A 64,867-nucleotide genomic window follows, 5' to 3' on the forward strand; every position below is an offset into this window, starting at 1 on the left:
AGGAGGTCCTTGCCACTGAACCTCACGGGCCACAACACAGCGCCCCAGCATCCAGCTACCAATTATCATCTGAGATCATTAACTTGTTATGTTGGCACAAACACTGCAATTTCAGATGCCCTTCTATATTCAAATGACCCTATTCATGAGGAGTGGCTGACTGAGTTGATTGGATTTTTTTCTTGCATGCCTCGCAATCACTCAACAAGTGATGTTTGGACACAAAATTAATGAACAGCGTGCAACGCTTTGAACTGTGTGCGCGCTGTGTTTTCGAGATGGATAAACAAGCTTTTTAATATCTTTCAAAGTATGCATCACCACAGATTGATACAGTAATGGCATGCTGTTGGATGTTCACACTTTGTTTCATTCAGGCAGCAATCTCCTCGTAATGATGGTAAGTCAACAGGCAGAGAGATAAAGGGTGGTGGAGTGGGGTGGCAGGGTGGAAGGCCTGGGGATTGAGCAGCGTCATGTTCAGCAGCCTCAGACGGGTGATTCATACCAGCCTCATCACCGGCAACAGACAGGACATCCAGGCCTTTATTACCTACATCCATCACCATCACTTCATCAATCTGAGCTCCTGTGAGCCAGCTCTCAAACCAGTCCCCAAACACCCATCCCAACGTGCTGCTGGACAGAGATTTACACCCACCCTCTAACCCCCCCTCTCGCTTTAACACACACACACACACACAAAAACAAGAGAGATGAGCTTGTATTTCGACTTTAGACACACACACACACACACACACACACACACAGAACTAGACAGAAAGAGAGGAGTGTGTAAAGGCCATTCTGCAACCAGACATGGTGTGAAGCTGTTCCCCTAAGGGACTCTGGCTGACAGGCTATCCTGCATTCTGAAAGCCACTTACACTTCAGCCACATCATACCACCTGCTGCTTCTGACCAATGTGTCAGGAGGGCATATCATGATGGATACACTAAGCTGTGGGAGAAATCATTAAATCATTCCCACTGCTCTCCCCATTAAAAAAAACCCTATAAACCCTACCATACATCCATATATACACAACACAGGACTTGATTTAATTTCAGTTGGACACAATGTCATGTGTATGTCTGTGTCAGAGAGGTGTTGAGAGAATTTTGATAATATTGAAGACTGTGAGTTTGTGGAGGGGTTGCATTGGATTTTAAAAGATAAGGCTGGTGTTATTCTTTATCTTTCTTTTGTCAGTTGAAAATACCAAACCAACCATGTGTTAGTCAGTCCCTTAACAGAACACACAGCAGTAAAGTTACAGGACAGATAACCAAAACAAAGACCTGAAAGACATTAAAATTCTCTGTAGATCTGCAGAGTCAAGTAGTAATTCTCTCTGGGTTCATATGAGCCTTTCACATTACACATAATCATTAGATCTGTTGTTGATATAAAAATGGAATACAAACATATAGTTCCATTGTTTAAAAAGACTAATAATTTCCTGCAACAGCTGGGCACTGTAGTTTTTAGCAAATGTTACTCAAACAGGAGTAAATGGTGCATTTGTTGGGCACTATTTTCAGTGGTGGAATAATACACATTTGATGCTAGTGTGTATTAATGCCAGCAACAATACACAACAATACTTGTTAGTTTGATCAATTCATTGTTGTTTTTGATCTTTTGTTGGGATTTTGTTACAGCAAGAACAATATCGAAAATCACCAGCCTTATCTTATAAGGTCTTTATGACATTTCATCCTGCATGGTATGTTTGTACATAGTAGAGGCGCAATACAAAAGTGAGAAGCCGACGTTTAAAAAAAAAATACTTGCATGAATCCTTTCTAATGCAATCCAAAGCAACAAGATGGCAGCAACCTCAAAGGTTGATTCAACACCTCTCTGGGAGCCTCAAAATAAATGAAACTTTATAAGCTTCAGTATGTTATGGCAGGTTCATTGTGTTGTCTTCAATTGTACACATACCTGTGATAATGTTTCCACCTGCTGCATACACAGAGAGCACAGTATCAGTGTTTACTATAAATAAGCTATTGGTAAAAAAGATGAAGCTCAAAATTATTCTTGAAAAATATTTTGCTCTCTGTTTATATCATTAAATTAGTGCATGATTAATTTTTTGCTCTTATTTATTCACAAATATCTTCCCAGTCTGCAGCTTTTCTGCTCACAGGCTGCAGAACTTTCTCACTTAAATAAATCATTGTTTCGAATTAGTGTTGTATTATACACTTTGGGTAGAAAAACACATACTCATTGAGGCCATGTTCGGGTTGTGAAGGGGATTTAAAGGACAGAAAGAAAACCAATCACTTTTGGACATTGTGTCATATTGATTTATGGCTGCTATTATATACTCCTCTACCTATTCCATATATCCATGTACACAGACCTTTGTCTCAGTATATGATGTGACACAGAGGGTTTTGTCATTAAAGAGCATGAATATAGCCTACTTGGGGGAGATAAATCAATGTTTGGTTCATAGAAACATTTCACTCTGGGATTGTAATGTTATTGATTTAAGCACCACATAGTGTTCCAGCAGTGGCTTAAATTCATCTTGAATACACTCAGATTTTTTTCTTTTGGCTTTTTGAGCCTGATCTTTATTTTCCTTTATAAGATCCAGTGCTCTGAGCACAAAACATTGACTGTGAGAGTAGCACACTCAGAGATGTTTACTTGCTTGACCACATGATGTAAGTGATGACAGGGGACAGGGATGGAAGTGAGGGGCTTAACACAGTGAGAGAGGGGAAGACACTTTTAATGTATGGGATGTTTGGGTAATGGTGGTTTCCGTGGCAACAAAGTGAACAGCAAATACACTAAGAGAGAGACATTTTGTACTTTTGGGGGCACAAGTTGAGAATCTGGTTTTACAAATACCTCCTTGAGTGCTTTATTGAAATGTATTCACTGTGTTGTGTTCACAGTCTGTTAGCATGTTTGTGTGTGCTTGTGTGGGGGTTTGTATTCCTCAGGATGTAGGATATTACATTCACACCCTCACATGCAGTTATAAATAGGCAAGCCAGAATACAGGGGGAAACTGAATAATAATTTGTTTCACTGGCAGCAATTCAAACTTACAGTCTGTCACACTAGCTTTATGCAGAGCAAGCAGAATGCAGAATTTGATAGCAAATATTTGGTGTGCACTGCAATAAATTGAATCTGTAACTTATTTCTGACTATACAGAGGATATTTATTGTAGGGCAGAGATTATTATACAAATCATATCATTTCACCTCCTCTCACTCTTCTTCGCGCTCACTAGCTGTTCTGATTTGTATGACAAATGAGTAAATGTGTGGCTGTATAGGTTTTGTGTCTTTTTGCTTATATATGTCTTAGACACCTACATGTGTGTCTGTGAGTGTGTGTGTGTGTGTGTGTGTGTGTGTGTGTGGCAGCATGTTGCAGCGTTATCTCTTCCTCATTCAAGTCATGTCACAGGCCAGACACCATTGTCAGGAGAGGCTTTCATCGGCTGACTTCAGATGTGCCTGTCATCCAGTCCAATTATACAGAGAGAAATAGGTATTGTTACACTCCGGGGATTGATTCAAGACAAAATAGAAAAGCGAAGATAAGACTACACAGTCATCTATGGCCATGCGCCACTTGCTTGGAGTCACACACTCTTGCTTACGCACACAGATTTGAAATCACATGGACGAGCGAGTTCAATATCTCGGTAATAACAAATCCTTACAAGGTAACATGGTCTCACTTCTGTCTACAGTGGAAAGTGTCTGGCAGGTAGGTTATAGTAATTTGAAATGGCGAGAGATCGAGTGGTACACCTCCGCCTCAGCCTCAATGTCAGGTGATAGACCGGCTTTTTATGGAGATAACTTTTTATGGAGATAACTCCGGGCTGATAGAGCAGCTGAGCAATCCTGGGCTTAAGACGACTTCAACCTGCTGCTGAGAGCAGTTCAGAGCCACTCAAGCATCAGTCAGCACCGCTGACGTGAATAGTCTCTTTTCACCACTCTCTGCGTTTTCCTTACTGCTCTTTTGGCTCTTCTCTCTCTCTTACAAAACCAGAAAAAATGTCAAGAACCACCACTTACCTCCAACCACTCATGGTGAACAGCTCCAATTTTCTTTAATACCGCCCTGCCATTACACTCAGAATGTTTTGCTGCCATGTTAGTCATTGTTAGGCAATCAGAAAGAGATCAGCTACAGCACAACTGTTATATAGATAGATATTGTGTGAACACCCTGTGGTTCATGAAAAGTTTGCAGGCACTCTTCCAGGCCTTGTTTTAAATGTGCTGTATTATAAGGATGGTGAATGATTAAGAAGGGAAACAAAAGTTCATCCTTCCTTTGAGGCTCCATTTACCTCATCCGTCATTTCATTAAGTTTGTCAGGTGTATCCTTGTTTATACACGAGAGTTGTGACAGCTCAAGATGGCTGACGTCTCAGTTTAGACAATCCCCTTATGTGTAGTCAACCCTGCGTCTCAGCCGAGCCTCCGGTGTCCTTGCTCCTGATACTGATTCACTGATGTGGAACGCAGTTGGCTGAGATGCTGGAGGGCATGGGGAGAAGGGATTTGCTCCTCGGCTAAGTCTTTTCTCTGTGCCGATTCCTACTGGGCCATGAGAGGAGATTTAAACTCTTATATATACACTCTCACATTGGCGCGCATACACACACACACACACACACACACACACACACAATACACACATCTGTTTTCCTGCCATCAATCTCCTAAATCCACCCAGGTTGTTGTGAAAGTGATAAATTCAGCCATTTAATATCCATAATTAATAATTCATTACACACAGCGTGCCACAGATTTAGATTAGGTAGTATTTTATCTAGCTAATAGTTGTACCCTTGAAGGTCATTCTGAATGTTTTTCATTATTGCTTCCTGAATTTATGTTCGATACAGCTGTGCAATAACTTACAGATATTGTGACTGAACGACACTATATTGTAGAAAAGGAAAGAAAAACACACGAGGATCCTTAACAGACTTGTATTTTCATCTGAGTCTGTCGTGTGACTCTATATTTTTCTCTAATTAAGTAATCTGTTAGGACTGGACATTGCCATATGGTTTCAAATTCCCACAACAGCCTCAACTGTTGTGGCTGTTGTGTCCATTTCTCAGTATTATAAATAGTCTGTGAGAAAATAACCTCACACGGTAGAGAAAGACTTGGCCTTATTTTACCAGGTACATAAGAAGCAAATAGGTTTCAATTCAATATTTGTGTATTAATTGGATTGTGTGAACAGTGGATATTTATACTGGAACAGTTTTTCTTACTGTGTGAGATATATTTTGCACTGGCAGCCCCCACAATTAGCGCAGAGTTTAATCAATTAAAAAAGCACACAAAAACAATAATCTGAGGAATTATCTCAGACACAGACACAGAATTAGCACGCACTATTGTTGGTATCACAGCAACTAACAACAGTTTTATTTTTGGCGAGCTGTTGCAGAGCCATTAGTCGAAAAGTTAAACAACTCACTGGTGACGGCCAATGAAAAGCAAACAGAGGAGGCTTTCCCTGATGTAGAAAACTGGCTGTGTGGATTTTTTTCCCTTTTCTCTTTTTGTAGTGAATAAATGTAAGTGAACCAAGTTATCTCGCTGTCATCCCCCTCCTCTCCGCCCCCCTACGCCTGTCTTTCTCCTCTCTGTGTGTCTCTGAAATACACACACTTGCACAAAGGAGGGAAAGTGTCACTATGGAAACAAGGAGGCAAGATTCTAAAAGCTACCTCTTGAGACGAGAGTTAAGACAACAAAAAGGAGTCCACAGTGTGAGTGGCAGAAAAGCAGCAACATACACAGCATCTATACTTCTCTCTCCTGTTCTGCCACTGTGAATGTCATCATCAAGCCGCTTTGTCACTGTTTTGGGCCTTTACCAAACCGTGTACATCTGTGTCTGTGTGCATTTTAATACGGTCTGCTGCATTTGTGTTTAAGTGTTGAGACTAGTGCTGTGCCTACAGTTAAATGATGTGGCTCTTTGGACAACTTTGTGTGTGTGTATGTGTGTGTGTGTGTGTTTGGGTGCAATGTGCACCACACATTTCTTTAATAGGGCTAATCCATTTTAATCCCACCTGCCACTGTTACCTTACAATGATGAATGTAAGCCTAAATTAGTTGAGACGCAGAGAAATGCCCGAGAGACAGAGGAGGGGGCTGGGAGGTAGATGTAAGTCTCTATATGTGTGTGTTCGTGGTGTATTTGTAGAAGTGTACACTCGTGTGCTTGCGGGTGTGTGTGTACACGTGTGAGACCGTGCGTGTGTATTTATTAAGGTTCCTGCAGTAGCTGAAACAGGTTTTTCCTCCCTGCTCTGTTCTGCTATTTTCTTCGGGTCTGCAGGGTCACTGCTGTCCTTAGTGATGTCTCCTTCAGCTGTAATCAGCACCATGGACAGCAGCACCGATCTCCACCACCGCAGGCACCAACAGCAGGCATCCATCTCAATAGACTCAAAGAGGCTCCCTCTGCTTAGCTCCTTTCCCTTTTCATTCCTGCTGATCTAAAAGAATTGGATAGGTGAAAGCAGGCTGCCCATTAGGCTTCATTCTTGATGTACTCCTCCAATCCTTGATCTTTAACAGGGATGAAAAGGAGATGTACGGAGAAAGAGGAAGAGGGGAAGCTAATTGTGGAAGACCTGCAACCACATCTATTAATAAAACCGCTAATAGAAAACTCCTAGTGTTTCCCTCAAGGACGACAGATTCACATGCTTGATTATGAGGGGTAAAATACAATAGAAGTCCAGGCAGCTGTGAGTAATAAAGTCCTAGATTAGCACTTGTTACTGTGTGTAGAGCCACAGTTTTAGTGCCAAAGTCACACATGCGGTGGCTTTGAAAAACAGCAGCAATATGTGGTAGCAAATGTAAGAGAGAATAGGAGAAATTAAAAAGGAGGAGCAGGGGAGGGAGGGATAGGAGGAGTATACTACTGTACAGAGTGAGTGAGTAGCTAAGTTAGTGTGTGAGAGAGAGAGATATAGGGAGATCGAGACAGAGAGAAAGAGAGAGAGAGGGTGCAGATAGCGGGAGGGGAAAACCTCCTCTCTGAAAGGGATGATGTCAGTCTCTGCAGCTGAGCCCCGGTCCCCGACTCGACAGGGTGAAGACTCTCTCCTCCAGAAACAGGCTGGCAGGCACAACCACATCAACGTAGAGGGAGACAGGGGTGAGAGACAAACAGAGGGGAGAAGCAGCGAGAGTCTGGTGAATGAAAACCTGCAGGTACGTATGCCACGTTATCATCCATCTGTGAGTTCATTCATTAAGTGCCTTTTGTTGGTTGCTGCCTGCCATTGCGCTTCAAATTGCTGCCAGCTTCTCATTTGTTCAAGTAATTATCGTGTTTTAAGAAGGTGTCACAGCAAATCTCAGGAGTATGTGAGTGTGTGTGTGTGTGTGTGTGTGTGTGTGTACGTGTGTGTATGTGTGTGTGTGTGTGTGTTGAGTGTACATTTACTTACTATATCCCAGCATGTCTGTGTGAATTTGTGTGGGTGTGTATATTTTAGTAGGGGTGTGGAAGGAGTGCTCACTGTAAATGAGGACACACACACACACACACACACACACACACACACACACACACACTAGTGAAAAGTTTTTTAATGAAGAGGAAACTGCTGTTTTGAGTCCTCTGGGAAGAAAAACAGCTTCAATTATTCAAATCCAAATCAGATGCGGGGTTGCCAGAGCAGAGGGCATGACAGAGATTTGAGATTAGAGCATAGGGCTTTTGGGTGAAGATAACCTATAGACATGGAGGAAAAATGCTTTTTTGTCTGTTGCGTCATTGTTAAAGAGCTCTTCCTCTGTCTGCATAGGGGATTTGCCTGGTTAAAGCAATGCCTTCTGGGATAGTGGTGGTCAGATAGCTGTGGTGAGTCATCCTGTAACATCTGTACCTGACACCTCTGTTTCCTGCTTTAGATTACAGGTTTGCTTATGCCCAAGAGCTAATGTCATAATCTTGCCTGGTAATTCATGTTGTCACACAAGTTCAGCCAGTCTATAGGATGTGTTCTGTATTATACAAGAAACATCGATTTTCTGTTTCTGCTGAGATTAGTTATGAATGTCACAGGCAGCCAGACAGCGCACGCAGGGGTCAAATTCAATAGGCAAACACAAGAGTTGACATTGACAAAGGATAAAATGTGTCTTTGTATTGGAGAATCCTGCACAGCAAAGACTTGTGTCTGTGTGTGTGTGTGTGTGTGTGTGTATGCGTGTGTGTGTGTCCTTTCCCTTCTCAGTCTAATGAACTCACAGGCCATTAGACCAAAAAAAGAAGAAGAAGAAAAAAAGAACAGGTCATAGACACATTTCACCAGCAGCCATCCATTTACACACTCAGGCTGTTGGCATGCCACTCAATTAGTCACAGCGTGGATTACACTCCACGAGGGGCTCGGGGAGAGAATCACACTGGAAATCCAATTTTGTGTCACATCAAATGTCAGGGTAGATCCCTCAGATTCTCTGTGATAACCACAGAGACAGCGGGAGGAGATGCTGAGGGAGTGCACTGTGGAGGAGGATGAGGGGAGAGGATGATGGTTAGAGGAGAAGTAATAAGGGGTGGGGTCTCAGAGGCATCCCTACTGGCCAGCAGGTCCAGTTTTATATAAATGGTCATTTGGACTGTCTATGTGCAATTTAGGAAATTCTGTCTCTGATGTGCATGACTGCAGTTTGGTTGATTTCAAAATGTCATGCCAGAAAATGTCTTTTGCCATCAAATGGATAAGACTTTTTCTTGTCATTTATGTCTTATCTACCTCTTATCTTCCAATTATTACCCTCCATCTCCATCTCCATCATTGAAATGAAGGATTCGACTCCAACAGCTTAGAGAAGTGCAACCTGTATGAAAGAGGTATAAATAGAATTTATGTTGGGTACCTCACATATAACTAGAAATTGCACTTGCAACCAATCCAGCTAGCTAACTAATTACGAAGTTTGTGTGTGTGTGTGTGTGTATCAAACTTTCTTTAAAATCAGATGCATGTCATCTGTGAGGCCAACCGCTCTGAAGACACCTGCTGTTGGGTGCAGTGTTCCAGTCACTGCAGACACACACCAACAGGCTTTCATTTGTTTGCATAACCCCTGCAGAGCAACCCCATTTATTCCTGTAAACCTGGAACATCAAACAGGTACTTTTAGCCATTGTGTACAGCCTGTTCCCTCTCTGGTGCTGACTGGAGTGACAAATGGTTGAGTAGATAAAGGCTCCATTGGCAATAAGGGGCTGCAACTTCCTGCTGAGAGGCCATTAATTAGGAAATCCAAAGTGTGCTTGACTTTACTTTAATTTACTTTACCTCACTATAATTTATTTTGTAATTCATTTTGATGTTACTACTGCCCCAGTTCCTTTGACTCCTATTTCAGGTCTTGTGGAATTGTAGTTTCCCTGTGTAGTTTTCTTACAGGCAGCAGTCCCATTTGAGGATTTTAAGGAGGGTAGGTGTTTTCATGATTGTCAGGCAAGATTTGTTTCATTTCTTGATTTCAAAGATTTCTTTGTCCTCTTTGTTCACACCAGGGGAACGTGTTTATATTGAATTATTCATACACATTCTCACTGTCGAACAGAAATGATTTCAGAAATCATCCCAGTGGAAATTCATCACGATCTTGCCCCTGTGTGCAGAGCGGGATGCTCAGTCATTCCTTCCCCTTCATGCGACAAATCCCTCCCCATCCATCTATCTATTTATCTCTCTCTGTGATGGCTGAAACCCCAGCTTCCCAACAGAGGTGACCTGAGTGGCCCCTCAGCCTGTGTGTCATTACCGCTGACCAGTAGCCCATCTCTATCTGCCCCTGATCTCCTGACCTCCCTGAGAGGCAGCCAACAGCACGCTCCACAGCGTTGAGGGGTGGGTAGGGGGGTTGGTGGGGGAGGAGATAGGAAGGGAGGGAAAACAAGGGAGAAGGGTGGGTGGAAAGCTGAGGGGCAACAGGGAGGGATGGAAGAAGAAAAATGGAGAGTGGAGCAAAATGGGGTGAGGTGAACAACTAGAGAAGAGAGAGAAAAAAAAGCAGGTGAGTGACTGAGACAAAGGGTGAAAGAAGAAAATTGGGAGTGGCAGAAGCAAAAATGGGGAAGGGGGGGATTCACTGAGTAGGAAACAGAGAAGAGAAAAGAAAAGCAGCAGAATGAGTGTGGCGGCAGAGGAACATAGACAAGGAAGGGAAGTCGTAGATGAGATGAGTCGGGGAGGGAGACTCAGAAATGGAATGAGAGCGAGAGAGAAGAGATGCTATTTCAAGACCATACTTACTGATAATGTCACTCTACTTCAAAGTGCAAAGCGTTCCTGTCATGCTCCTGCATGACTGTGCCTCTGGAGAATTTCCTCATAGATCAGATGATAAAAGGATGCCTGACAGTAGGGTGCGTGGGGCCCCTACTCACACGGCGTGACACATTCTGGGATAAACTTAAACATACTGAGATCTCTGCTTTAATTTTGTCTTAATCAACACACAGCTGCTGACCGGATGACCTGGAGGAGTTTCACAGGTGCAGCGAGATGAAGCACACCATGGGGATCAGGTAAAATACCAAGCATCAGCCATAATGTTTGTAATAAACTACCAGTACACCATCACACAAATCAGCACGACCGAGGAGGATAGATCAGCATAAGAAAAAAATTAACTGGCAAAAATAATTAAAAAACATGTGTCACATTGATTTGGATTCTATTATAATTACAATTTGACATGTTAATTACAAATATTTCATTTACATGTCTTTATGGCTCAGACGTCCCTGAAGTCATCAATCATTCAGCCTTCAGGTACCACACTTATCAGTGAATACCTGTCTGGCCAAAGTTCCTGTAGTGTAATGAATGCATCTCAGCTTCAAGAAGGAACCATGCATCCTCTGTCTAACTGAGTTTTTAACTAGATTTCATTTTGCAATATTTACATAGAAACTGCAATAACTTTGTGTGGTCTTTTGAATATTTTTAGACTTCATTGAATTATTCCATACAATACAGATCAAGCGTTTTTATTTTTTCTATATTTTATGGTGAAACTGTGTGTTTAAACTAAAGCACATTGTACATTTCTGTAACTGTTATTTTCTTTTAGTTAATGTTGACACTAGTGCCTTTGGATCAATGGCATTCATTTACAGCAGGAAAACACACACACACACACACACACACACACACACACACACACACACACACACACACACACAGCAACAGCAGATGGTCGTCCATCTTCCCACTTTGACTCTTTTCATTTAGTTCACTGTGTGAATCTACAAATGTGAGGGGATGCAATACTCTCCTGGGGTTTGAATGAAAAGAAGGCATTTTTATCATTTTGTGAACCACTTAGATATTTCCCTGTTGGCTTTCAACAATGCATTAGTTGATATTTAACAGCAGTCAGCTGAAGCAACATAACATTTTATATATATATATATATATATAGTGTAGCTGCCTGTAGTACTATAGTACAGCAGAGAGAGAGAGCTGTTTTGCATTACAGTAACAGGTCCTTAAACACAAACATTTAGCTCTTTGGTGGGATTGTGATTGAAAAATGACAAACTAGTATTATTCTGATAAATGACAGACTGTCACACACAAAAAATGCCACAAACAGTTTAGCATTGTGGTTTATTGTATTAAAGACCTCTAGACTGAAGAAAAAGACAGACCTACAGGCCGACCAGTATGTATAAACCATGTAAACTCTGCTAATGTTAAGTGAAAATATAAATATACATATATACAAAATACTTTTATATACATTATATTTGGTATTTAGGATTAATTTACAATTACAACAAAAAACACATAAAATTAAGGTAGTGAATGCCAGGTACCAATAGCATGATTATTCAGTACATCTGCTCAAAATGTTATCATTGTGCTTGTGGTAGACTCACAGCCAAGGTTAGTATTAAGTTAAGCATGTAAAATATGTTTAAGCCAATAATATGGTACAGTGGATCATGAAACAATACTGCTAGCTACCCATATATATAATGTTTAAAAGCTGTGTACTGAATAAAATCTTATAGGCATCACAAATGTTCCATAGTTCTTTATCCAATTTGTATAAAAGATTACATTATATAGATAACATTTTCTGAACATCTAGGTCATTTCTGTAAACAAATTAAACTGGCGTTATTAACTTGGCAAAAACAGCTTCATGACATATCCTCCTCTGCTTCAAGGAAAATGGGGGTGAATTTATTTATCATAACGTGCTGATTGCGACTTTTGCTATAGTGTAAGTCACGATGTAACACATCAGCTGTCATACCGTCATGAATTTGAATTCTATCCTGTTGGAGAAACTCTGAAATAGTGAGTGGAGCGGAATAGAGTAGTAGACAGAGATTCAGGTCTGTAATTCACTGACAGTTATGCTTGCTGTCCAAAAATATGTTCTCCGTGGGTGCTGCCAAACCGGTTTTCCCACTAAATGAATTAAAGAAGACATTCAACAACACCGTGATTCTGTTCCCTCTACACTTCCTTTGAATGTCAGCCATGGTCTCTCAAGATGGTGTCAGAATTAACACATGGACGGATGGTTGTTTATTATGTTTACAGAAAGCACTGATATGTTCATAACACCTTTCAAACCTTTTACGAAAAATGGGTAGAGTGATCATGACCTTGTGACGTATTACAGACATACTGTAGGCATAAGCCTAATGCAGTGGCCTTATAGCAACTTATGATGCTTTATGCATGTTACAATGTGTTATGTAAGTGTATATAATGCATTATAGATATATGATTTGAAGAAAAAGTTGCCACATTTCCATATGTAAGAATATGTTAATAATAGACTAATGAGTTTAAGTCTCTTGATCAGTCTCCTGGTGTTTGGTGTTACATGTCTTTTAGTACAAATCTTAATTTCAGTGTACAGCTAACTAACGAGATAAAGTGTTACCTTCTGTTTCAGTCAACAGCTGAATGCTTGAGCTTCAGTCATTGACAAATTAAATAACCTCTTTTCTTCCGTCTTCTTCTCATCCGTCGCCTTTCATCCTCCTTCCCAATCTATTACCCTGCCATCTTTTTCTTAGGTTTCATTGTAATTCCGTGGATGGTTTGAAAACATTCCTCCTCACTGTGCGTTTCTACACTTATGCCACTGTGTACTATGGCTTTTTATTCCTATGTGATGATGAAAAATGTTCATGTAGGAATAGAAGCCATTTTACACGTGGTGAGAGAGCAACATGACAGAAGCATGACAGAAGTGAGAGCTCCTCACCGCCTGCTCGACAGCGCTCATGGAGACTAACATATGGTTGGATAAATGTAACTGTCTTCTGTTGACTCTTTCCCTGTAGTAAATATACACTTATGCTCATCTTTCAGATGATGAGTGAGCTCACTGAAGTGCTGATCTGAAGACAAAAAAAATGAAGTCAGACTTTGTTCTATGTGCACCTGTTTTTGCCTCCAGGCACAAGCAGCTTCCACTGCTTCCAGTGTTTGATGCATGTGGTGACAGCTGCAGTCCGCAGGGATGGAAGTTGGAACATTTGCAAAACATGTCATGAACAAAGGAAGAAAAGAGCAAGGAGAGACCAATACAGATCTTTAATAACCAACTATAAAAGAGGCACTTAGTGAACCACTTTACAACTTGCAAGAGGCACTGCATTTCCCTTTCTTCTCACTCTGATTCTTTTGCACATTATTAAAATAAAACTTTGACATGAAGCATTACACCGAAAATCAATCTATCTACAATATAAGATACATACAGTATAAACAAGATAAAGCACCTTTGTTGTCCTAGTAAATACTATTCATAATTAAACAGTTGGAGTTACAGACACAATTGATTGAGTTTGTGATTTGTGTGCAGTATTATCAGTGCATGGGAAGAACTCCAAATACAGGTCTTGGGACTGTGATGTCCTTGTATGCACCTGAGTTTATACAATGGAAGTTTTCCCAATGTTCTATCAGCCTACATTTGAAGTACTTGGATGGTTTACACAGTATCTTTAATAAACTACAGAGAACCAGTAAAACAGTTGGGTGAATGGATTGTAACTGCTACAGATCTCATGTTCCCTTCTGAGGACATTGGCATTCACATTACAATACAACACATCGTAGCACCACGTAATGTTTATACAAAAGGCTAATATGATGAATGTCAATGCAGTACAGTAAAGTTAAAAAATAATACAAAATGAATATGTTAGAAGCATTTACGAAAAGGTGCACAGACAATAGTCCAGGTCAGTTATGATGTCATTTGGTCCTTTTGCAGAAAGACTTAAACTGATAAGATCTTGTTATGAATGCAAAATGAACATGCATTTCTTAGAAGAAAAAAAATATTTTACTATATTTTCAAGTATTCTTTTTTTTCTTTCCTTTGGGTATATGAAATATAATCTCTGAAACGGATAATATCCAACAAAGGAAAAGCAAAAAAAAAAAGCTCAATGATATTTCCAACTAGCATATTCATTTTTGACCCAAAAATCATATCTGCCATTCGTCCTCACATTTGTGTAATAAAAAACACATGTACAAAGAAGACATAAAGTGACTATGTAAGTATTTTAAGATAGCATTTCACAGAAAAGAGCTGTGCAATCTTATTCACCATAATGAATTGTCTTAAACATTTATAACTGTTAAATTTACAGTCTCTTATTCACAGATCCCTCACGCCCCGCTCAGTTAATAGATTCTGACGTGTCCTTCCTTAAAGGAATCTTAAAGCTAGTGAGTTTTTGGCCAAACAGCTGGCTTAGGAGGTGGTTCTGGGACTCTGCTGTCCGGTAGGAATGGCTCTCCATTGACCTAACCCCCATCTTTGGCCTAGATTTATTCAAAGAATTGTTCATGGGAACTGAAGACACTTTAGAAATAGGGGGGTGCAAAGGCCGCCCCAGAGGTCCCTTTTTGGCTTTGTAATCCCCGTTAAGAGGAGTCACAATCTCAGCTTTCTTTTGTGTACAGCTATCAAGCAAGCTTCTTTTTGACTGCAAACCCAAGTTTGAAGTCTTGCACTTGGAAACGATTTTGTTGCTAACAGCGTCGTCCCGTACTGAGGACAGCACAGGGTAGTCGTTGGGTCCATCTGACTTTCTTTGCAGAGAGGGCATTGCACACTTGCTTGGGCGAAATTTCTTTTTGGCCCTACAGTCAACACCAAAGTTCTCTTGTGTGGCAGGCGAGGAAACCCTTTGCAGGCCGTGAGGGGGTCTCATGTCTTTCCTCTTCTTCTGTGGTCTAACAGTTTCTTTGTCCTCATTCGAGGCTGAAACGTTGAGGGAAACCTTGGAGTGGAGGACTGGTGTGGACTCTGTAGCCTTCGTGCTGCTAGTTGTGGTGCTGTTTTTAGTGGCTGGGGCAACTTTGTCTTTCATCTGACTGCTACCTTCCTGCTCCGCACCGGGAGATAAAGTTGGCTGGTTGCTGTCATTAGTGGAAGCTTTTGATGTGTGATGCCACTGCTCATCCTCCCTCTGCTGGTCTATCACATCAGCAGCTAACTCATGCTTTGCTAACTCAGGTGTCTTTGAAATTGTTAGATCTTCTCCTAAGCTGACAAAAGAGTCCTCACTATGAGGAAGTGAATGTGTTTTTTCTTCAGTCTCAGCTGTGTCACTCGCTGCAAAGCCTTTCTTAGCCCCCAAACTACTACTCTCTTTAGACGCTGGCCATGAGGTTGTCTTAGCTCTAATGCAGACTGACTCATTCTCCTCTTTCACGTCACATGGTTCAGTAACTGATGTTCCATTGTGCTCTTTGTCAGGAATAGGTGTGGTTGATGGGTCCATTTCCTCTTTCTTGGGTGAAGCAGACTCTGAAGAGCCCATATGAATACATTTCTCCAGCTCTACAAGTAGTTCAGAGTAGTCCTCAGCAATGTCCTCAGTCTTCACATTTGTATTATTTGTGTCACTCTGGTATTCATTTGCAGTGGTCTGTGTGGAGTCTTCTGCCGTGGACACAGAGGGTTTTGACTGCGTTTCAGAGTTTTGATTTAAGTGCAGGGAGCTTACACTGGCGATGCCGCTGTCTGAGCTATTTTCTTGCAGACTGTCGGAGAGAATTCTCCTCTTCTTACTTGCAGACAAATCACATTCATCTTCTTTGGACACGGATGCTTTGACAGGTCTGAGAACGCCCCGGAATTTGAAAATTTTGTTCCCCCCTGACAGGTGCTTTTCCATGTGACGATCAAACTGTTCCTTCTTAGAGAAGGTATAGTTACAGGTGCTGCAGATGAAGGATTTTTTAATCACATGCATGACATCAGCACAGAGCTCACAGGTGTAGAGGGTGGTGTGTTTTGAATCCAGCTCCTCCACCTCCTCATGCACTCTCTTCAGGTGGACTTTAAGTTCTTGGGCCTCCTGATAAGAGACAGGGCATTTGTGACACAGGAAAATCTTTTCCAAATTGTGAACCACTAAATGTCTCTGGAGTTTGAACGGTTTGGGGAATTGTTTCCCGCAGTGGTGGCAGTCTCTTGAGGGGTCTTTGCAGTTGGGATGCATCTCTACACTTTTAGGTGTCTCTGTTTTGTGGAGGACCTCAAGTGGGGTTAATGTGCTCTGCTTCGCACCTGCTCCACTGCTGCTTTTAGTTTTGTGAACTTTTGGCTCAGCCCCCTCAGAGGTTTTCCCCTCTCCCATGCTATCTGCGGCAACAACTTTTTCCTGTTCTTTAGTGGCTTTGCTGGACTCTCTATTGGATTTGCTGGGCCGGTGCTGCATAATTGACGTGATAAAGTTCTTCACAGCTGTTTCCTGCATGAAGCAGCCTGGAATGCCTAACATGGAGCCTTGAGTCTGACCTCTCCGGGCAAACTGAGTGGCATGCTCTCGTAAATGTTCATTGTACATCCAGACATCTGATATCTCCTTCAAGCACATTCCACAGGTCCAGATACCTGTCTTATTCTTGGCATGTTTCTCCCTCAGATGGTCTCTCAGTTGCTCCCTGGAGCTGAACTTACGTTGGACACACATGTAGCAGGTTGGAGGTGGAGAGGGGTTGTGGGAGAGTTTGTGAAAGTTCAGCTCGCCTAGGGTGAGGAACCAAGTGAAACACACTTTGCACTTGTACTGCTTATCTTTGACCTTTATTCCACCATCTTGCCGTTTCCTGCCTTGCCGTTCCATTACTTTCTTGGACTTTTCATCATCTCTGTTCTCCACTTTCACAGCTGCAATAGGAGGAGCCACTGATATATCTTTATAAGAGTCAAAGAACTGAATCTCAGGAAGCTGAAAAGTGGTGTTGATGTTTTGGATGTCAATGCTGTGGAAGGTTTGGACACTCTCTGTGACACTTGGCTCTACGGTGTACGGGGCAGACGGCAGGGGCAGGGGGCTGGGTGCAGTTGGCACTTCTGCTTTACAGGTGCTGGGGTCAGAGGTCACCGTTGAGCCTGCATCAAAGCCACTGAAGTCACTGGAGCCACTCCATTCAATTGAAGATTTATCAATGGTGCTCTCGAGGGGATTCAAGAAGCTGTCGCCAAGTTCTTTAATATTCTCATGATCACTCATGTGATCATCCTCCTGCTGATCAGTTTGTTTAACATCTGACAATGGCTTGGCATCAGTATTTAATGTGCTGTTATAGCACATATTCAACATGATGGCATCATCAACAGATATTGTCTCATATTCGCTGGGGTTAGTTTGATTGTCAGTGAATGTCTGCTCTGCTTGGCTTTCCATGTACTGATCTTCGTTCTGCCTGGAGGTTTCTGAATTAGGGTAGTCCTGAGTCACATGTGAATCAGGCGACAGCTTCTGCCTTTTGTTTCTTTTGCTGTACACCCTCGGGCACTTTTTCCTTTTTGCCTCCTCATCTCTGGGGAACAGCTGTGAGAATGTGGTGTCGTCGTCAAGTAAGGACTTCAGATCGGGACTCATGCCGGGAGGACTGAGAGGGGAAGAATTCAAACAGGAGAGAAGATGTACCTCGTTTGAAGGGTTGCTGTTTTTCTCACATTTTATCTCGACTGCCAATTTTCCAAGAATCTCCTTGGCAAGGCTCTCTTCTGCTCCTTTCTGTTCACACATCTCTTCCACAGTGGACAGAATCTTTCTGGACTCATCAGACTCTCTGGTTATACCATTGTCTACAGATATAGCACTTTCCACATTGTTATCTGTACATACTTCCCCATTTGCCATCTCTGTCGTGCTTATACATTTAATTTCTTCCGTATCAGTGATTTGATTTAGCTCCACAGTTTCATTAAGTACATTTGTCTCTTTTATTGGGGATCGGGGTGTATTGTCAAAGCCAGAGTGTGAAGTAACAGGTTGAGGGAATTTCTCTGTTCCAGTAACAGTTCTCTCATTGATTTTCACCTGGTCCACTGGAGATTTGCGGCACTCTTCTAGTCCACTGCTTTTGAATTCAGGACTTATAGCTTGAAGTATGTCTGTTTTTAATATATTCAGAAGCTCATCAGAGAAAGGGTTGGGCTTCATGTTTACCTCACTGTTTTTGCTCTTTCTTGCTTTGTTGTTCTTCTTTATTTTTGGTGGCAGCAGAAGGTTTTGATGGCCTGTATCATCCACTGCCACAGCACTTTCAGTTGCCATTTCCTCTAGGACTAGCTCAGTATCTGCTGCTTTAGCTACGAGTGTGCTACTTGTCTCAGGCAGCCCATCTATTTTTGTTGGGTAACAGGTCTGTGAATCATCTTTATGTTCTTTCTCTGTAGTTTGTGATGCTTCATAAATAAGCATAGTCCCCTGATGGCTTGATGTTGTGCTCTGCGGGCCAATGTGTTTTTCAGTTCTGACCAAATGTTTCATGGCCTTATGTCTCTTTAACCCTGGCACAGTCCTGAAACACATGAAACAGATTTCACAGAGGACCCTCCCCTGTTGAGCGTTGTTGTTCTGTGTCTTTTTTTGTGTTGTTTCTTTGTGTAGTTGGTGCGTTGTTGGACACTGGCTAGTCTCTATTTTTGCTTGCTTCTCTGATGGGTCTGGTAGAACAGGCATTTGTTCATTTTCACAGATGATGAGTGGCTTAGGAGTGGGCGGACCATCTGAAATGTCTTTTCTGATAAGTGTACTGTCCTCAGTAGAAGCCTCGTGAGGATCTAAATTCTCTGATTCAATTCTTCTCAGCAGATCAGCATGAATATGCAAATGCTCAACAGGTCCAACTAGATCATTGCAAACCTTTGAGTCCGTCTTTAGATTACTGGACGAGGAATCTTTGCTTTGGATTTCAGGTGGGAGACCCAATGAAAAACATGTGAATTTCATACTCTGCTGGAGGACCAGTGGCTCATCTAATAAATTCAGTTTAGCTACAGAGTTCAGTGATACCTCTGTGTCTGTTTTGTTAAAAATCAGTGTAGGGTTAACGTTCAGGTCACATGGTCCACAGTCATCTCTGGGGCTCTGCTTGATATCTGGAATCTCTTCAGGTTTACTGGCTGGTGAAATTGGTATATAGTCATATTGATTCAGTTGAGGAGGTTCATCTGAAATGCTGTTGTAATTCAGAGGGCTGAGCTTGAAATCGTACATTGGATCTCTCTTTTCAAGGCCATCAGATTCTTCTGGTGGTTCCGCCGAGCTGGTCACCGGATGTGGACAGGGAATGGTGGTTTCAGAGCTGGGGATTTTACACTCCATGATTCCCAAGTCGAGGGGGGGTGGGCTTATCAAAGAATACGCCATCTTGGCTGCTGTGTTCAGTTGTTCATCGCCGTTTAAAGCCTCTTTGACATCGCTGTCTTCTTCTTTGTTTATGGGGGACTTCATATTTTGAATTGAGCCTTGGTTAACAGACATTGAATTACATTTGCTTTGTGACTGACGTGTGTCCTCTTCTATGTCCCATTTCTGCATGGATGTTTGATGAGAGGTTGATAAAAGCGGACTGGTTGGTGGGGCAGTGTGTAAAAAAAGATTTTCTTCCACCTCTTGACTGCATGGTGAGTTTTGGTGACTTGCCATGAAATCAATAGGAAGTTGTTCTTTGATGTCCTGAACATTTAACATCTCTTCTTGTTTCTGAATGGTCTCAAAGGCAAGACCTGTTTCAGGTTTTAATGAGTCATTCAGTGGAGTAACTTTGTAGGAATCACCGTCAATAATGCTGTCCGCCTGTGAAAGAATCATCTGATTACTTTGTCCCTCTACGGACTGGGTGTCTTGAGAGGGTGAGAAGTGACTTGTGCTCTCTGTATTGGTTTCCACCAGTATTGGACTGCCGGGTTTGTCTGTGGTGACTATCTCCACTGACATATCAGTTGTTGGACTTGCACTGTAAGTCTTAGCGTGGCTGCAGCTTTTAGAGGAAGACAGTCCAATCAAATGATCCTCTTCTGTTGTGTCAACGGTTGTTTTCTTGATTACACTGTCTGAGCACTGCACTGTCAATTCCCCAGCATGTGATGAAGCAATGTCTTCAGGATTACTACGGTTATCAGAGGATTGTTCTTCGAGTGCTGTTTTAATCGCATCCTGAAATTTCTCGCCAATGTCTAGACTGGCGGCAGGTAGAGCTGGTGACAAAGGACAGCTAACAGATTGACCAGTGATTCCCTTCATTGCCTCTGCTTCCTCACTGCCATCTGTGGTCGAATGTTCTGGATTGTCACTGCTGCTTTTAAATAACTGATTTACATTGTCTGCTGCATTACTGTTCCCGCCGGACTCCTCATGTGGGTCATGTGTCACACCACTCAAGCAGTGAGCAGACTCAATCAAATTGCTATTCTCAGTGATATGCTCTTCTGATGTGACTTCAGCCTTGCTGGCATTGTTTTCTGTGGGCTCACTTGGTTGCGATGAAATTGGCTGGTTTCCATCGACTGTGGGGTCAGTGCTGTTAGAGAGGGATGACTGTGACTCATTCAGAATGAATTCAATATCATCCTTCCGCGCATTGATATTTGGAGGTGATAATATATTCTCCTTCTCAGTAATTGCTTCCTTTTCACTGTGATCTTCTCTCTCAACTGCATCAGTTGCCTGACATTCAATTTCTCGATGTTGTTGACTTGCGAGAGAGGTGACATTCGGCTTCTTGTGTTCTGATATAATGGGTTCCTTTTTGAATATAGAATCTGAAATCACCTCCAGGCTTTTCATGAGGTTTTCTGTATATCTCTTCTGTTCTAAAATATATTCCTTTGTTTCTACAGCAGTCTCTTTTTCAGCATTTCTCTCCTCTGATTTCTGGTCGTGGTGGAGCTGTGGGTGTTCAATTTGTGAAGCTGTGGTGATCCGATTTGGTGCATCATCTTCTTTTTCAGTGAAATGTTCAAGTGCCCCAGGTTCACTGTGAATTGGAGTGTGGGGACTGTGGTGGCCACCCATTAGCTCAAACTGGAATGGACTGGCCCATGGTTCAGTGAAAGGCTCTGAGGGCAAAGTGGTCACTGGTACACCTATGGTTTGGACAGGACACCTCATATCCAGACCAGTGCCTACACTCTGTGACTCATCACCCAAACGTAAAGGTGAAAATTTACTCATTTGCAGCTGCTTGGGGACATCCTGAGCTAGTAAGGGTGGGCTTTCCATCTTAGTTGTCTGCAGCTGGTTTTCAAGCTCGTTCACTATTCTTTTTATCTCTAGCTCATCCTCTGATGCACAGCTGTTGAGATTTGTACTGTAGTCCATTATTTTTTCTGGCAGAGACAAAGGAACGTGATTAAAATCTGGTTTCTTTTCATTTAATTTCCCAGAATTGCCTTTGTACTGAGATAGCTCATCTGGTAGCACCGGGCTAACTATAAGGTTCCAGTCTCTTTGTTCCAGAAAGGGAGAGAATGATGACACAAACTCTTCCTTTTTATCAGCTGTGTTCTCATGGAAACCCTCCTTCTGAATTGGCATATCCGAGTAAAGGCCACCATCAAATCCTGTCAGGTCCCCAAACATTGATGAGGTGTCAAATGAAAGTGGGGATTTCATGAGCCCCTGTTCCTGATCCAGGGGGTAGGGCATGAGGTGGAGCGTATCTTTTTGTATCAATGGGCCTTTGCTTTCTGTTGGAGATAGGCATACCTCATCCATCAAAGAGGTGCAAATAGATGCAGGCTTGTGTGTGTCTAGGTCATTAACTAAAGTGATAGGCTCTTTCACTATGCAGACACTGTCACCCGGTTTTTCAAATGTGGTGCAGTCTGATAGCTCTGGCTGTGGGGCTTGGGGCCCCTCTCTTCTTTGTCCCTTTGTGTTTCTGTCAATACCGAAATCTGTTTCTTTGTTGATGATGGGAGAGTGTGTATCAAATGGTAGTGGCTTGTTATCTGTACTGCTACACTTTGGTTCTTCTTTGGGGCACAGGTTGTCTGTTCTCTGTAGGGTCTTTCTGTCTGAACTGACTGTTGTTTCTTTTCTGTGAGACAGCAGTTTCTCTCTTGATTTTGTATGAGAGCTCTTGCTTTTTTCAAAGTTGTTGATTGTGTCTTTTGTTTTTTGTGAGGATGACACTGGATCAGCAGCTTCTGAATTTGAATGATATTTCTTTGAATCCGCTGTGCTGTCTTTGTTATCAGAAAGAATGGCTTTGTCATTATTATACTTCTTGACAGATTTAGTGAATGTCAGTGCTATTGTGCTGGACTCTTTACATAACTTCTGCGGGGAGGACCTTTCATAGGTTTTCTGCTCTGGAGACGCTTTCTTTTTGATATCTGTCTTTTTCTCACAGTCAGAGTCAGTGCTTTTGGGGCTGTTGATACTATCGCTTGAAACACTCACAGATGTGCTGAGTTCACTGCTTGTGGATGACCTGCTACCCCTCCTCCTGAGTCTCTGTTGAGAACCATGCTTCTCAGGCGAGAGAGAAACCTCCTCGCTTTTTTTCACCTCAAAACACTCCTTCGACTCTTGTCTCCATGCTGCCTGGTCCCTCTCACTCCTTGCTCGCCATTTGCACTCTTTAGTATATGTGTACTTACATCGACTGCTTTGATTCAGCCGGCCTTGGCTTGCTATCTTTACAGGCTCACATTCATCATCTGAGTCCGAGACATAGTCATATTCTCCAAATGCAGGATTCTGTACAGTGGGAGTCAGTCTCTCCATCACTAAGGAAAACTGGAGGTTTTTTGTACCTTTAACATGGAGCTTATGGAGCTTATTTTTCTGTTGAACTATTTTGTGAATAAGTTCTTTGCTCCAGGTGCCCCCTCCAGTGCTTTTCCTTTTGCTCTCTTTCACTGCAGTTCTTGAGGTTGGAGATGTGGAGGCCTGTGAGGGTGTTGACCCTCGAAGTGCAGAGCTGTCCTGAAAGTTTTTAACACCACAGCGCTCAGAAAACTTGCTGGATAACAGAAACCTTTGTGTACTTTTGTTTTCGTGCTCGCTCTTGCACAGTTTTCTTGTGTCGTTCACTTTGCTGTCTTGTTCCCTCGTCTTCTCCCTTGAGGCATTTCTTGAATTTTTCTGAGAGACTTCTTTTTTTATGTTAATTTTCTCATCTTGTTCCAAATTCAGAGATATTTTCTCAAGTTTGCTTTCTGTGTACTGTTTATTTGTCTCAGGGCTCTCAACATCAGAGTCGTAAAAATACTTTCCCTGTGTGAAAGACCTGTCATCATCAGCTGCTTGTTTATTTTTGCTCTCAAAGACCAGTGATTCTTTAGTTTTCAGACATTGTTTATTTGATGTTGCTTTGACAGTGGTGAGATCATCATCAGCAAATGCATCGATAAAGCTACTGTCTATCTCTGCATTGTCTGATTGATATCCCAGTCCATTCAAGGCTTCCGTGATTAGGCTGTCTAATTTGGCATCCTCCATTTCCAGCTCAGGGAGAGGGACAGGGAGGTTCCCAGGACCAGAGAACAAGCTGAGTTTCATTGAATCATCCTTATTGTCTCCTTTTGTTTCACTGTCAGATATCAGTTCTCCGTTTTTATTGAGGCCCAACAGAGATAGGTGAAGGTCAGATGGGCACCTTGGCATTGAAACATTTGACACAGATGGTACTGGCTTTGCTGGTTCTGCATGAAACTTTCTGCTGTCCTCCATCTTCGATATGTCTTTGAGGTCATTTTGTGCAAACGAATGCTGAGCACAGTATTGCTTATGGCCTAGAAATGAAGCTAGGTTGTTGAAATTCTGATCACACTGCTTGCATGTCAGAAGCACGTCTAACTGGTCAAGATTTGCTGCGGCTAATGAGGTTGCTAACAGCTGATGTGCAGAGTACGGTGGAGGAGGCTGGTGATGTTCCACCCCAAAACTGTCCATGTAACCTTTGTTTCCATCCATAGTAGGCTTTGGATGTGTGCCGTTTTGCAGGTAACTCATCATGTCATCTTTGGCTCTGTCTGGTGCATAAGGAAGGTTTCGTGGAGCATCTGAATGAAACTGGTGAGGGTGAGAACTCAGGTGATCTGAAGATAACTGTGTTTTGACTTGAGGCTGGTGATAAAAAGGGGGAGGGGGTGCTGACTTTGACATTTGACTGTCCTCTGAACTGATGTTAACAGGACTAGTGGATGTTGGGGAGAGGGAAGAGCAGGTACTACTAGATGCAGGGTTATGAACAGGTGAGGGCAAAGGAGATTCATAAGGTGACACCATCATAAGTCCCATAGGTGGGACCTGTAAAGGAGGATAGCTATAGTTTCTTGATGCTGCTGGAAGAGGCTGGTTGAGTCCAAAATATACTGCCTTATTTTTGGATTCACATACTTGTGTGTGGCTCATCTCTACTTTAAAAGTTGAGACTGTATTACTGCAATGTTTCTCCTGTCTTTGGTTTGAAAACCCATCACTAGTTCTGCTGTTCTGAAATGAGCTGGGGTTTTTCAGGGAGCTATGTTTATGTGATTTGCTATCATCCTGCCAGTCAGATGGGGAAACCATGTAAGCCAATTTTTGATTACTTATTTGCCTAGATAACTCAATTCTGTTTTGGTTTGGCATGGCAGAGGTCGGCCTGATCTGCTGCCAGGGCATTCTGCTGTTTTTTGATGAATTTGGCCTTTGGTCAAGTGCTGGCTGGTTCTGAAACTGAAACTTGTCATTCACATCAGTATACTGAATCGTGTTTTGATCAGCTAGTGAATATGTCTTATTAGTCCCCTCCCATGAGTGTGGTAACCTATTTAGAACCTTATTACTGAGGTTTTTATCAAAGGGCATTGAGCCTGTGTGAATGTTACTGACTGGAGGGTTGTTAAATGTTTTGCTGGGAAAGTGCATTTGGGAGCCTGGAACCTGTGAAATATTTCTTGCATGGTGCACACTCCCTTGAATGAGTGTTCTTTGGTTGGCAGCTGTGTCTTTGGGGTGACAGTTCCTCTTACTCCCTGAGGTGATGGCTGCATCCCTACTGTCTGCCTGTCTAATAGTGTCTGTGCTCTCAGGCAAGGCAGTCTTCCCCTGCTCTGACTGCTGTGAGCTGGAGCCAGAGCTGTCACTGCTGGTTGAGTCCTCACTCAGATTCCTAGGACACTGGGTGGAGGATGTTACCCCTTGAATAAACTGTGACTGTGGGGGTTGAGGATAAGCGCTTCTATCCTCCAGCTGCTGTTCATTACTGAACTGAGAGCTGTTCTGAGCAATGTTTTGCCCTTCTACAGGCGTGTAAGAAAAAGAGCTGTGGGTTACATGAACAGAACCCAGGGAGGAGTCTGTAAAATCTTGGGATTGAGGGTTCTGTTCACAGGGAAAAGAGTCAGAGGTTGATTCTTCCAGAAAATTATATCCATATTGAAATGAACCAGGCACAAAGCCACTTGACTTATTTACTTCTGTAAGCGCAGTGGATTTTTGTGATGAAACCCCATAGTTAGCACCATTAAAAGTCCTTTCAGGAGACTGCCATGCATTAGAGCCACTCAGCTGAAAGTCAGCTAGGATCAGCTGGCTACCATGCTGTGTGCTGTTGTTCTCCATTGAGGCAGGCTGCTGCTGCTGCTGCTGCTGCTGCTGCGACAGGGGTGGATGTGGGTGTGATGACATTCCACTTGAGGAACCCAGTGCCTGTGAGGTATAGCTTGGGGAGGTAAGGTTAGAGGAGGCCTCCTGGAAGCAGTGGCTATAGTTGAGCTCTTCTTGCTGTAGTTCGGCCTCTCTCTCTGGTATACTGGGAACGTGAAATCTGTAGCTGCCCGAGACTGGGCCACGATTTATTTCCAACTTCTTGGGTGGCGAAACCTTCTGCTGTGGGTAGGCAATACCAATGTTGGGGTTGGAGCGTGGATTTGTAATGCTAAGTCTGTACAGCTGCTGCGGGTTGCCACGCTCTGTCTTCCCTGACCGCTTCCCCTTCTCTCGGCTGCGGCCCTTTCCAGTTGGGGACTGGGGGCTGCCTTTGCCACTCGACCAAGTCCTGTCAGTGGCAAATTTTGATCGGTTCTGCAGTGACCTGAAGTCAATCTTCCCTGCCTGCTGTGGCCGTATGACAGCCTCACGCTGCTGAGGACAGTCCCTTTCTTTCTCTAGTTTTTCAACTTCGGCCTCTCTGCTGCTGGCTCTGGCCTCAGTGCCTGTGCTTGAAAAGTGCTCTGAAGACTCCTCTGTGGTTTTTTCACTCTGCTGTTCCAGCGCTGTCCCCTCATCCTGCAGTTTGGACTCAGCGTCCAGCTCTTTGACAGAATGCATTCGCTGAGTCTCTCCTGCCATGGTGCACAATGCGTGCTGTGAAGGCCTGGTCCTCAGGAGTGTTATCTAGGAGATAGCAGCATCGTCTTCAGGATAGTATGAATCAGTAAACGTCCAGTGGCAGGAACTGCAGGGTCAGGGCTGCTCACTGCAGGCTCATTTCTTCACTTTCATTGTAAACCACTGATCTGGCACCAGAGCAAGGCAGACCTGGAAGAGAAAGAGAATAGAGATGATCTGATGCTTTTACTGTATTATTTTAAAAACATATATGTAATTATGTGCTTTTTCAAATAAAATCTGGCATTACTATTTAAACATGCAAACAAAGCATTAAACACAAATAAGCAAAAAAAAACTAAACATCTTTAGTCCAAGTATGGAATGAAACAAATAGCAATAAAAATGTAGGTTCAGACATTAAGACAATTTCAATATTGCTAGTTTTTGCCAGCAGAGAGCACTGTTGCAGCATTTCACAGTGGCGCTGTCATGGCACAAAAAAACAGAGAATCAACAGGGAATTTCAAAATACTGCCAAACTTATACTCCAAGCCTTGGAGATACTACTAACACTTAAATTCTTTATTCCTGACAACAATAAAAATCTATTTCAAACAAGTAAAAACAAGTTTCATCTGAGTGTTGGATTCACGCTCTACAAGTGAATTGATGGCTGTAGAAGTATCACAGTCACAATCCTCCACATAAACAATCACACAAATAAAATAATTATGTCTTGAAATGATGAAGCTCACTACAGCACTGAGGATGAGAAAAATACAGTACATGGATCCAAAAAGCACTGCCAGGAAATGAATCACAGACTCCTTAAGAGCAGGGACACAATGCCACAGTGTTCTAATGCTACAGAGGGCTGCAGGTTTAGATCATGGAGGAATATCAGGGATTAGTCAGTCAGCCATTAGACAGTGAGAAATGTGGGCACACTGACGTTTGTTGCCTTTCCTCAGGCATCCCAGACATAGCTTCTCAGGTCCCAGTTTACTTTGGCCCTCCACTGCTTCTGCCTCTTTTGAGGTCAGACCAGAAGAAACATGGAGTCAGCACTAAAATATAATTTCTACACCTGGTAACCAAACTTCCATCCCACCTTCTTGTCTGCTTCACCTGGCTATTACCAAAGGCAATGTTGGGGGTGGACTAGAGGTTGTGGAGACCACTATTTGGCCAGAGGATTTGGGGTCAAGCCTCTCTTTTGTCTACAATCCACCCTGCTGAAGTGACCCTGAGCAAGACACATTCCAAAAGTTTTAGGGGTGAAAAGTTTTAGGATTTTCTTAGGAGGGTCTTTACCTGGGAGGAGCGAGTACATTCCAGTATCGTCAAACACACGTACAGCAGGAGTATGCATTGCTTCTCTCCACCGTACATGTTTAGACCAGTTAGGGGCAAGCAGACAGAATTTAAACATGCAATGGATTGATCATTCTAAATTAAATTATTGTAGAAAATAAATTATAAATAATTTAAATGGTCTGATATCAAGTTGAAGAAGCAGATGTGTTTGAGTATATATCCCTTCTGCAGAGAATCAAAGATGTAGTAAATATGTCCACCACAACTCCATCCTCATCAATCTCTCAGGTTTTGTTGTTCGGCCCCATTAGGGTCATTTCAAGATCAGCATCAGATGCTTCCATCCGTTTACTGAATGTCTCTTTATTAGTCCAGGGGCTTACCCTTTATCAGCTAGGGAGGAAAGTAGCTGCAGAAAAGTATCTTTGTTTGCAAAAAGACTGTCAAATTATCACTTCACCACCGTGTGAGGTGAGACCCCAAAACCAAACAATGCATGAAATGTTTTTACAAAGCATCCATTTTTAGGTGGGTGAAGTGAATATGAATTCTAGTATTTGCAGTAACTGACAATGTTCTCTGTAAAACATACAGCAATATTCATTGAGTGCAGTCAACTATATAATACCCCATGGAGAAAAAAAATGCACTTCTTTTCTACAACACACTGAGATTCCTTTTAAAAAGATCTTATCTGATCATTTAAGCATTGAGGTTGTGAGAGGGTTTCACATGACATTACTTCTGATTATCAGGAATATGATGACAGACTGCAATGCAACTTCATTCTTTTTGAACCCTGGTAAAATAACCAAACCACAATCATGATGACACAGTCCTGTTCACAATTAAAGGCACAGCATTTCTTAAGGACATGTCTTGTTGCCTTATTAATGGTATAAGTATAAGTCTAAAACTGCAAGGTGTGCTGACTGCTTTAGAGTGTAAATGGGAGCTTTCAGAGCCAAAGGAGTGGAGTGAAGAGGTTTTGGGGGCTCCTGTTGCAGACATGTCCTCCCTGAGGATACATTTATTCAGTGTATAAAGTCAATGCCATGGGTAGAGAGAAGAGGACAAGGATGCAGAAATCAGATAAGATGGCTTAGCCTATAGCATTGCATCTTGAGCACTATGTTTAAGTCCACAGACCTGCCAATGTGTCCAGATACCACCTGACAAATGGAATAGTGAGATATGACCCTCTACTTTTACCTAGGGGGATTACTCTCTGCCATGTGTTTCCTTACATCATCCTCAAGTAAACCTCTCAGAGGTATTTAGCAGGTTGGGAGGGAGGCTTGAGGCTGAGACCTGGCTGAGTTTAGGTCTGGTTGTGAAAAATCACATCCTCTCTACAGCTCCAAAGAATCTGAAAGCCGGAGTGTCTGCAGCTACCTCTGCCACCGGTTGGGGAAACTGGTGTGAATGGCCCCGCCAGCATCTCGACCAGGAAGCGCTTGATCCAGCTCCGCAGAGTCAACAGTCACAATCATACATCATAGCCCCAATTGTATTTGCCCAGACTGGCTGTTGAGATTTGGGGCTGAGGATGAATGCCTCAAGCAACAAAAGGTGCAGTATGAGGATCACAGGGGCCTTACAGAAGTAGCACCAAAGTCTAAGCTGTCAGTTTACAAAGAGTAAGGGTTCATTTATATCAGAACAAATACATTGTCCACTTCCCCTATAGCCCTGAGCAGCTCTTCCCTTGCACAAGTCTCCTCCACACAAGGCAGAATTACTTCACAAACATTTTTTATGCATTTCCATCTGCCAATTTGGTGGCGTCTTTGGTACGGCTTATTCAATTTTATCTTCAAAAAGTATAAATTGCTCTTGGACTGAGTATAAAGACAGTGTGGTGGTGACAGAATTGCAAGCTGGGCACAAGTTGATATCAAATCCTGTGTGACTGGTCTAAAATTTGTTCCATAAAAGTGTGTTTTGGTGGGGTTTTACAAGTCAATTAAGACTCTGTGTGTGTGTGTGTGTGTGTGTGTGTGTTCTTTAGGCCTTCTGTCAAATCACTAAGTTTCTCAAGCAGTGGCGCCCCATATGGCTTCACCACAACACCACCCTGATGCTCAAGACTGCTGAGTGTTGAAGAACTGGTGTGTTTGTGGCATAGGTGCACGTGTCTTTGTGTGTGTGCAAGTACATAACTAGCACAAAACCGGAGAACCTAGAGTTTTTTTATTACTACAAGGGCATATACTGGTTTCTCTCTGAATTGAGGGAGTAGGTAAAAGGTGATTGAATGAAAACTCCATTTCCTGAAAGTATTTTTCCTGTCATTTGGGTGCAGGATGTATGTAGTGTTGGCTTGAGTGAAAATATGCACGTAGCACTGTGAAAACCTCTGTCAACTCATCACATCAGTGCCTTAAGCACATACTTGCTTTTGCAATTTCTATTTTCCAAGAGGACAAAGCTCCCAATAAGCTCCATATCTTTCAAAGTCAGTTAACTCACTGTAAAAGACTACAGGCTCAGCATCTCTTTCTTCTGAGTTATTCAACATTTATGTTGATGTGTGTTCTGTAACAGGAGAGCACCCAAAGGTAGCGAAAATAAATTGTAAAAGCAGACCATAGCTACTAAGATAGGCAATCTTAACAGAGAAGCAATTTCACATTTGCGTAAGATACCACACAAAGCAGAACAGCAGACAATGACTCTCCAGAGAGACAAAGCATTATTAGAGCCGAGAGAAGGGCAGCAGCAGGCCGAGCAATCCACTTCTACAAACAATAGCTCCCTTTATTATAATGTAAATCAATAACTGGCATTAGCAGGATTTCCCAACTTGTTCAGCTTTTCCAGATGCTCACTCGCTAAAAGATCCCCACACAGTAGTCTCAAAGACCACTGAGAGTGAGAAGACAGATGAGGATGAGGGGCGACGAAATCAGAGATGATAGAGAGGAGAGGAGAGGTGGAAGAATAATTTTGACAAGAGTAGTAGGGAAAGCCATTAAAGAGTGGGAAAATCATACAAGGGAATGAGTGTCAGGAAGTGATTGGGGGGATATGCAGTATGCCGCGTAGCCCAGAAGGCTGTTCAATCAGAGGGATGCAGAGGGTTGGATCAGGTGGCTGAATAAAAGCTGTCTGACTGCTCTCCTCACACCTCTCTCAGCATGACTGGTCCAGCAAAGGGAATGCACAGTGAGATTGGCTGCCCAGGCCCATGCTTGGGCGCGCCGCCAAAACCTCAGTCAGCGCTCCTGCCTACTCTTCTGTATTTTTGGAAACATCCATTATGCAAGCAATTTGCCTTTAAGATCTCGGCGCGTATGTCCATTCAAAGGCCGACTAGGAGGAGAGATATGTCAGCAATGTGAGGAGAGCCCAGCATGCTTTCACAACTACACAACCGCACAGTTACTTATACAGCAGCTCTGGATGTAGAAGTGTGAACAGTAGTGGGCTGTCAGTAGTTTACAAACTTTCTCAATTTATGATTTATAGAAAATTAATGAGTCATCTGTTTTCCTCCATACTGATGACGTTTTGTCAGGAGCCTTCAGAATATTTGAAAGATGCCGGAGAAACCAACATTTGAACACTTCAAATGAAACAGTGAGCACAGTACTGAAGGAGGCTTGTTATACTCGTGCCTCCCTACCTCCACCACCCCTAACCCCACCCTTAACCCAATGTGGTTAGCTGCGCAGTGGGGAAGATGGAAGGAGTGTGTGTGTGGTGTGTGTGTGTGTGTGTGTGTGTGTGTGTGTGTGTGTGCATCTGAGGGTCTCAGTATGTGTGTGTCTAAGGGGGTTTTGGTGTGTAATTCCAGAGGCTCCCCTTACCCCCTCCCAAGTTTTTCCTCTTCCTCAGACAAGTTTTTTCTTCTATTTATTTTTTTTCTAACCACTGGATTCTGGTCTGTTTCCATATTGCTAACCACAACATTCCACAAACATGATGGAATCTTTGTTTTAGAGGGTTTAAAGGTTATTTTTCCTCCTTTTGACACAATTTGACTTATTTCTGCATGCCAATGGAATATTATTTGAGCAACTGTGCAAAAAAACAGGTAAAGTCTGTGATTGACTTTAAAACATGACTGAGTAGAACAGGATATTAGTGAAAGGGCAAGCTAGAATTTCCTGCCTCTCACTTATACACTAATTATGATAACCCTAAGGACAAAATCCTTCTTTCCTGCATTCCTTTTTTCAGCGTATCAATATTTGTGTGTCCCTTTTTCTGCCTGGGCCAAAGTATTTGGTTGACTCTCAAAATCAGCAAAGTTTTATTAAATGTAAAAGAAACTTTGAGATGGAATGGGACAAGGATTAATTTACGACAGCCCTCTGTCACCTCAAACTTAATTATCATAGTTATGTCTGCGGCAACACTCTTGCTTTTTAACTGGTGAATATTAAACAAAGAGACAGTTTATGTTATTACACACTAAGCTGATCACCACTTAAAAAGATAACCTAATGGCTAACAAATATGTAGATACAGGACACTCAATCAATATTTTCTTTACCAAACCACAAACTTTAATTGACATCTTGAACTCTCAGTAATTAAACACTGGTTAAACAGTAACCAGCTAGAGTGACATTTTAAGGTGGTCACTGGTTGAAAAATGTTGAATCTGGATGTGGTGGATGGACCCCCCACACACATAAACAAGAGGTGAAGGATAAAATACGGTTTCTGCCACACATTACAAGGAAACCATAAATCTTCAGCTGTTTAATTGTGCTTCAAAAAGCTAGTGAGAACCAAACCAGCAGAAAAACAACCAGCACAAAAGTGAAAAACATTCTCACCATTCAGATATTGCCATTCAGTTGTGCCAGATAAAAAGAAAACATATTGTTTACAGTAATTAAAGGGTGACTGGAAAAAGTTAATTTCATCTGCAGATGTGACAAATGCTATTGTAACATTTTCCTCTACCTCTCTTTCTTAATTCTATCAGTTCTATATGGACATAACCACACATGAGTGCAACCCCACAGCTCATTCACACACACATAATAGCATGCAGTGTATATACAGTAGTATAAAGTCTGTATTTATATAATATAAATATATTTTTTGTAGTTCCACAGTTTTCATTCATTAGTTTCTATGATCATAACTTAACAGGCTCCCACTGACCAATGCTAATTTGGCAAGCTATTACAGAGGAAGCCTTTGATTTATGTAGGAACTGAATGTTTTGCTCCATTAACATTCACATATCCTATAGCACAATGAATCCAAAGGCAGTGAGAGTTCAGGCCCACTACCTCATAGGGGAAAGTCAAGAGAGGAGGCTGGGCCTGCAGAAGCAGAGTTACAATCTGAGTGTCAGTGGCCTCAGGGGACTCAGCCTTAATGACCCATCATCCTCCCTCCCTTGAATCAACAGAGAAACTCACCTCAGACAAGCATCCACGTGCTGTAGATAACTGTGTCCCCATGTCACTAAACACAAATGTTTTGACAGAAGCTTCTTTATCCTCATACGTAATGCATAAATGGCAAAACGTGTTTTCAGCAATACACATGCTCCTATTTGTACAGCATAACTTAGCGTGCAGTGAATATGAATGAAAGCATAAAACAAAAAGAAAAACTAGAAAAGCAATTTTATAGAAATTAGTCTTAGTAAAAGAGTTTTAAAAGAGGACACTGAGGTAGCTTGTCTGATTCCCAGTGGAAGGTTATCCCACAGTTGTGAAGCCCTTTTGGCAAATGCCCTACTACCCTCTGTCTCACGCCTTGCCCTGGGGACCGAGAGTAACAGCTGGTATGCAGCTAGGGTAAGTACGAGTAAGTGATGACAATGTTGATATAGTAAGAAGGGGCACAGCCGCTCAGTGATTTAAAAACAAGCAATAGAATTTAGATTTATATTCTCGTAGAAAAGAACCAAATGCAAATCTAACAGCATCTGGACTTTGACCTTTCATGTGTTCTTGTGAAATAGTACAAGTACAGTGCAGACCATATAAAGTTTAATCTTGTTAAAATAAACATGGCTTGATTTATTTTCCCATGTACACAGTTGACAGCTTCAACTCAGTGCTTTAAGGCTGATAAGGCTCCACACAACCACCTTGTGCAATTTGATCGAAACCCCAACCCCTCATACCTGCAGGTCACACTCATAACCTTTCACCTTCAGGTAAGACCTTTGCTCGTAAGACTTAGAGGGAGTGTTTCTTTGCGTATATCTCCAGACAAGAGGACCGACAGTCATGTTCCAACACGAGACTGTGAAAGGGGTTTTCCTTAAACTTTGGGAAAGTGGGCTACACAAAGGCACCAAATATCAATGCCAAATGAAACAAGCAAATTCTCATGAAATACAGTTTCCCTGTGACAATACAGAGCCAGCACATATACAAAAGTACTATTTGTATATTCACCTTTCGTCTAAGTTCATGTTTGCAATTAGAAGAGAAGGAGAGCGTTTCAGGTTTTACACGAATGCACTGAGCGTGTGTGAGTTAATTTGCACACTCCGCTGGGTATAATTGCATATATGTGTATCTCTGAGAGTGTTGTTGTGCAGTATTCAAGCGTGCAAGTGCTTTCATGTATAATTTCAGCATATAGTGTGTGACTGACATGCAGTTTGGTAATGGATTTTCATAGAGTAGTAGGTAAATGTTAGATGTTGCAGCCAAATTTAATGCTGTCTTGCTGGGGTCACGGGCAAGCACACAGGCATTCAAATCAAAGAGAGAGCAGACTTGTGACAGGAAGTGATTAATTTCCTATACACATGGCACCATATGTGATGTAGGGCACCATATGTGATGTAAGACTAGGGCCTGAAAACCATCATCAGTAAACTTCTACCTTCTTAAGTTCCTCTGCTTCAAACCACAGTGCCAGATGCATCATCATGCCTCTTTACTTCTTTCCTTTATTCTTTTTTCTTTCTTTCTTTCTTTCTCCAACCCACACGCACATGAAAGCAAATCTCTTCAGTTTGTCATTAGGTCAAAGGAGCTGAGGGGCAGGTCAGGGTTGGTGCTGGGAGGAAACAAAAACATTTGTAGAAGATTTAGGATGAACGTTCTTGGAGCAAGAGCATGATTGACAGTAATAGCTTAATGCTAGAAGCAACACAGCTAACTCAAAGAATAAGATCATGAGCTGAGGTTTGTCACAGGTTATTTAGAGTTAAGTGTTTTGGGGCAAACCTGAGTTTCATTATCCGGCACTATTCTAGAACATATGGTAAGGGAAGGATGGAAAGGGTGGCAAAAAAAAAACACACACTGAGTAATATTTTTCTCTCCTTTTTTTTCTTCAGTCCAATTTGCACAAATGCCAAAATCAGTAGTCCCCTGGCCAATGGTAAAGAGGGAATTCCAGGCACAGTGTGCGTGAGTCAGTACCAGCAATTTCCAAATTCAGCCTGCCTGCCTCCCTTTAAATAGTCCAAGGAAATGTCCAAATGACCTAATTACGACTCAGGCTTTCCTAAGTAGCCTGTGTCAATGCATGACATGGTATTCGAAAATATACATAGGCAAACAGCAGGACTTTGGTGGCAGTGTAGGGTTTTCATCTGTTTGGTTTTATTAGGCTTTTGGTGGGACAGTGAGCTGAATTCTGTCTGTGTCTGTGTTCCTCTCTGTTGTGTCTCAGTTCTCAAAGCTTTCCTTGGCCTGGGCAGACCTTCAAAGGCTCACTGGAGCTAAATGGTTTGCCAGAGACATACATTTGACCAGATCGTTTCATCATACTTTAATCTATGTCACAATAATATAAACCGCAAAACTCTGTTTCAGTAATACATTCTACATTACTAAAGTACAGTCAAACTAAGTTCCCACTCTGGTATTGATGGACACTCACACATAAAAGCCGCTCTGACCGAACAAACGCCATTAAATAATTGTTTCTATTTTGGGGCCACTGACACTTTTCATCCACTTCAGCAGCTTAGTTGCACCCAAAGTAGTGCTTGGAAACAATAACAATGAATCCTGTTCAAACAACAGCCTCATTCAGACCAAGTCTTCCAGCTGAGCTGTCATTTAGTGACATTTTAGCAGGATTCTAACTTTATCCTTTTACTGTGTTTGTTTATTTAGCACTGCGGGAGACCAGGTGGTATGCATCCTGCTCAAAACCACTTTATGGTAATGGTTTGGAAATAGCCAACACAATTAAAGCAAAATGAAGGTGAACGTGATGGACTAGTTGGAGTGCCTCAAATTCCTGCCCTGTGTTTAAACTAAGTGTTTTGTCAATGGGCCACCTTTGTGAGTGAGGTGCTTTTTATTTGCAGCTGCAAAAACTATCTATAAATACCGAGCGGGGGGAATGACCTTGGGCACTTACAGGATGTGAAATCAGATATAACAGAGTTCAGCAATTCACCTACAACAATTAAGTCACCTGGGAAATCCAAAAATCCCAAAAGAGGAAGGGAGGGGAGATATGAGGAAGAGGAAAGGAAGTCAAGCAGAGAGGCAGATTCAAGCTCCCGGGGCTTTGAGTGCTGGATGCCAATCTACTTCAGATGGGATAATACAGAAAGCTTTTCTGCAACAGACAGATACAGTTCAACAGTTTCCTCCCTAGTGTGCCATGAAAAAATGAAGCTGCCATACACCTGTAGCTTGATCTCCAATTTCAGTAAAGTAACCACATTATCTTTTTCATCCTTCCTTGCTTTACAATAATAGAAGATTTCTTGCATAACAATTTCGACTGTCGTCCAGCCATGTCAAATTTTGGCAGAGACATCAGCAGTGCACTGGTAAGTATCTTGTGTCATGGAAATTGTAAATTGCTGGTGAGGTATTGAGCAAATAATTGAGTTATAATAAATTGTCTTTGAAGAATTTATTAATAAAAGAGAATAAACAGAGAAGTACTATAACACATATACAGCTGGTCTAGAGACCTGCTGCCTAGGGCAGCTTCGGGTGTCTAGGTCTAGGTTTCTATGTTTTGGGGAACAGATATCCTCTCCCGGTCTTGAAGGAAAATTCAAGGAGAGGAGAGGAACAACAAGAGAGGAAAAACACTAAACAATCTCACAGCTCTGACCTATAATAAGAAGAAAATTTTATAAAATCACTATATATATATATATATATATATATATATATATATTTATATTTTATATATATGACATAACCACACATAACCACATAAACAATAAAAGTAATAATAAAAGCATGCATAAAAGGTAACAACTTCTTGTCCTATCTGATCAGTGACTAGAGTAGCAGAAGAAGAAGAACACTGTGATTTTCCTTGCACCCCTTTCTGCACTATTCCCAATTTTTGTTCCCCCTATTTCTGTCCCTTTTTTTTTAAATCTTTTTCCTCTCATCTCTCTACCCTCTCTGCCTATCGGTCCCATGTGTGTGTGGCCTGTGTCTTTCTGTGGCTGCAGCAGGAGGACTACCTGATGTGTCGCTGTGCAGAACGGGACTAAGGGGTCTGCTGTTGAAAAGCGGCTCTGTGTTACATCTGCAGATCGCCTTACACAACCACTTCCTGCTTCCGACCCACTCCTCACAGGCAGTCCAGTGTGCCAAGGCCGAAAAAAGTGCAAACAGAGGGGTTCAGTCCACCCAGTGGCTGAGCACAGGACCCTATTCATCCTCTCCCCAATGCTCCTCCCTGCTTCTCCCCTACCAGCCTCAGGACGGCTTTATTTAAAAATTCACAAATATTCCGCTCTCTGAGGCATTGAGATCAACTACACGCTTATTCCTTCTTTTCAGTGCTGCCCCCAGACTGGAAAGGTGAAGCGTGCTGGTGTTAAGTATATGATGTCTGTCTGTCTGGTACAGCTACCTCTGGCATCTGTTTTGTTAAATAAGAAGGGAAAGAGAGGAGCAAGGGTCACAGATAAAAGGCCAACTTTGACCCGAGTTATCGAGATGCTTCATGGCTAACTCAGTCTTGAAGTTTAATGTGAACTGTCTCTGCATGGTAACCCTCACAGTCACAGTAAGAGTAAGTGGTGCAGAGAAAAAAAATCCCAGTCTGAGGGGGAGGGGAGCAGGTCGGTTTGGGTGCTGGAGTCGTGCTGCTATTCCTGGAATGCTCACTTTGTCCTATCTAGACCTGGCAACAGTGGGGGGGACAGGAGCTTGGGGATAGCAGACTCCCACTGAGGTCTGCTATTTAAGCAGGGACCCAATGAGGACCAAGGGGGCAGGGGTATTTAAGATTCTTGGGGAAATAGCAAAGTGGGCAAATAACTCTAAAGACAAACAAATCCAGAGCATTAATGATGAGTCTGTCACTGGACTGGATGTTTTCGCTTTTCCCCCTGTATATTTCAAGGGAAGGCAAACGGCCTGAGCCACAGTCTGTTTTCACTACTGTCCTTGTCGTTTCTACCTTCGGTCATTGGACACTGCCTTGTTTTTCTACTTTAAACACATTAAAACAGCACCTGATACGTCCATTCCTACCAGGGGGATAGAAAAACATTTAGCCTGCGGCTCCCTGGGCTTCCCCCTCGGATGTCAGCCTCAGATGAGGGTGAGAAGAATGACGCTCTGTACGACCACTGCAAGAAGCCATTCATACAGCCACAGCTCAGCCACAGAGAGTGAGCAGCACTGACCCATGGTGACTGGAACAGAACCAGTACTGATCCAGTCCCTGCTGTCCCAACACTTCACAACACCAGTATTGATCTAATCCATGGTGGACAGGACAGCACTACTGAGACAACATGTCCACTGATTTAGCAGGATCACCGCTGGGTCTGGCCAACATAGACACCACCACTGACTCAACCAAGTCGACAGACTTCTTCTTAACACCTGCACATACAAGAAGGTACATTAAGATACTCAACTCTCTCCAAGGATGAATCACTACAGCCTGTCAGAAACAGCATAGCTATTACTAATTGAGCACTATTAAGGCATTGTAGTGTATCTAACGGAACCAAACCTGTGTTTAGAGGACTAATCTCTGGCTGATCAACAAACTCCGTCAACCCGGACTACTGTAAATTCTTTTCCACTCTCCCCATTGCCTTCGCCATGTTGAACAGGAGGCCTTATTATAGGTCAGTGGCTGACTCGAGGCTAAGGAACAAACCAAAGGCCCTGGCAGAGCTCATGTTGTTCCCCTCATACCTGCTCATGCTCACTGGAGACCAGTGCTGGAGACTGGGATAGAGAAAGTGGCTTCTGTGCTTCAACCATGCCCAACCTCCCTGGCTTCACATGACTGCGTGTGAGGCGGGCGGCTGGGCCAAGCCAAAGAACGACCCAAAGAAAATGCTGTGTACTTAGGAATATTTTTCTCAACCCATGTCTTATGGAAAATGTACCAGTTCAGGAGCACTTAATGGATTATTTATGTAACATTGACAAAGATAACACAACTTTTCCCCCTTGAACTTTTCTGAGAGTATATAGGATGAATGAGTGTGATTTATTCAAAGTCCATTAGACAATGCTACACTAGAAGCCCAAAACACAAGATTCTGGTTACCGGTAAGAGTGCGCACACCTTTTGCGAACCTTAAACACACTACTAGCAAAACTTATTTGAGGGCATTAATCATCATCATGAAAAAAAACACCCATTGGGACTGTAGTAATTGTAGTTTTATCAAAATGTCTTAAGTCACAGCTATCCCTTTATCAAACTGGTCTTTTCTACACTCCATCACTCTAAGTCACTGTGGGAGCGGGCTGATAAGGCCGGGCATCATTTGGATCCTATTCATGGCGTAGTAAACCAGTATGCAAGCTGGAGTAAGCCTGTCCTCCATCATGAATCATACTCTCCCTCTCTTTCCTATTTTTACAGCTGCTGCACATCTAGATCTGCTCAAACGCTTTACTCCTTGGTGACAAGAAACCCAGAGTGTTCAAGACTCTCTCAAGTTCTCACAGTTAGTCTGCTTCCGCATAGTCTCTGCATAAACAACCACCAACGATCCCCTCTTGGCCTTCAAACGCACGCAAATATTCATGCCCACAAATGTGTGTGCATGAGCATAATGCTCCACTCCCATGCATTTCAGGAAAGCCTGATCTGAGAATGAGTAATGATTTACAGGCTCTGTTTTTCTACTTTGATTTAGTCAATTGACTTTAAACCACAGGAGGTAAAACTAAAAGAATATGATGTCATATCAGAATGTTACAAAATCAACACTTGGAAAACAGTGAATTATTGTGTTGACAATGGCCAGTGCTTGAATCAGAGACAGGATACAATATCTGAGTCACTAAAGACTAAGAAACTGTTAGGGGTTACCAGAAATAGTAGTTTCTGAAATCGGAAATTAGGATAATTCAGGGACTAAGATACACAAAAGTGAAAGACATGAAGGTGGAGCTGCTGTTTATCTTTTTCATTGTTTGTATGTTTCACCATGTACTGTTAGATTTATGTTTCACATTTATGACAGCTTGTAAACACACAATCAATAACACAAATGAAATTACTAAAGTGAATGATAACTTTACAGTTTGCAGATTTCCTTTCCTTCACATGCACATCAATCAGACATTTCCATTTGCACAAGCTGAGGTAAGGATAGCACACTGTAATTTATGTGTCAACCTCTGTACGCATGAAATGTACACCCATGAGTAGCTCTGATGAATAAACCATTTGGCCAGGCTGTTGGGATCGGAAGCCCTGTCACAGTCCATTTAAAGGCTGAGACAGAGGGACAAGCTAGGGTCTGTAACCCTGCGCCTTTGACCTCTTAGCTCAGCATCCTAATGCTGCCTTCATGAAGCTCCACTAGAAAAACTGCCAGTCTGGGCTGTGGTCTGCCATTTGCCCTTTTGCCCTCACTTCAATTTGTCATGCTAGCATTGCGTGCGCAACCATTTGTGTTGGCACAGCTTGCATCTCTGGGGCAGCAATGAAAGCCATTAATCCAGAGCTAGTTGGTCTTTAGGGGCCATGTGAGGACCATTGGTCACCCAAACACACCCTGATCTTGGTCAAAGATGCAGTCAGAAATAGGCGCCATAATTTAGGAAGCATGTATAAATATTTGAATCTGTGGAAATGCTAAATAAATAAGCACTGTTCACATGTAAAATGTGATTACTTCACGTCTTTGATCCTTTTTTCGTCTTTTTCGTTTCCTCTCACTGATGACTGACAATGTCGGATGAATTCTAAATGTGCATTGGACAAGGCTGCTTTTGCGTGCAAGCACTGCACATCACAGACATAACATGACATAAATCTAGGGTTGGCATGTCATCTTCATTCAAAAACTAGGAATCATCTTCTTTTTGTTTTCACAATAAAGACACATTCAAAGTTCATGCACTGAAAACTATGTGGAGAAGTTGAACAAATGAACATATTCCCATCTCATTGGCGTTGTTTCTGCAGAGAGTAGATTCTCTGCATCCCTTATCCACCTCACTATCACACGAGCAGACTGAAGAGTGAGGGGCAATTAAAATGAAATATAAGGTCATAAAGTTTTGAGAGGATTTGAAATGTTAAAAGCATTGACCATCCTCAGAGAGCAAACACTTAAATCTCTGTTATGGTGTTTTAAAGGTCGGGGGAAAACTTACTTTAAATGTAGAAATAGAACATTTCAAGGACATGCTCTTATCTTACACTGGAAATACCTTCCTTTCTATGGCAAGGCGACTACCATTCCTTCAAAGCAGCAGTGAGAGCCAACAGAGGATGTGTGAGGACAGCAGTGTGTGTGTGTGTGTGTGTGTGTGTGTGTAATCATGACTACATAGTCAAACAGTCGGTCTTGTGCACTTAGCTACAATCTAGGGACAATTTATGAATGCTGTTTGGTTGGTCAGGGCCTTAGCAAGTTCTGTGGTGTTTCACTCTCTCATCCTTTTGCTGCTGCTGCTGCTGCTCTTTAGGCTTGAATAACCTCAGTGATGCAATCTCTCCACAGACGCCCAGCTGATGTTCCATTGTTAAAAAAAGAAAAAAAGTAATAGTGGTAGGGGGTTAGCGCCCCTGCTTTAAGTGGGGAAAATGACATCACAGTAGTAAAAAGGCACCCTGATAAGGTATGTGACTCCAGTAGATTTCTGTGATCTTGAAGGGTCCATATGTCGTTTATCAGCTATGTTGGGTAATTGCTCAGATGTGATTGAGTACTTGGCAGCCAACGCTCTTTATGTCATCTGAGTGAATATCTGAACAATATGTAATAGTTGGCAATCACAGTGTGAGAGTGTGTATAAAAAGAAAAGGAACTGGAGCTGTGTTAAGGATGACAGGATGTCTTTACTAGCCCCTGCTTAAGCTGGAATGTTGAAATCAAACCAGCTGAGAGCCAGGTCTTGGGTCAGAAGATGGCTGCTGTGATGTACAGCAGATTCACCATGTGATGAGCCCAGTGAATCCACTTGGTCAAAACTGTGACAGATTTGCTCTAAATTGTTCAAAAAGACAAAACCATGGGTGTGCGCGGTCTGGAGAAGTCTCCTACCATTGAGCAGAGGGATGCTAGTGAATAAAGTCAAAGATTGTTTTAGTTTCTGAGGGAGGATCTTAATGTCCCAGAAACAGTGTCTAGTATTTTTAGAACTTGTTCCCTCTTTGTCAGACACTTTTCAAATGTCTTTGGCGCAAATCACTAAATCCCAGTCCCCAGTGAAAACAAACCAACACTCACCTCTTCCATTCATTTTCCTGGAAGTCAGGGGAAAAAGAACAACGTTATAGTAACAGACGGGAGGATGACACATGGGTGGCTGGATGGACGGGTACAGTAGCAAGTTGTGAGTCAGACGATGAGACTGGAAAGCAGAGAAGCATTTGAAGAATGGGTGACTATGTGGTGTGTGTGATTCACTGCTTGTGTGGTGAACCTCTCAGAGAAAGGCCATGCCACCGGGCCCTGTAAAAGCTTGTCTGTTATTCCACATGTCCAAGCACTAGGTGCTTTTATTGCAGCACCAAGACTCACAAAAGCCTAGGGGCCAAATAGGTGTGTAATAGCATTGCACTGAGCCCGGCTGGTTTCCCGGTGTGGTGAGAAGAGCTGATACCATAGGAGTCTGATCCACGTAGCAGTCTCTCCAGCTTCATGAACCCATTCTCACTCTCTCAAAGATTCATCTGTCCCACATCTTTCCCAGCACTCTTCCTTCTTTTCCTTTTTTGCTCTTCCTCTGTCTCTGCCCTCCCACTTGTGCTCCATTTTCCATCTGAATCCCTCCCTCTTTTCTTGTCCCTTTTCTCTCTTCTTTTTGTTTGGTCCTCTGCAGCACTTTGACTCTCTCTCTTTGGAGACAGACTCTTTAACAAGCCTGCCCCAGTGGGCAGTAGACAGAGAAGGGAGGTTATTTTTAGATTGCACACAGATTAAAAGTGGAACGTTTTTCTTTATCCTTGTAAAGAGACCTCTTCCCTCTCTTTCAGTCTGTAATGGAGTTTAGCATCTCTGTGGGGGATCTTGTGTTACCTCCCCCACACATACTCTTCTCTTCCCCTCTGCCAGACTCATCTACACCCCCCTCCCTACCACCACCACCACTAACACACTCATCCTCTCCAAACACTGACATCATTCGACAGACCAAACTCCTTCCTCTGCCTGTGGGGGCTGTTCTGTTCTGTCTGTACAGCACGAAATGGGTGAGTCTTTGCTCCTGACACAAATCAAGGAATGGGAGAAAAAAACAAACTGTCAGAAAACACACATGTGCTGCAGGAAAAAGAGCCCGATATATCATTACATTCTCACTGCAGTTCTCCTCACATGACCTTTTTTCTCAGCAACACTGCCACATTAGTGTGGTGGTGGCTTCTACACAGACATGCACATACACGCGCACACATGCACACACACTGTTAAAAGGGTGTTAAAAGAAAAAGTCACACAACTGCATTAGGTACAATTAGGCCAGTGCTTTATCCAGGAGTCTGGGAGGTGACGGGTGAGCTTACTTCAGCGTTTTCCTGTCTTGGACGAAAACCAAAGTCTGACTTTTTCCTCCTTGCTGTGCACACACACATATACACAAACACATGCACGCACACACGCACGCACACACACACACACACACACACACACACACACCTCCCCTTCCATGTGGATCACCTCATCTCGGGCCTGAACTGGTGAAATGAGAGGGGGAGACATGGCCCTCTGGGTTTTACTAGTTCTACTTTCACTGACCCATGCCGGGGTCTAAAGTCGGATACAACTCCTGTTACTTTCCTTGAATATGGTCCCATTCCTTTGAAAACATTCTGTTTTTAGCATTGCAGCTTTTCCCTCACACTTAATTTGAAGGAGTGAGCTCTTAAGGAGAGGGTGATATTGCGTGGTAGACGGCCTGGCAGGGACCAAGCAGGAAATCTTTCATTAAAACTCACTCAGAGTCCATCATGACTTGAAGCTCTGTGTTAGAAATTGAATAATAAGTGACATAGAGTAACTCTGTTGAACGGTTTACTATGCCCTCCATCATAGCCTGACCAATGAACCCTGGGAACCAGCAGTATAGATAAATCATAGATTAAGGGCTAAAATTTGAAGCTTCTGATGGGCAGCTGTGTTTGAAGTTGTCTGCGGGCCTGTGCATGCTTGATCAAAGACTTTTTTGCCCATGAACTTTCATGATATTCACACAGTGATGCCGGAACAAAGCGGAAAGAGTGCGAGCTAGCTGTTGTAAAAGAAGAGTGAAAAATGAGGAGGGAACGTGATAAAGACAAACCAAAGGAGAAAATGAAGTCTAATCATAGAGCGCTCTGGTGAGTTACAGCACATCAAACCACTTCAAATTGCTCCTTCACAAGCATATTTTATTGATGCTTTGGGATACGCAGTCAGAAAACAAGGAACACATTTAGACTAATTGTCGATCACACGTAAAAATATATATGTGGGTTATGTTACTTTATTCAAAACATATGGCGCAACTGAGACAACTGCTCAGCAACAGAAATAGATGTATCCAACTGCTTTACCAAAATATTGCTGCCCCCACTCTTTGTTATCCTTCCCTTCATCTCACTTACCAGGAAAATCATGGAAAACAAAATGTCAGCAATAATGGTGAACTTCTTCCGTGAAATAGAATAGCTGAGGCCAAGCATGTCATTTCATAAGGAGAATGCACATGAGTGCCTCTGAGAATATGAAGGGCCCTGTGGCAGCTCTGGCTCAGGCTCAGTCTTTGCTGTAGTTAGAGGGAAACCTGATAGTAATACCTCTGCCCTACCCACCCTCTTTCTCTCTCGCTGCTCGCCTCTGAGTCTGTCATTCTAGTCAAAGGAGGTGCCTGGCCTACAGTGCCAGTCTAGCATCTCACAGAGCCATGAGGATTTAAAAGGGCTGGACTGAGGTGGCTTTCTCTGCAGCATTAGTAGCTTTCCTTGGAGCATAATTTATGACTGGAGACAAGAGAGTGACAAGAGTGGTAGAGGTCGAAAGAAGACAGAATAGCAGTGAGCAGCAGAAAGTGCGTGGAGGATAACATCAGTGTTCTCTGCTGATAGTGAGACAGTCTGGGAATTCCCTAGCCCCTCTTCCAGGTGTACACCTGTATCTACAAGATAACTAAGCTCCTTAGATGTGTTTAAGCTTCTCAAATAAAAGTTGCTTAAGAGAAAGAGGCATTTGTGGTCAGGGCGATGATCTGCCTATTAGGCTTTCAATTGTTAGAAGAAATCAGAAAGCCCAAGGTTTCCTTTTTCAGACCTGCAGCAGGAAAAGCTTTTCTGCTCCAGGGCTAAAGAGCATTTATGTTGTTAGCATACCTGGAGCTGTGTCTTCTGCAGAAAAAAAGTATTCCTTCTGTGGGCCTTGCTGTCACATACAATGACAGTTGAAAGGTTAATGACTTGATCTGCTTGATGTTGATGGTCTTAATTGTCCTCTTAGTAAATGCTACTCAACATATGTAACAACAAAACAAAATGTAAACCTTTAAAACTGTTCAATCTTACTCCATTCATACACAAATATGGTATGATGACACTTTCCAAGAATTTGAGCCATATGTAGCTTTCCAGAGTCAACATCCTTATGATAATGCTGTCGGCATGAGATGATTTAATACTGTGTTAACATGTAGCAGGACAGCCTTCCTAGGGCTATATAAACATCACACAATCCAAAGCAGCACCAACCCACTGCACCTCATACTGATGAGGCCACTGTTAGCCCACTGTGAGTGGATCACTCCCATAATCTGTGAATACATCCGCCTCCACAGCAGACTATCTGTATCTGTTGTATTTACTTGTAATACCACTGTGGCTCACAGGCAGAAGCTCTGTTAGTTTAGCTCAGCTGCACAAGCCCACTTACTCGATCTGGTTAAAGATGAGTGCTTTAGAAAATGACCACTCTAAAAAAATTTGATTTCTAACGACAGAAGTGGGCAAAGTGGGACTTTATAATATGATATTAAGTACACCACTTAGTTAGTGGCTATCCTGGCGTCAAGGAGAACCTAGAAGGATAATATAAATTAAAAACACACTTATTTCTAGCAGCAGTGGTCATTTCTGGCCTCAGTGGTTGTCTAGGAGCTGACAGCATCTCGTAGACTGTCAATCTTGTGTCTTACTTTAGATGGAGAGTGAAACAGATTGGCAGATGAAGCCACACTCTTTGAGTTCCCAGTTGCTTTAACCTCTCCCATCTGCGTCAGCAGTCACACATGGTTTAAATAACAAATCTCTTTCTTCTCCTTGGCAGTTTAGGACTACATGCAAACACGGAAATGAGATATATACTACTGTGCTGAGGCTGAATCTAGAGGGGTGGGCACCAACTTTCTAATGCAGAGATATAACCAACAGATAGCCATGAGCAAGCTCAAGGGGCCATTTTAAACAAAAACACATGTAGGTGTTTGTATACATGGCTGCACACACACACACACACACACACACACAAATACATACATACATACATACATACATACATACACAGACTCAGTCAGTAAGCTGTGTTGACAGGAATGACCACTCTGTCCATAAAGTCAAATGGGTTCAGGCAGCTTAAAATGTGAAATAGGATTGCTACCAGTGTGACAGGAAGCCAAACTTTGCCTCAAGGGCTATTTTTTTGTTTAAATGAGACTTCTTTCTTTCTTTCTTGGATAGATAGATTTCCTGTTTTTGAGATCAGTGAAATATTTATTTACGGCTTGGCAAATGTAACTGTCCACTGACATAGAGTGGTAAATTTACATGAATTACCTGATTTGGTATTTCCTTTTTTGATCCCTTTAGATTTACAACTTTCCTAAATGTTAAAGCAAAAGGAGACTCTGGAAAACAAACAGCCAAACTGAATTAAAAAAAAACAAAAATCAAGCAAATTAAAGGTACATTTCAACCAGCCTGACACTCCCCTCAAATGACAATGTTTAACTTTAATTTATACTGAAGTTTGTCATTACTCCACCCCGTAACTTCACCCATCTGTACCTTCCATTTCTACAGTCCAGCCACCTGTTTTAGTCCCATAAAAAATGACCCTTGAAAAATTAATCTTTAGCACCTCTGCCACATCTTTTCCCCACTATGTGACTGTGCTATATACAGCATACTGTATATTCAGGACTGCAGCTCTATTTCTGTATCCTGCAACTTTGCAGCACAAATACATCACAGTCCATACTCATGTAACAAATGTAACTGGAAGGTACATCGTTGAGAGCTTTTTAAAGAGATATAAGCTGTCATAGATCAAGATAGAGAGACTACAAAATTTCTATTGATCTTCTGGCACTAACAGAAGAAATATGAAGCAACAAAAAATAAATAAATCAAATCCAGTCTGGCTAAATTTGTTTCCAGAATTAAGAATTCATTGTGTGAGCTTACATTCCCATGCAGTGTTTGCTTATGTCAATCTCTGCATACGTTTGGGAGTGAGTATGCTTGTATGCATTTGTTGCCGTGTGTAGTGATTGAGGGAGTTCACACACACACACACACACACACACTCCCCCTAAAATGCACTCTGTGAATGTTTGGCTGTGCCAGCTGTGTGAGCTTGAGGATGGGTGTGGGGTGTATACAATTGTCTGACAGACTGCAGGTGTGTATACACATGGTCATAAACAGAATCTGGAGCGGAAGCACTGATCACCTTGATGTGCTTGACCTGGTGACCCTGGGGCTCAACTGTTATGCATTCGCTATGTGTAATACTTGGCCCCTATGACTGGATGACACACCGGGCGCTGCATTGGATCACAACCAGAGAAACTGTTTGTGAGTGCGAATGTGAGACAGGACATTATCGTTTCAGTTCTTCTATGGAAGTTGATGTACATTATCCAAAAATCTATTTGTGTGTGTACAAATGCAAGAGTGTAAACATGTCTGTGTCAGAGTCTTTGATGTTGACCACAGTGTCATTGCGCTGTAGTGAACTTCAAGCTTAGAGAGAGGGAGAGAGAGAGACCCACAGAGACTCACATTTTTGTGTCAAAAACATCTGCTTTTATATAAAATTACTTTCAAAATGAATATAAAGAACAGAATTATTTGTGTGCTTCAAAAGTGGGAAAACTGAATCTGCATTGCCAACTTGTATGGAGAGGAGCTCCTTAAATATCCTTGGAATAAAACAGCAACATCTATGGCCAAATGCCTGACAGAACAAATGAAAAGCTCACCTGGCTTTTCAAGGCTGTCAATGCACATAGGTGAGGTAAAGCAATGCTTTTAAAAACATTCAAGACCCTGTTTTCATAGGATGACAGCTTTACCTCCTAACCTGAGGGATCTATACCCTTAAAAGACTCATGGCTGGGTGTCTAAGAGCAACAAAGCTTTTGACAAACAAGCAAGCTTTTTCACTAATGCAGTGTGTCATGCGTCGCTGGGAGGCTATATATATAAAGAGAGACATACTGATGACTATATTATCCAAATGCTGCTTTCCATTTCTCTGTGGCTGTGTGAGTATGTGCACTTGAATGAATAGAAATACGGCCATCGTCTGCATGTCATTCCAGCTTTCAACTCCTGAAGGGCCAAAAAGTCACTGTGAACTCCTTGAGCAAACACTCTGGAGCAAGGAGAGGGAACCGTGAAGATGAAGACCTAGCAAACATGCCCGTTTGAACCGGAAATATTCAGCTGGGTAGGAGCTTATAGCTGTTTGAACCGGGGACACTAGAGAGGACCTGGCAAGTATATGTGTTTGAAGGCCAAACAGTGTTGAAGGCAGAGCTCCCATGGGGAATCTGACAGTAGAGCCTGATAGTCAGCTGCTGCTGCCTCCCTACTATGCTGACAGTTTAAATAAGAAGGCACAAAAAGCTCAGTCATTGAGGAAAATAGGCCTTCATCCACTTTATGAAGAAAAGGTGCCAATCGTAACTCCCCTATAGCTGGAAAGTGATGGATTCTTTCGTATTTAGAGTAGTGCTGAATCCACTGTACAGCTACTGCACATTCACATACAGCACACAGTGAGAGACAGAGAGAGAAAGAGATTCATTATCCCATTCTTCAATGGCATGAGGTGCCAGGTTATTTGACTGACAGAGCTAATTAGAGAGGCATGACAGTTTAGGCAGCATGTGACTCCTCTGACCCATAAAAACTGTCATATTTGTTGGTTCAATTGAGGGCACTATTTCTTCATTTCATCCAGCTATGTTATCAAGATTCACTCAGTTAAATTAATAAACAGCAATAGTGCAAGCTTAAAATAAAACCCAGTACTTTTTCTTTGCATGAGTGGAAGACTATTCCAACAATAGTGAAAGCAAGATAACTTCAGCAAACCTGGTGGACAATGTGAGATAAAACAAACAAACATCTTTCCTATCTTTCTGTGTTTTTGTGAAAGTGGTGCCTCCTCTCTGAACCTTTTCAAAATGACATGTCTGTCAACACTTAAAATGAATGTGGTCATCTGTCCATGACACAGATTGCTGTGACATGGATGACAGTCATCAGCAGTCATATACAGAAGCTTTGATGTGAGACCACAGCGCACTCCTTTCCACCCAGTTCTCATGGCTTTCCCTTTAAATAGAGCATGACATCAGACTCTGCCTAGAACAAATGTGTCCAAACAATGCCACATCTGGAGCAAAATGCAGGAGTGAAAGGGGAAGAGCAGGAATGTAGCGGAAAAGGGGTTGAAAAGGGAAAGTGGTCCTAAAGCTGTTTAGCTCTAGGACCCTGGCCAAAGCGTCTGGGGATGTGCCTGAGCTATAATTTACTAGTGATTTCCCTTGCTTCCCTCCCCCCAAAGACCTGATGTCACTACTGCAGGCCCAAGGATCAGGCAGAATGAAAATTGGAAGCACTACTACCTTTTTTGAATGTAACACAGTGATGTCTGTTCTTGTTTTAATCTCAGTACATTGAAAAGTCCACTACAGTCCACCAATGCTAACTAATATGAAACAACTCCTACAGACAACCGCCAACTACTGTTATTTGTATGGTGGTAATATAACCCCATAGTTACAAAAATGTCACAAAGAAGGTCACAGAGAAAATCAATTTCTTCATTTATCTGGCTCCTTCTCCTGACTTTTTTTGAGCAGATGCAAGAGGAGGTCTTCAGAAAGTCTTCTCAGGCAGCCTGTTCTTGTTGTCACTGTCAGAACCAATCAGAGCTGCTGGGTCTGCATTCATGCAGCAGAAGGAGCAGAGGAGCAGGCAAATATTCAGGCCAATTTTCTGCCTGTTGGATAAAGTGTCTAATAAACACAGGACGGCGGGTTCAACAGTTATTTGTCAGTAGACACATAGTATACTGCCTATCATCTGACAGAGATACTTGGACTTATAGTCAAGAATGCATAAAATATACATAACAATGCAAAAAAACATATACGCACATGCACACAGTTACACACAAGCACATCAGTCTGCGATTTGTGTGGGAGCTCAGGGGGCCCTTCAGATTTTGAAGGTGTGACCTGACAGAGACATACAGTAGGATGGAAAATATGCTGAATGTGTCATGTTTGAAGAGGAGGACTCAGATAGGGAGGAAGAGGAGGAGAGGGGGGAGATTGGACAGAGCTGAAATGATGGAACCTGGGGGACTCTCCTCTCCCACAAATCATGTGTTTTACATCTGCAGTGCAGTCTGCTCAGTTTAGAAAGCCTCCTATTCACAGGACCAAGTCTAGGTGTGGACAAACTAGGTGGTCTGGAGAGGATGAAGGAACTGATGCAGAGCTCTGATGCACCTTCTTATTTTAATGGCCCTTAAAAGTCGTGTCAGATGAGACTATTTGTGCCGTAAGTAAACAGATGCTCTGAGAGCTGCCTAGCTGAGCAATTTGAGAGTGACAGTAGAGCTGAGCCGAGCTGAGCTGAGAAAGAGATGGAGACACGCCTGCATGGCCAGTTCAAGCAGTTCAACAGCAACAAAACTTTATTTGTAGTTATGATTTCAAATAATAAAATGAGCAAAACAAAAGAGATGCATTATAGAAAATGGAAAAAAAGGAGGCTAAATGTTAAAAATGTAGGTATTATAATTATTATTTTGTCACTGAAAGCTCACTATACTGTCTGCATCTGGACAGCCCATGCTGCCATACCGTCAATGTCTACAGCAAAAATAATGAAAAACATGTTATACGAATAGTATAGAGACATTTACCAACCATGATATTGTAGGTCATGGAAATCTGTTTACAAAAACCATAATGAGAAGGAACGCTTTAGCTAACACTATGATCTCCATCCTCAGCTCTACCAAAAAAAATCTATTTAATTGACACCACAATTTATTTTACTGTAGCAACTACTCTATAGCCCATCAATGTTTGAGGCGTGATCTGTAAATCAAAAAGTAACACAGGCCTGTATTTACAGTTATGATCAGTTGACACACAAAATGATGAATTTTAATCACGAAGGCAACTCTTCAATTATGGATTTAAATTTAGCTGAATATGATATGGTCAAAGAAATTAAGGTTTGGCTTTCTGTGTTAAAAAAAAAAAAGGTTTGTATTCAGTTGAAGAACAGGCAAATCACTGACATTAGCATTGTCTTTTTAGGTTGAGGTCAATGTTCCACTTTCATTATTAAAGCTTAATGAAAGTCATCTCAGCCCTGTCAGGAGTGAGGCAGAGAGGTCAGAAGTCATGACCAAATCACTCAACATGGGAATTAAGGGATGAATAACCTCCCCAGTCTTATGTAACCTTAGTGACTGGTCTGGACAGTACCTGCTTAGCTGACAATAAACCAACCAAATAGCCACTATCATGCCCCTTAGATACTAATCTAGATTTAACACTTAGTCTCATAGTCACAGTATCTGGTTGGGGGATTATGATTAATAGTATGGTAAGATGTAAATACAAATGTGCATTAATCACAAAAAAGGCGGCTTTCCTTGGAATATTAAATCACACTTCCTGAGGTCTCTGTTCACACTTCAATCTCCACACACTCTCTGGTTACACTGAAGTCATCCTTTTTCAGGATCCCGGTGGACGTTTCCTTAGAAGACATATTTTAGCTAAGACCTACTGTTGCAAGTGTTTATGTTTCCATACTTCTGTCTGATGGTAATCATGCATGAATTTAGTGGTGGTAGTGGTAGAGGAGTGGAGGCAGTGGTGCTGTCAGGGAGTCTACAGTTACATTAACAGCATTTTTAGGATCCCAGTGGATGTTTACTAACTTACTTAATTTCTGAGGAACATTTTGAGAGATTGTTTAAAGTTTTAAGGCAGCTAAGGCAGCTAAGGCACAATATTATTCTGAACTAATTCGTAAAAATGCCCATAGGCCTAAAATTCTGTCCAACACAATTAACTCCTTCTTGAATCCTGCTGCTGTTGCTTCCTCTGCTGAAACCTGTGAGATGTTTTTGCTTCACTAGCAAAATTGACAACATAAAATCTCAAATCTCACCTCCTGCAGTTTCAATCAGAGTTGTCCCCCCAGCTGTCTGACATGTTTCCACACATGAATCCTACCTATTGTGCTTTATAAATTATACTGTCACACCTTTTCAAGAAAGACTTTGACCCAACTTTGAATCTGATACCTTATTTTAACTATAATAAATAGCTCTTTAACACATGAAATCATCCCTTCTAGTTCTAAACATGCAAATGCACAACCCTTACTAAAGAAACCTGGCTTTTACGCCACAATGACCATAACAATTACAGGCCCATCTATAAGCTACCATTTATTTCTACGATTTTGGGGAAAGTTGTCTTCTCCAGGGTCCCCTCCTATTTGAACATATTCAACATCTCTGAAAAATTCAAATCTGCTTTTAGAGCTGTGCACGGTACAGAATCTGCTCTACATAATAACATCCTTCTCTCGGTCGACTCTGGTCACTTATCGACTCGTGACGTTTTAGTCCTGCTCGATCTCAGTACAGCATTTGACGCTATCGACCATGGCATTCTTTTAAAATGCCTGGAGGTTGAAGTCGATCTGCAGGGCCCTGTGTTAAAATGGTTTACCTCCTACCTAAAAGACAGAACATTTTTAGTAGGAAACTGCTCTCCATCTCCTGCTCCCATTAAATGTGGCATCCCCCAATTTTAGGCCCTCTTTTATTCTCATTATACATGTTTCTTCATGGCTCTACTTTTAAGAAATACAATATTCTGTACCACTGTATGCTGTATACTGCACACAATGTTACCTACCATTTACACCAAACAGCGCCTGCTCACGGAGGAACCTCTTTAACCGTCTAAACATCAAATCAACATCAAATCCTGAACAGCAGGGAACTTCCCTCAACTAAATGAAAACAAAACTGAGGTAATCACGTCTGGCCCCACTAGCTCTGTCACCAACCTAAGCAAGGTGCTCAGACTCTGGTCTTGAAAAATATTGGTGTTTTCTTGGACACTAACAAGTAAGTTGTGTTGTGGAGGGCTTAGACTCTTAATTAAAACCGTTTTTATCTCATTGAGATCTGGAAACAATTATCCATGCCCACCTCTCAGCTTGATTACTGTAATTCCCTGTATTTGGGGTTGGCCCATTCCACCCTTTCTCGACTCCAAATGGTTAAAAAATGCAGCTGCTAGACTTTAACTGGAACAAAGAAAAGACAACACATCCCTCCTGTTCTGGCTCACCTGCATTGGTTACCAGAGAAATACAGAATTGATTGACTGAACATGTTACTTTTTAAACGTTTTTAAAGCCTTAAATGGATTAGCTCCATAACACAACATTATTGATCTTCTAACTCCATGTTCTGCCTCAGGTCACTTAGGTCATCCTCACAACAACTCCCTGCAGTCCCTCACTCAAAAGCAAAGGTGACCAAGCTTTTGCTGTTGCTGCTCCCGGGCTCTGGAATTGCCTCCTGTCCCACATTAACTCCAGATCCACCATTGATCATTTTAAATCAAATTTAAGGACCCATCTAGTTTCTTCTGCTTTTAGTTCAGTGCCCCATGGTTTTTTGTCCCTCTTAACTTGTTTCTAATGTCCTCTTGCTGTGTTTTAACCTGTTGCTGGTTTAATTATAGTTCTCATAACTTCCTATTTTTTTACTCTGCTTGAATCATGTTAGTTTTTTTAGGTTTCCATTTTTAGTCTTGCCTTTTCTCTATTTTTGCATTATTGTATTACGTTATGTATTATTTTCTCATGTATACCTGTATTGAGACATATTCTAACCCATCTGCCTCGACTGGAAAGCACTTTGGCTCATCTCCTGTTGTTTTCAAAGGTGATATATAAATAAACAGACTTAGCTTACTTTAACTAAGACCTAAGGTTGCAAGTGTTGATCTTTCCATACTTCCCTCTCGCGGTAATCATGCATGAGTTTGGTGGTAGAAGAGTAGGGACGGTGGGGCTGTCGGTGGGTCTAGAGTTACATTAACGAGCAGTGTGAGAATCAGGAGGTGGTAGTAGGGTCAGGGGTCACAGTGCCCTCACAAACAAATGAGCCACCCAGTGAGGAAGTCAACAAGAAATGCTTTCCCCTGCAACCTTGCAAGCCCTAGCAACAGCAGCTGCTGGCAAACATGTGTGTGACAAATGTGCCATCTGAACCAAGACAGGGACTCAATCATCACCATATGGGGTTGCCACACAAACATGTCACACAAACAGAGCAGAGAGGGTGGGAGATAGACTGCAGGGGGTGAACCGAGGGTTTGGTTGTGGGGGTGGGTTGGGCGGGAGGTAACAGCAGACACAATAAAACATAACAAGACATATATTCATAGGCTATGTCAAGTATTGTTCACATGGGAAATGCAACAACATTTAACAAACCTCTCTAAAGGCTCACTGGTGGTCGTTTTTTATACAGATATTCTTTACTGCTCAGCTGAGTATACTTCAGTAGGGTTAAATGTTATGATGACTCCCTGTTGGGAGACTCATGGGAGAGTTGCTGCTGTTAGCTGGATTCAAGCAGGTTTTACTGTGGGTTCTATTGTTGCCGTACGGAGCTTAATTGCCAGCAAACAGTCTCATGATGGCCCCGTTCTGCCATTCTATCCTACTAAAAATTCCCTGTTACACACACTGTCCTGACAGAGACCAGATGAAGCCAAACTGGAAATTCATTCACACAGCACTGCTTTATATTTTCTTCTGGGTTCCTTCAGAAGAATTCGTATAGGGTTTTCTGTGTTCCCTTGATGACCACTCTTCATTCATCTCCAAATCTACATTGTATAGTACCCACAATGTTTTCAATCAGTCCTTTCACCACACTTTCATTTCATAATTTCATGTGCCTCAGCTTTCTGTCTGTCCTCTATCTCATGCTCTTTTTGTATTTTCCTCTCTCTTTCTCTCCCACTCGCCAGCTCTGGAAAGTACATTCGACAGTTCAAGAGTGACACAAGGACCGTCTCCTTCATAGCAGACCACGCTTGTGTTTTTTCAATTAAGCTGGGCTCCTGTATACTATTCATTTGGGAAACCATAATTCTCATGGCCCAGCAGAAACTAATGGAAAGTCGCTTAGTTTTTTTTTTCCGGGAGAGGTATCGGAAAGACCCGTTCCCCAGAAGCATGTCTGACTAGTGGAGATGAAGAATAAAACCATAGGAATACAGTCTATAAAAATATGGGAGGTGTTGATGGGAGGTGAAGGCTTCACCAAGGGGTATAAGGGTGCAGGAATCCATAGGGTGAATGGCAACAGGAAGGAGGTAATTCAAAGAATACAGATGGATGGATTTCCAAGGAAATGTGGATGAAAGAGAGCGAGTCGCAGGCCGGATCTGAATTGGCCAGCGGGGAGGAGGACACATCAAAGCCTGGTGTCACTGGGCTGCAGATGCAGCAAATACTGTCACCTGTCCTTTATTATTTACAGAGATGAGCCCCCAATAGCCTGTTGTATCCCTCTGTCTTAAACAGCAATCAACATTGCAAATAGATCCCCCCCCCCCCACAGACACACACACACAAACATACAAACACACACTCAGGTGCAGTAACACCTGAGTGTGTGTAGGGTAGTATCACTGTATGGCTATATATTACACTAGCAACAGCCCAGACCAACAATAAAACTTAACAGAGTAATAATACATTTACCTGACAACATATGCATTCTAGGAAAAAAAAATAAAAATTGTCCCTGAATATCCACTTCCAGACAACTGTTACTAAAGTTCCCATTCAATAAATGATATCCCATCTTCCTTTTTCTAATTCATCTCAGCCCCAGACTGACCCTCGTCCTTGCCTGACCAGTGAAAGCCATTTATCACTATTAACAAAAACCTTTCACTGAATGCTCAGTCTGCGTTCACACATAAACAGTGCACACACACACACACACACACACACACACACACACACACACACATTTGTGGGAGGGGCCTAAAAGGGACAACCCCTATTACACCCCCCCCCCACCACCACCACCACCACCACAACAATCAACAGAGACAGACAGACAGCACAGGAGACCAGTGAGAGAGAGACAGGCAGGAGCAGGACACGAGGAGGAGACAGTCTGAAGTCTTACCTCAAGAGTAATGCTGTGGAACCGATACAAGGGAGAGCCTCATGACTGCTGCGGTCTCTCTCAGCCTCGGTCTCTTTGTGTCTCTCAGCTGAGGAGAGGGGCGCTGAGACGCACAGGCAGCCCAGTGCAGAGCGGAGCGGCGCTCAGCACACTTTACAGGCAGAGAAAGCAGTGGAGCCGCGCAGACCCCGGGCTCGTCCGCTCACACTCTGCCTTCTGAGGATGAAAAGAGAAGACTTCATTACCAGCTGCAAACCACGCCTCCACCCCTCCAGTCTCCCTCCTCCCAAGCACTCTCTCCCTCCCTCCCCTCCTCCTTCACTAGCTCCCAGTTTCCCTTCCACACTCCCAGCCAGTAGCACGCTCCAGGGCCTGTCCCAGCCAAGAGAGGGGGAGCAGACTGCCAAAGAAAACCTCCCATCCCGCCGCCTGCCAGTGCTGTGCAGTGCACAGAGAGAGAGAGGGACAGAAAGAGAGGAGGAAGCAAGAGACAGAGAGATGGCATAGAGCATCTGGTTTAAATCCACAAACTCTTATTTGTGTGTTTTGAAATTTTACATTGAGCACACTGCTTCAGAGTTGTTTCACCTTAACAGTTTTGCCAGTGGAGCACTAGATGGAATAAGGAAGGATAAAGTGTGTGTGTGTGTGTGTGTGTGTGTGTGTGTGCATGCGTGTGTATGTGTGTATGCGTGTGTATGTGTGTGTGTGTGTGTGTGTGTATTGGTAAATGAGAAATGAAATAAAACAAAGAAGGAAAGCAGAAGAAGGAGGATTAAATTTGGACACAGTGAAATGTGTGAGGCAGCAGAGATTCACTTGAAAGAGAGGGGAGAGACAGAGGGAAGGACACAGGCAGGGAGGCCAATGGAAAAAAAAACACAGACACTCTCAGAGAGAGACATAGAGCAAGACAGGCAATCACTTTGGCAGTTTTAGGGAGAAAAGTAACATGTGAAGAGACATAACCAGGGAAGTTCTAATTAAGACTTACTGTAAGAAATCAAAAGACTGTCACTCGGGAAAAGTGTGTGTGTGTGTGTGTGTGTGTGTGTGTGTGTGCGTGTGTGTGTGTTTGTGTGTGTTGGGTTCTAAAGGGTAGGGACAATGTCTGTCTCTGTGCGTTTGTGTGTCTATAAACCTGTCTCTAAGTCTCACCGACTCTTTGCAAACTGCTTCCATCATCAACACCCAAAATAAGGATGACAGTTTTTGTCCATCTTCAGTCTTCCCTCTCCTTCTCATCCTCTCTGCCTTTTCTTCTTATGCCAAAGTGAACTCGCTCCCCATTAGACAGGGAAAATAGGCCTAAAAGAGCTAGCTGTTTACTGTCTGTAATTATAAGGGGCTGGGTACACTCAATCCAGGCAAGCTCTGCACCCTGCCCCCAAGTGCCACCACACACAAACCCAACTCTGCCAAATCTGGGCTATGGCACAGAGAGAGAGAGGTGCAAAGTTAAAGAAAAGAAGAGTAAAAAAAAGTGACGTTTAAAGTTTCAGATCAACTTGTAATTAGGAAACAAAATGTTGGCATAGGAGAATTCACTAAACTTAAGAAAACAGACAGAGTATATTATATTCCAAACAATTTATAGTTAAGGGTTCACCTGAGGTCAAACTGTACAGTAGGTCCTTGGCATGAAATAACAAAAAGTTTAAAGTGGAGAGGTCATTTGCTGGCAAATACTGTAGGTCAGGCTCCAAAAATGACAGTCATGACAGTTAAGCATCGATCCTGCTGCAAGAGACTACAACACAGCACATCACTAAATCCATCAGGACCACCACTCCTGCCTATGGTGATTCCTTTGAAGTACTTTCACAGATAAAAACAGCAGTAACTTTAAATTAAGTTACGCAAGTCTAAGGTCCAGTAGTACTTTCTTGATTGTTTAACAGGGATAAGCAAAAGAAGAGTGGGTAGAAACACAAATATCGCATTCCAAAACAATGTAAAGAACTAGAGAATTGCAGGGGGAAAAATCAAAGTGATTCAAAAGATCACAGAACGGAACAAAATGACAAAAATAAGTCTGCATAATGTAATAAACAAGGGAGGACATTTTTTGGCAGCACATGATGAGGTAAGCAGGGATTATACAGATCTCTGGCGATCTCCAACACTAGCATTAACACCTACACAGACCCTCTTTGTGGTATAATGGTGTTAAATTTACACAGGTCCACAAAACAGTACTTAAGGTTATGGGCTGACTTCATTGTAGGTTGTGAAAGCCCAGGCGTGGAGTTGGGGTTTGAGACCGTTGGAGTGAGTTGATCAAGGGACGATAAACTCATTTCAGTGCACTTTATTGCTTAGAAACACTAATCCTCCAAAACCAGAGACATGGACAGCTCCTCTGTGGTGTTTTATATCTTTAATCTGGGGCTTTAGTGACAAAGAAAAACTAATCCACCATCTGAAAGCCGTTGTTTGTTTACTGTCTCATATGTAATCAAGTATTTCCATTACCAACAATAGTAAATAGATATAAATAGCACAAAGTGGCCATATAATAGGGAAAATTAGAACAGTAATGACAGGCTGTCAGCTACACTTTGCAGCATAAAATTTTGATTGTGCTTCAGGATGTAACACTGGGATTTAGGACTGAGGTGGAATTGACTTAATGGACACAATATTCTATCCAGCCACTAGGGGCTGAGTTGAGCTTTGTGATGTTCATTCTATTTACAGACTAGGATGAGGCAAAGTTTGCCACTAACATTTTTACACTACATCTCTCTCACCCTGCTCCAGACTTGAAAAAGAGAGCTGTATCACAGAAGAAAACCTCAAATGTCTTGCTTGTTGCATATGAAAGCATCGATTATAAGAGACTTGTTAAAAGGACAACATTAAATAAGGGGATATAATGGGTTAATATCTACACACCACTGAGTTAAAAACACCCTTTATACAGAGCAAGCTGGTGGCAAAAAGTCAAAATTGGCTGCCTCTGTGATTGGATTTCAAAAGCCACAGGAAACCATCTGACTGTCAGGCATCACACATATTTGGCCAACCAACCATGTTAGGATAGGCCAAAATGGAGTACAAAATTATAGGCATGGAATTTAACTTCTTTTTGTCAATAACTCTGCAAGTGAACTAAACTAAATAACTAAACAAATGGAACAGAAACATACAATGGGATTTAATGTTTTTGTAGTGCATCAGAGACAACTTGCCTTTGGATGGCAGCTGGAATCTTTTTAGACTTCAGGATTCAATCATAGGTCGTTGTGAAATTAAAATTTCACTCTTAACAACCTGAATTGAAAACAGAGTCAAGACAAATGGAAAGAGGGGACCTTCTGTGTTGTTAACACAGAAAACCTTTGTGAGATGTATCAAAGTGAGGGAACCCAAGATCAACTCCTCAACATTTCCAGGATGAATATGATTGTTTCAACCCTGCCTTGGGGCCTGTGCATATCAGGACACCAATGGCTTGTATTATACTAGTCTAAACAAGTATTTTTAGTTCATACAGGACATTAAAGAAACATTGCTTTATACTTTACCGACCTCTGCCAACCGTCTAAGGTGTCTAAATGGTCTCTCTATCTCTCTGTGGCATGAAAAAGTCATATAAAACACCAGTGCTAAACATATAAAGTGTTTTAATGACCTTGGAGTATTCCAACCTCCCCTCAGGAAATAACACCTAAATCAAAAACTAATTAAACTGTGACCTTTTGGATGCAATGTGCATGTATACATCAGTTGACCTACTCTGTCATTATTACTTAATATAATTCCCTAAAGCTAGATATAGCAACGAGAAAAGTTTAAATCTAACCCTAAATCTGTACAGAAGCTTGCCTTTTCCTCTGAAAAAATTAAGAAGTCAATTCTGGACTTCAAAGAAAGAAAAGGATGAATCAATGTAGCCAAGATGACAGTGGAGTCAAGTGTTGCAGCCTGGCCGTAAGCCACATTGTGTGCCACACTCTAAGACTAGTTCTATGAGTGTGCTGTGTGTTTGTGCACTGAGACAAGAAAGGGCACCGGGAAAATGAGACCGTGGGTTTCCACTCAAACACAAATGATGGTGGCTAACCAAAAAGTCTAACACATCTATTCCCTCCCTCTGTCTGTTCAGCTTTTGGGCTCTGGTGCTACCGGGCCAGCCTCAGCTCTGGGAATTTCACACCTACGATGGCCATGACCAGCAGAGCAAAGCCCATCACACCCTGGTGTGCCATTTCTGACCCAGAGAGCCCAGTGGCCACGAACACATGCTCTCCCCCAGGGCAAACAGGGGGCACCCCAGCTAATGTAGACTTAGCAGCTCGACGATGTGTACTCGCCCCGCCATGTGGACCAGGAGTGATGATGTTCCCAGGGAGACAAGGTGTCGGGTTTTGGGCTGGGAGGAGGTGGGGCAGGACCATGGGGGTTAGAGGTGAAAGAGGAAAAGTTGAAGAATGGGGAAAAGGCCCACCCTAAGTGTGTTCTGTTATTGGAAAAGCATAGACAGACGTAGGCTTTAGTTGGAAAACTTTCCAAGAAATGCTAGATGTTTTTTCGATAAAAATAAAAAAGAACAGCTTCAAGGCAAACTTATTTCCAAGCAAGAACAAGATCTTTGTTGGATTATTTTACAAAACCTCAAATTATGTTCAGGGGAAAAGTTTTTTGAATTCTTCATTTCCAAAATATCTACATGGCAACTAGGGTATGGTGAAGGTTAAAAAAGGATTTGTATGAGGCTAACTCTGGTCACTCACACACTCACTTCCTGCCTCTATACATACAGCACACAACAACTTACCTAAAGATTGTAAATCATCCAATATGAATGTAATCCCTGGGATGCTGCTTCAAGCACAGCATTCACAAGACTACCTGTCTTGGTGCCAAAAAATAACAATCACACTTACAAAACCCAACCCATTTGCTAATCATGTTCACACAGTGAAAACAAAATAATCACTATGCTCGCTAGACTGGTATCTCAGGCTAAACTGTAACTAATTGAAGGGTAAATGACTCAAAATGTAATTTATGTCTGGAGCACAGTGATAAGGTTAAAGACTAAAATACATATCGATGTTTCCTTTTTGGGTTTCATCTTCCGGTGCCTTTATTTTGTCTGATTAAAGCGTCTGGGTTGAAATAGAGAAGGGTGGATAGAGCTGCCATTGAACTGTAGCAGAGCCACAGCAAACCAAATACAGAGCCCTCATCTGCACAAATAGGCCTTTCAATCGTTCCCCTCACTTTTGTCCCATCAATACTTCACTCTTCATGGAGACCAAAGCCACCAACTCCAACCTTCCCTCTGCCCCCTCCAAACACACATAGAGGTGAATGGTGTCTACTGTACCTTCAACCACTCCCCTCTCTGTGGGGTAGAACACATTTTGACAGGCCTGTATTTATGGCCGGCTTGAGTCGTGTTGGAATGAATCATGAAAAGGCCCAAAATCATCTTGCTGGATGTTCATTTATATTGAGTGTTGGTCAGCTGTGTGGGTCTGTGTGTGTGGCCTACTTAGAAAGAATGAGGGTTGTGTGAGTGAATGTGTGGGAGCGGAGGATTAAGATAAGCCCTCTAATGAGCAACAAAGTATGTTTGCTATCCTGTGTTTATTATCTGTCTGTATCTGTATGGATGAAAACATTACATGCGTTCACTGTGTTCCTGTTCAACATTATGAAACCTGACTGCTTGCTGGAAAGTGATTTTGCACCGTATAAACCCCCATATTGAATATAATAGTATTAAAAGATAGACATAAAAACTGAATACATAATACATGCCCATACGTACATAGAAAACGTTAGTGGTAGCTGACATGATTCATCCTTTTCATTCAGTTTTCCCTTCTTAAAACAACAACTAAAACAACTAAAACACCCAGTTAAACTAACTTATATACTAACTTACTAACTTATATTATCTTCAGCTGAGCTTCAGAATGAAGCACAGAAGGAGGACTAAGGACATCAATCATTTCCAATGTAATCATGTTTGGAAGGGATCTTAATGGCCAGTATGGACAAGATGAATGTGACCAAGTGACCAATAACTCTTTCAAACCCTTTCATATGTTCAGTGAACATATGGGCCTGTAAGTGTTGTTTTAAGACAGATTTTGAATAATGTGAACCTTTCCTTTAATTATAATCATGGTAAGCTGCAAAAGAGAAGAATAAAAGCAAATGGCTGTGACTCATCCCATTTGCGACCAGTGTTGTATGAGATAAATTGCATACATTGACTTTAACAGTAACAAATACATAAATGATTCGTCTATAACTTAATAAAATATCCATCTTTGAAAGACTAGTGACTTTCGGTTTTTAATCCTCTATGTCAATCTCTCTTTCAGTACACACACAGACACGCTTGACTGATCACCCAATGAATCCTTCAGAGTGCAGTGTCTCAGTGGGTGTGTGGTAACAATGGGATCTGGGGTGAGCTAAGGCAGACTTCTCTGGTCCTTCTCCACATAAACCTTTAATATGAGGCCTCCTCAGCACCAGTCGGCCATCTAAAGGCACTGTACCCTGTAATTGACCTTAAAAATACTTTCCATGGAGGTCGGCAGCCATGTCATTGGCCTTCGGCCCAAGCAGCGGCTGCATCTCCCCAGCCCAGAGGAGCCTGGGAAGGCCTCACAGGGTATATTTAGTGGCCCTGTCTTTTGAGTAGAGTAGGAGATGCAGATAATGCCAGTCTGTACATAAAACCACTCCGCCGCCCACGAGTAGGCCTCTCACAGGCACATTTCCCTCTCCCACGGGGATGTGTTTCTTGAGGTCAGAGGTCCGTTATATGCAAGCCAGGTGAATGTATAAACATGGAAGACACTAATCGGAATTTACCTCTCCTATGAAGGAGGGGCGTGCCACCGTTTTGGCCCTGTAAGGCAAGCTTGTTGTTAGATTCAAACAGTTCCAGTGTAGAGCCCTGCAAGAGTCCAAAACTACAGCCCTAGCATGGCCCTGGCACCATGTGGTGTTCAAGCCCAGCCCAGCCCAGCCCCAGATTGTCTGCAATTTTTCAGCCCGACTCAAGACCGACATCAATATCACGCTCTCTCTGACTCGCACTCTTTCGGACATACGCACACACACATGCTCCAACTTCTCCCTGCTCTGCATGGTCAGTTATTGTGTGTAGCTATAGTAATGTATGCATTAGCCTACATGCCTACTGCTTAGGTTATTTATAATATTTAGAATATAATCAATCTAAGAATATTTCGTACAGAAGCCTGTGCGGGCACAATGAAAGAAGAGAAGTCAAATGAACCGAGCCCGATCTGTAAAAAAAATAACTGGCCCGAGTGGGGACCGTCTAGGCTTGCAGACCTCTATTCCACAATGCATCAAGTGATGCTGTAGCACACACCAGGAACCAGGCGATACAGACAGAAGTACATAAGATCAGTTTTGCTGGCTTACTAAAGACTTGATGTGCATCGACACTGGGATATGACAGTGATCCTGTATCCTGATAAGTTGACATGGGTCAACCTACGATGACATGAAGACAGAATGGGTGGAGGGTCTCCAAAAAGGAGGGAGAAAATGGGTTCAAACTACAATAACATCTTGACACAAATAAGAGTTTGTCTGTCTCAGAGACATTTATCAAATGCATCATGCCAAGTGCTGCTGTTGGTGAAAGCTCTATTTGAACTTCAATATTTTGATCGTGCTGTCTAAATCCTGTCCAAACCTTCCTGCCACAACACATCAACATTGACACTGCTGTCTCCAAAGGTATTATTCAAAACATATGGACATCATACTAAATATTATAGGCATGGGAAACTGGGAAAGGACAGCTGTGCTGCAGGCTATCTTCTCATACGACGAGATATTCAGCTGTCAAACAAATGTAACTGTGTTTACTAATTGTCTACTATAGGCTATGCATGCACCAGAGATATGGACTAGAGTTTGATAATCAGACTCGAGTCGCACTTAAGTCGCACACGTTACACTGGTTTGAGAATCTGGGGGGGGGGGGGGGGCTTACGG

General features: G+C 42.3%; 1 protein-coding gene across 1 annotated transcript; it reads right to left on the reverse strand.

Annotated features, from left to right (window-relative positions):
* Positions 1–13,632: 13,632 nt before the first annotated feature.
* Positions 13,633–57,020, reverse strand: LOC123962030 (zinc finger protein 469). Its single transcript, XM_046037905.1, has 2 exons — positions 56,858–57,020; positions 13,633–26,862 (listed from the first exon to the last, which is right to left on the reverse strand). The coding sequence occupies exon 2, from the start codon at positions 26,671–26,673 to the stop codon at positions 14,752–14,754; it is 11,922 nt and encodes a 3,973-aa protein (XP_045893861.1). The 5' UTR covers positions 26,674–26,862; positions 56,858–57,020; the 3' UTR covers positions 13,633–14,751.
* Between the last annotated feature and the right edge of the window lie 7,847 nt (positions 57,021–64,867).

Source organism: Micropterus dolomieu, linkage group LG22 (genome assembly GCF_021292245.1).
Source record: "Micropterus dolomieu isolate WLL.071019.BEF.003 ecotype Adirondacks linkage group LG22, ASM2129224v1, whole genome shotgun sequence".
In the NCBI taxonomy this organism is placed as follows: domain Eukaryota; kingdom Metazoa; phylum Chordata; class Actinopteri; order Centrarchiformes; family Centrarchidae; genus Micropterus; species Micropterus dolomieu.

Excerpts from the sequence above, each read along its gene's own strand:
- LOC123962030 (XM_046037905.1), bottom strand. The coding sequence starts at position 26,673 with ATGGCAGGAGAGACTCAGCGAATGCATTCTGTCAAAGAGCTGGACGCT.